Source organism: Pipistrellus hanaki, assembly GCF_964339955.1.
Source record: "Pipistrellus hanaki genome assembly, chromosome: 1".
NCBI lineage: Eukaryota > Metazoa > Chordata > Mammalia > Chiroptera > Vespertilionidae > Pipistrellus > Pipistrellus hanaki.
In genome coordinates, this window is record NC_140503.1 from 128,997,677 (window position 1) to 129,062,833 (window position 65,157).

At 43.5% G+C, this 65,157-nt stretch overlaps 1 protein-coding gene across 3 annotated transcripts; it reads right to left on the bottom strand.

Moving 5' to 3' along the window:
- Window positions 1-22,231: 22,231 nt before the first annotated feature.
- On the bottom strand, window positions 22,232-60,726 carry ASB13 (ankyrin repeat and SOCS box containing 13). Of its 3 annotated transcripts, none has more exons than XR_014793620.1 (7): window positions 60,339-60,716; window positions 41,693-41,880; window positions 40,348-40,498; window positions 36,665-36,799; window positions 26,113-26,304; window positions 23,599-24,095; window positions 22,232-23,546 (listed from the first exon to the last, which is right to left on the bottom strand). XR_014793620.1 is itself a non-coding variant. In XM_084868971.1 (6 exons), exons 1-6 carry the CDS (start codon window positions 60,379-60,381, stop codon window positions 23,968-23,970), a joined length of 837 nt encoding a protein of 278 aa, XP_084725097.1. In that variant the 5' UTR covers window positions 60,382-60,726; the 3' UTR covers window positions 22,232-23,967. The 3 variants fall into 3 exon arrangements, 1 of the variants encoding a protein (XP_084725097.1); XR_014793621.1 differs by having other exon boundaries at window positions 22,232-23,537; window positions 23,590-24,095; XM_084868971.1 differs by having other exon boundaries at window positions 22,232-24,095; window positions 60,339-60,726.
- Between the last annotated feature and the right edge of the window lie 4,431 nt (window positions 60,727-65,157).

Sequence of the window (65,157 nt, forward strand, 5' to 3'; positions counted from 1 at the left end):
GGAGATGGGAGATATTCGATAAACAAGGTTCCACTGTATTTCAGTCAGTGCTCCAGGGGCGTGCTGCTGCCAGCCCCTGGGCCAGGTGCTGGAGAAACTAGATGTCTGAATACAAGAGAATTTGCAGCATCTTGAAGGCACTTTCAAAAGAAAAAAAAAAAAAAAGCAACCAGTAACGTGACTCATTGCAGTGGGACCTGGGCAAAGCCATCTGAGAGCTGTTGTGGTATTTGTGCCCTGGGCTTGGTTCTCCTACCTTTTCTGCACCCCTCTCCCCCCCCTCCCCCCCCCCCCCCGAACTCAGCAGGTCCTTCAGGCCTCAGCAGCAAGGTGGCGGGTTCTAGTTTTCAGGTGCAGATCACCTGGAGTCTGCATCCAGCCATCCACCTTCCTCTAACAGAGCCCAGCCACCCCTTTTTCTTCCAGTGTCTGGGAGGGAGGGAGAAAGGGAGAGAGGAAAAGGCCATGGTCATCTGGGTCCCAGGGACACTCCCAACAGGTTGGTGGCCCATAGAAAGGCCTCTTTCTTACAGACAAGTGAAAACCAGAGAGGGAAGGTGACTTGCCTGTAGCCACCCAGCCAAGACAATGGCAAAGCAAAAACAGCAAACCAGCTCTTCTGGCCCATAACAGTATGGGCCCTGCTGTATTTCCTGCCGAATTAAAACTTTAGAGCAGAAGTGGCCTGATAGATCTTTATAGTGTTTCAGATAAGGAGCACAAGACCCTGGGAGTTCCTTCCCAGAGCCATAGCTCAGTGGTGACACACGAGGTGGCAGCCCAGCCCCACCTCCCAGATCAATGTTTTCCTGGAACTGCATTGCTTTCAGTGTCTTGGAAATGATGAGGGTTACTGAGGGTGGCAGGGAGAGGAGGGCCTTCTAGACAAACACCCTGTTCTGGCCCAGGCCTCAGACATCAGGGCAAACGCCAGCCACAATGCACACAGAGATCCCTGAGGACAGAACCAGGCCTGGGGCTCAGGGCAGCAGGCCAGCACGTTAGTGCCGCCATGTGGCCAAATGCTGAAACACAGGCTGAGGACCCAGGCTGCAGGGGTGACTTCCCCTGAGCTTGGCCCCAGCAGAACTCATGTTGTGAAATTTTTATCTGGACTCGTTGTTAAGTTTTTCCTACACAAAGCCAAGAACCTACCTTTCACCCAGGGGTCACTGGCTGGTGAATCTGAGGAAGCCTGTGCGTATGGAGACTCAGGCCATAAATGTGTGCCTACCACTGGCTGACCATTATTTTGGGGTGAACCCTCGGCTCATTCATGAAAGCTGAGTGACATTAAAAAGCCACCTCAAGAATCTCCCTTGGTTCTGTCTTCAGCAGGTACAGAAACCCAGAAAGTCACTTCTCCCAGGGCAGCTTTTAAAGCCCTCATCCCAGCACTGAATTCCCCACTACCACCCCACAGACTCACTTATCTCCAGGGAGACAGGCCAGGAAGCCAGGACAAACGAAAGAGGGAAACAGCAGTTCACAGCCCTTTAGAAAGTCTAGTTATACAGCAATTTACAATCATCTAGCAAATCTACATGCCAAGCAGTTTGCAACCATCTAGTAAATACTATGTTTCCTAAATCAAGGACACTTAAGAATAAATGGTTTGCACTTTTTCTCCCCAACCAGAGGATATGTAGCTTACATTACCTTAAGCTAAGCAGAAACTGGTGGCAGAAATCCAATTAGTGCCATTTGCTAACCACACCCAAGGACAGATAAAGAAAATAAATCTAATTTTGATACATCAGCATAAAGCTGATGAATATTCTATTAATCCTCCCCTAAATGCCCAGCCTGTAAAACCCCTCAAAAATGAAGATCCCAGCATGTGCTCTCCCTCCCAGAGAATGCCTAGACCTTCCATCCACTTCTTTTCCCGCCAGCATGCATCTCTTAAACTCTAAGGGACCCAGGAGACTTGCAACCAGGGCAGCAATGGGCAGTGGCAGTTCATCCCAACCAAACCCCCCCCAAGGCCCCCTTTTCACTGACTTCTAATGAGCCAAAGCAGTTCAGCCCAGACTCATTTACCAAGAACCTTCTCGTTTCACTGTTCCCAGCTTTAATAAACGTCCTCTAAAATCTATCTGGACTCATGTTGTGAAATTCTTCCTGCACAAAGTCAAGAACTCACACACTACCGGCCGGCGCTAGGGAGGCCCGCTCAGGGCCAGGTCCTCTTTCCCATAGACAGGCAGACGAGGTGCCGTGCCTCAGGCCCATGATGCTTTTACGGACCCATGAAAATGTTTTAACTTTAAATTATTTTAAAATGAAATATAATAAGCCCTGGCCAGTGTGGCTCTATTGGTTGGAGCATCACTTCACACACCAAAAGGTACTGGTTTGGATTCCTGATCAGGGCACATAACTAGGTTGATCTCCAGTCAGGGTGGGTATGGGAGGCAACCTATCGATGTTTCTCTCTCACATTGATGTTCCTTTCCCTTCCTCTCTCTAAAATCAATTAAAACAAAACAAAAATAATAAAATATAATAATAATGAATCCAGCCTGCATTAGGTTCATCTTGTACCAACACAGTTATAAAATATAACTTTAAATTTTTCTAACTGAAGGAAAAGACCACCAAAGCAAAAGTGTTTAGTGCCCACAATAGTTAGAATGTGGGCCCAAAGGCCCCGTGCCCCCAGAAAGCCCTTATTAAAGTACAGCTATTTTTCCAGAGCTAAGGAGCATGATCAGGCACTTGTTCACCAGTTCTCTGATGCAGGGCAGATAACCGCACAACCAGGGAGGTGAAGTCATGTGGAAAAGAGTGGTGTTTGGCTTTGAGAGGAGAAAATTCAGAGGGCTGGGCAGACAGACTGTGGGACCACACACACATTGAAGCATCAAGAAGAAACTAGAAGGCAGCTACATGTCCCCTTCTCACACCACCTCTTCCTTAGAATGTAATCTTGGGTAAATGGTTAGACGTCTCAAGATTTTCTCATCAGAGATACTGGGAAGATAGAGATACTTCCCTGACACAGCTACTGTGACACACAGCAGATGCTCAAGAAATAGAAGCCTAATAATAATAATAATGTTCCACTCTGAATGCTTATGCCCCCAAGGTTCCTATGCTGAATCCCTAACCCCCAATGTGATGGTTTTAGAGGTGGGGGCTTTGGAAGATAACTAATATTAAATGAGGCCCTCAGGGTGGACACCATGACTGGATTAGTGCCTTCAGAAGAGGAAGAGAGGCCAGAGCTCACTCTTGTCACCAGGCGAGGACTCACTGGAAAGGTGGCCATCTTCAAGTCAGGAAGAGGGTCCTCATCGAAACCAAATCAGCCAACACCTCAATCTGAGACTTCCAAGTTGGATGTCAGAGAGAGCCACCTAAAATACATAAAAACCAGGGATTCAAACCACCCTTTAGGGCCACTCCTAAATCAGGAGGAAAGGCTCAAAGTGTATATGGTGGTTGGAGCAACAGCCCTCCTAGATTCTAATGCTAACTTAGGACATCTTCTCATCCTGTCCTTGTCACCACAGAACAAAACAACAACAAAAAAAAAAAAAAAAAAAAAAAAAAAAAAAACACTCATTCTCGGAAAGGGTAATGGGAAGGAGAACAGAGGGAGACTATTATTACACTTTAAGTCCCAGGAGGACATGGGTCTCTGTGGATCTGTGAGTTTAGTAACTTTCTATAGCACAGGGCCATCTCGACCATGGCCCCTTCCCTTTCCAACTCTCCTCTCTGTCATTGTTTGTCTTCAATCGTCCATGTTTGGTTTGTTGTTTTTTTGGGGTTTTTTTTGTTGTTGTTTTAATGTGTTTTATTGATTTTTTATCGAGAGGGATAGAGAATCAGAAACATCGATCAGCTGCCTCTTGCACACCCCCTACTGGGGATGTGCCCACAACCAAGGTACATGCCCTTGACTGGAATTGAACCTGGGACCTTTCAGTCCGCAGGTTGACGCTCTATCCACTGAGCCAAACCGGTTTTGGCCATCCATGTTTTTTTGATGCATTGCTATGCATGCCTGTTGCAGACTGTATTGTCTCTCTCCCCCCCCCCCCCCCCCGACACCATATTCACACGTTGAAGCCCCAACCTCCCATGTGACTGTATTTGGAGATACAGCCTGTTGGGAGGTGATGATGAAAGGTGAATGAGGACCAGGAGAGTGTCTGCAGGGTTTCAACTCTACTTTGAAAAGACAGAAAGCAGAGCAAAACCTGGGGCTCAGGAACTCCTGCATTTTCATAAATACTTTTTGGGTGAAGGAGCATTTAAGTGATGGTCAAGAGATGTCATAAAATCTGCTTCCCCAGATGCTGAACAAGCAAGGACATAGTTCTTTGTCTCCATCACACACCATCAGCCAGGCCCGGAGGCACAGCAGCCTTCCTTCTCTGCTCTCCAGCTGCTAACAATCATCGCGGTGCCGGCACTACACAGCATCCTCTGTCTCCTGCCTCTTTCCTTTGTTCCCCACCTAGAAATTGATGTAGCATGAAAGGAGTTACTGAGTTTTTTTGTGTGTGTCTTTTTTTTTAATGATCGGAAAAGTTGAGTAGTCTTTTTGCAGAGTTAGACCATGAAGGTTGTATTCTCTAAGTATTTCATAACGGAAAGAAGTTTGAGGTAACCAGAAACAAGTAAAATGAGCTGCCTTTATGGACTGATTAGTTGGAGATTTTAAATGTTTTAATTTTAAAAAGTATTTTTTATTGATTTCAGAGAGAAAGGGAGAGGGAGATGGAAACATTAATGGTGAAAATCATTTATCAGCTGCCTCCTGCACACCCCACACTGGGGATCGAGCCTGTAACCCGGGCATGTGCCCTGGCTGGGAATCAAACTGTGATCTCCTGGTTCATAGGTCAAGGCTCAAACAATGAGTCGAACCGGCTGGACTGGAGACTTAAAAAAAAAAAAAAAGCAGTGGTGGTAGGAGTTACTACGTGCTACTTATTATGTATCCTTCCTTTCTTCCTTAATAAGAAAAAACATGTTATTTGGGATGGCAATGTGCCCAAACTAAAAGAAAAAGGACTGTATGTTCCAGTCTTCTTTGCATACATGGGAGGCCAGTGAGGAAAAAACAGAATCTATTAGGAGGGATCTCCAGAAAATAAGGAGTATTCTGCTGACAGACACCCCTGTGTCCCTGCTCTTTTTCTTTTCTTCCTGCCTGGGTCACAGACATGACAACTGCAGCTATAACAGCTATATTAGAATCATGAGGGGAAAACAAGAAAATTGTAAAAACTTTGACCCCAGCATACTTGAGCTTCTATGCCAGGAGTTGGCAAACTATGGCCTGGGCATCAAATCTGGCCCACTATCTATTTTTGTAAATAAAGTTTTATTGGAACACAGCTATGCTCATTCATTGTCTGTGGCCGATTTTACCCTGAAATGACAGAGTAGAGTAGTTGTGTAAGAAACCATATGTCCAAAAAAAAAAGAAAATATTTATTATCTGGCCTTTTAAAGAAAAATTTGTCAATCTCTGTTCTAAACCACAGGTAGTAATTGCCCATCCCCAGAATTATTACGTAAAAATGAGCAATCTTATGTGTAAGACATGAAGCCAGATTTTTTCTGATTAATATAATAAAACTTACACTTCCGGCACTTGGAGTTACACAATTATGGGAGCAGGCCCTGAACCAATATTACTGACATCCTTATAAGAAGAGGAAGAGACACCAGAGAGGCACTCACAGTGGGAAGACCATATGAGGACGCAGGGAGAAGGTGCCAACTGCAAGCCAAGGAGAGAGGCCTCGGAGGAACCGCCCCCGATGACACCTTGATCTCAGACTTCCAGCCTCCAGAACTGTGAGTAAACAAATGCCCCTTATATAAGCCACACAATCTACGGTATCTTGTTATGGCAGCCTGAGCCAACTCAGACAGCATATAAATACACCACAAGGTGCTTTGGGGTAAGTGTCCCAGGGAGGTAAACATAACACAGCAAGCAGCTTAGCTCCCAGGCCTGGAGGACAGGACATTCATAGGGTGAGCCATAGCTAGCACGTTCCCTAAGTTTAGACTGGCCCATCCCATCCCGGACTTTCCTTGATTGATGTTCCACTTGAAAAGCTGGCACAGACTTGAGAGATGCGTGCATTCACTTGCTCTAATCTCTTCTCTCTGGTCTAAATCAAACAGCCCTCTTCTGTTGTGTGGGAGAAGAACACAGTGATGAGGCACAGTTTAGGGCTTTCTTTGTTCATTTATCCTGCTGTGCCTGAACTGTTCCAGGTGAAGTGTGTTGGACTTTCAGTGTCTGTCTTCCTTTAATGCTTGATTTCCTGAGATTATGTTATTTTGGAAAATAGCGTTTCTCAGCCTGAACTCAGATGGGACTGTTTCTGCTGTCTTGTCTCCTTTCTCCTTGTGCTGGCAAGTGGCCATGTCAGAGAAGTGTCTGCTCGGCCTGGTGGCGTGGTCCTCTCACACAACCGGTGTCCTGCGGGGCTGGGACTCGGTGTTAGGTTAGGAAAATGGCACCTGTGTTTTAGCCCAAATGGAAGACAACAGCAACAACGCAAAGTCTGGCTCCAAGAACACAGACACTTCTTGGCCCTTGTGGTGAAAAAGATCCTCATTCTCCCTTTTGTGTGCCATATGTACCAAGTACCAAGGAGTCTGGTCCAGACCTTAGATAGGATGGATCTTCTTAGGCCAGCATAGTGGGTTTTAGAGGGAGGTTGCACTTGCACACTTTGATACACATGTTGTTCTGCCTGACACGGGGACTGTGGCAGACTCAGACTAGCTGATACCCATATTCTTGTTTTTATTTCCCTACCACGCAGATACATGATACTCTCAGCATCCTTCCTTCTAGGTAGATCCTGTCCTCCCCAGTAGGCTATAAGTGGCAGCGATGTGTGGCACCTCCAGGCTGAGGCAGGCGAGAGGGGTATCACCTCCACATAGTTTCCTCCCCTGTCTGTGGACCAGAAGATTCAGAGGAGAATTCCAAGGTCCCAGATGGTGGTGAACACTGGATCCCTGATGGCAGCAAAGAGCAGAACATCCTCCTCCCCATCAACTCATGTTCCCTGTACCATGAAGGAAAAATAAACTCCTATGAAAGCCCCTAGGATTTGGGGCTGTTTGTTACTGCAGCTGGCCTCTCCTGACTAAAACAGAGATTTAAGAATGGAGCATTGGACAGGGTCCAATCTGAACTCTTAATCTTTTAGGGAAGAGAATCTCATTCCTTCCACTCTGAGCAACCCTAATCACAAGGGGACAGCACTGGCTCCAGGGTTTTTACAGGAAAAGGTGAAAAAACTGGGCGGAGCTGGATAGGTTCCCATCTTGGGATTGCTATGGGTGTTCTGCTTGTGGTATTACTCAAGACCAAGTAATCCACATATAATCCACAAGCACCCCAGGCACACTATTGTGCTTTTCTTGTCAGGAGCTTAAGATCAGTCAGACCTCTGTGCATAGCATGGGTTTCCCGTAAAGATGGTGGCCACTCTCACTAATTGTCTTGGGAGGACATCCCTGTTCTAGATGGAAGAGGACTTGGAAAGTGAGCCTTTGATGGGAACAGAGGAACAGTTCCTCTTCCCTCTTTAGTTGGGGCTCTGTCCAGGTGAAAGGCTGAGAGATAGAGATCTGAGGAGAGTGAGAGGGTGAAGGGTGGGGCAGGGGGTTCCACCACCCAGAGGCAACCTGGGAGTGAGACAGGCAGGCTTCTGCTTTTCCATTATCACCAAACTTGCAATAGGTTCTCCTTGACATTTCAGTCTGGTCTCTCCTGGGCTGGGAAGTGTTAAGGGGAGAGGACTGTCATATCCTTGGGAGCAAAGAAGGCTGAGGAGCAGGATCTCTACCTCCAAGTCCAGAAAGAGAGTGGCCTGGAGGTCAGTGGCGGTCCCCAGGATTTGAAGAGAAAATTCTGATTCTCTCCCCAGGTATAGACTGCCTAGAGGAAACTCCAGGTACTGAAGAGAGGCTGCTGGGAGCCCCAAGTTCACTCTCTACCCTCAAAATAACTTTCACATATACCGTGTTTCCCCAAAAATAAGACATCCTCTGAAAATAAGACCTAGAGCAACTTTGGGAGAAAAAATTAATATAAGACACTGTCTTATTTTTGGGAAAACAGGGTAGAATCAGCAGGGAATGAAGAACTTAGAGCTCCCCAGTCAGGGGACAGCATGTGTTTGCAGAGATGGAAGTGGCCCAGGGTCCTAGGCTGAGTGAGGACTGGTCAAACAGCTCTATCTCTTTACTTCCCTTATTTTGTGTGTGTGTGTGTGTGTGTGTGTGTGTGTGTGTGTGTGTGTGTGTGTTTTCTTTTCTTTTTCTTTTTTTGTCATCACCATTTTCCCAGAAACTCAGACTTGAATCTGTGAGGCCAACAACACCACCTAGACATAATCCACATAGTCACTGACTCCAGTCAATTTTATTTCTGAGTTGGCAGACACAATCTTCTTCACTTTTCTGCCTCTCTGCAATCTCTTCTCCTCTCCTCACAACTCCTCAAAGAACTTCTAACAACCCTCATGCCTCCAGTCTCCAAAACACACATGTTTCTACACCTCTCCTTCCCTGAGTAAAATCCTCAGACATCCCCTCTGGCTCCAGGTCCGAAATCCCCTGCCACCTTCTGCCAGCACTGAGGGCCCGCCCTCCTTGCCACCATATTTACTGTGCCACAGTAGGTGGTCTTTTCTTTTCTTCCCTGGCACTCCCTTTGTGGGGGCCACTATGGACCCCCAACATCCATTTTACCCCAATAATTAGTCTAAGCAAATCTCAGTAATTCCTTGGTCCCAGAATGGACATTAATACAAATCTGCTCAATGTCTGCTGAGTAGTGGATGGGGGAGCTGTAAAAAGATGAGGAACGTGCCCTGTCCAGGTGGCTCAGTTGGATGCTGTGTCATCCCATACACCAAAAGGTTGTGAGTTAGGTTCCTAGTCAAGGCACATATCTGGATTGCTAGTTTGATCTCCAGTCTGGACTCATATGGGAGGCTACTGATTGATACTTCTTTCTCACAACAGTGTTTGTCTCACTCTCACCCTCCCTTTCTCCCTTCATATCCCCTCCCTCCTCCTTCCTTCTCTAAAAAATCAATAAAAACATATCCTCAAGTGAGGATTTAAAAATATAAGGAATGTGCGCTGGAAAGATTTAGGGAGTTTTCCCACCCTGCAAGGACCACAGATAAGAGATGATCTCAAATCTCTCTCTGCACATTGTCCATCATGGTGTGAAGCTGGCATCACTGCAGAGCTTTCTACTCCCTGGGGCACAGTCAACCTGGGACACAAAGCAGAGCTGAGGAAAAGGCCATGTGCTTGACGACATCCTGGAGCTATTGACTCAGGCCATCCTGGAGCCTGCCCCACAGCTGACCCTGTTCTGCCAGAGAATACATTCCTCTTTTAATCTGGGGGTTTCTTTACAGTCCAACACACCCTAAGCATTCCTATTCCCCACCTTTGTCTGCCTGCCCTATTCCCTGTGCTTGTAAAGCCCACTTCCTTCTCTCTCCCCTACTCCCCTATTTAAATCTTATTCAGTTTTTAAAGTACAACTCAATATTCTCTCCTCCATGAAGCATCATCCAATACTTATACTTTTTTTAAAAATCTAAAGCACATTTATCCTCTTGTCAGACATGCACTCTATTTTGACTTTTATTGAGATTGGTGTTGATACTGTTTACACATCTCTTAGTCCCCCTAGATGCACAGGTCCTAGAGGGGCGCTTTCCATCCCCCTTTCCAGTACCCAGTTCAGGACCATGTATTGGGAATTCAACAATATTTATTAATGCATAGAAAGGTAAATGATAGGAAAAATAGATCATACATACATGCATACATACATACATACAAACACAGACAATATTAGCAGTTATTATCTCTGGCCTTGTAAGGGATGCTATTGAAGCCATGTAAGAAAAAACAGTTCTGTCTGCACTGGGCAGAGGTGTGTCCCTCCTCTGGCTGTGCCTTCCTGAGCACCATCAGAAACAATGCCTTCCTCGGTTGCCAGGGCCAGCCTGGCAGGTTGAACCGGGCTGAGGTAGGGAGGTGGGAATTGAGAAAAGAAAGAGAGACAGAGAGCGGGGTAGGGAGGACTACAAGTCATCGAGGAACTGTAGCAAGTTTATTCACTGCGCAATGCTTTTTATATACAAGGAACTAATTAGGAGGTCTGTCAAGAGGAGTGTATTTCTTGTTCCTCTTAATCTCTAAAGGAGAGATAGAGCAGAAGGACAAATTCTTAGTACAATAAATCTTCAGTAGGTAAATACAGACTTCCTGGCAAGACATAAAATGTTGCTCTCCTACTACATAAATTACTTCCATTCTACTGATAATGGCTATCCAAACAAGTCAGAAAAAACTGTTTGGGTAGGGGGCCAGCCCTCCTAGCCCCCTCAGATGCAAGGACCTTGTCAGCTTACATCCTGTCACCAACACTCGGTGTCTACCTGGGAACATACTACAAGCTCAGGTAAGCACTCTGATTTCCTAAGGGAACCAAATGTCACAGTTTAGGCAAAAGATCCTCCTGAAGAAATGGGGTTCAAGCAAGGCCTCATTCTGGCAAGTTCCCAAAAGGGAGAGCCGCTGACCCAATCCTGCCATGAATTTGGATGTAGTCACTTCCCAAGTTACATTTTCACTCTACCGCTCAGTGTTCCAGTGCAGAAAGATGGTGGCAACTGCTCTCCTTCGCCTCATGAAGCTGCTCAGAGGCCAAACTTGACAAAGGGCCTTAATACGCTTGGAAATACAGTTGACCCTCTCTATCTGCCAATTCAACCAACCTTGTTTCAACAAATATTTTGGGGAAAAAGCTATGTTGTTGTTGACATGTACTATGTAGTTAGGCCTGTAATGACTGTGTTTATAGTGAATGTGTACAGACTTCTTCTCTTGTCACTATTCACTAAACAATACTGTATAACAACTATTTACATAGCATTTACATTGTTTTAGATATTACAAATAATGTAGAGATGATTTAAAGCATACAGAGAGCCCTGGCTGGGTATTTCAGTTGGTTAGAGTGTTGTCCCCATATGCCAAGGTTGTGGGTTCAATCGCCAGTCAGGGCACATACAAGAATCAACTAATGAATCCTAATATATAAAAACCTAGGGTCTGTAACAACCAACTGAAGGCTCTACAAACACCAGAAATCAGTCCTGCGGTCAGTGCTGAGTTGCCTTCATGACCCAGCACTGACTGCTGCCTATGTGGGCATGGTGACCCAGCACTGACTGCCAAGGGGACTGTGGATCAGGCCTGGAGAGAGGCCCGAAGAGAGAGGCAGGGCCTGATCTGCAGTCTCCATGGCAGCTGTTGATCAGCTGTTGCCCCTCTTTCTCTCCAGACTTCACCAGTAGTCATGCCTCTGTTTCTCTCCAGGCCTCCACAGGGGCTGCTGATCAGCCTTGTCTCTCTGATCAGGCTGGAGATAGGCCAGAAACACCGACTGGCATAGAAACCGACCAATCAGAACCCAATCTAAATGAACTGTGAGGAGCCAATGGCTGCCTAGGAGGTGGAGCTTTTGACGCTGACTGGCATTGAAACTGACCAATCAGAACCAAATTGACCTGCAAGGGAAGGCAGTTAGAGAGGAGCACAGGCTAGCAGGGGAGGGCAGTTAGGGGTGATCATGCAGGCAAAGGCTATTAGGGGCAATCAGGCCAGCAGGGGAGAGCAGTTGGAGGTGAGGTCAGGCCAGCAGGGGAGGGCAGTTGGCAGCAATCAGGCTGACAGGGGAGGGCAGATGGGTGCAAGATCAGGCCAGCAGGATCAGGCCTAAACCAGCAATCATACATCCCCCAAGGGGTCCCCAATTGAAGAGGGTGCAGGCCAGGCTTAGGGAACCCCCTCTCCATGCACAAACTTTGTGCACTGAGCCACTAGTGCATAAATAAGTGGAACAACAAATCAATCTCTCTCTCTCTCTCTCTCTCTCACACACACACACACACACACACACACACTTCCTCTCTCTCTAAAATCAATTTGAAAAATAAAAAGAGTACTGGCTGGTGTGACTAAGTTGTTGAGCATTATCTCATGCACCAAAAGGTCACTGGATTGATTCCCACCCAGTCAGAGCACATGTTGTGGGCTTAATTCTCAGTAGGGGGCCTGCAGGAGGCAGGATCTATGTTTGGTGCTAGGAATGTTTCTCTCTCTCTCTCTCTCTCTCTCTCTCAAATCAATAATAAAGACATATTTTAAAATAATAATATAAAATAATAAAGTATATGGAAGGTTGTGTGTAGGTTATATGCAAATACTTCTACATCATTTTACCAAAAGAATTTGAGCCCTAGCCAATTTGGCTCAGTGGATAGAGCGTTGGCCTATGGACTGAAGGGCCCCAGGTTTGATTCCGGTCAAGGTGCTCATGCAGGAGGCAACCAATCAATGTCTTTCTCTCATATCAATATTGCTCTCTGTCTTTCCCTCTCTCTTCTACTCTCTCTAAATATCAATGGAAAAATATCCTTGAGTGAGGATAAAAAAATAAAATAAAATAAAAAAAAAAACAGTATTTGAGCATCTTCAGAGTTTGGTATCTGCAGAGGACTTGAACCCAATCTCCTGAGGATACCAAGGGATTACTATATAAAAACCACAAAAAAAAAACAAAAACCAAAAAACCTATTAATGGTGGTGTGTCTGTATTTACTCGTAAAATAGATATTTTTGTGACATCTTTGAATCTCTTCCATCCATCAGTCATTTCCTTCAGTGATCGGGTTTCCTATGGGAAACAATAAATCACACCTGGTCTGAGGTAATCAACAGTCTGTCTGAACAAAGTACATACAATTATGGTGCTCAGTTTCTGAGGATCAAAAGCTTGGCAGCAGCTGAGATTCTAAGCAAATAGTGGCAGAGAGAAAGGCACAATTGTATTCAAGATCAGCAAAGCACTTTTCCAGCCCTAGAAGCTCCTGAAAAGCTCAGGGCAGGGTCCACAATGGGAAACGGCCTCCTAACCAACCCTCAGGTATCCTGCCCTGAACTATTACTCCAGATAGTAACTAAGCTATGCTAGACCAAATTTCCAACATCTATTTAATCCCTGAATCATTTCCTTCTCATCAAACTTTTTCTTAATAATTTGAGAAATTTATTTTCCACCCTCATTCATTTGATCTCTCGCTCTCTTTCCCATTCTTGGCCCCAAACTGGCCTTTCTGGTGACGTACAGTCGCCTTGGAAGCACACCCGTGCCCAGGAGAAGGAATCACCTCTATTACTTTGAAGTCACATTAGAGAAGCAATCCATGTTACAAACTTCTAAAACCCTTTCAATACCGAGGAGGAGGCTCTGTGAGAAGTGTGATGGTTAATTTTGTGTCAACTTGATTGGGCCAAGGGATGCCCTGATAGCCGGTAAGACATTATCATGGGGGTGTCTGTGAGGGTGATTTTACAAGAGATTAGATTTGAATTGGTAAACCCAGTAAAGTAGAACACCCTCTCCAATGTAAGTGGGCCTCATTCAATCAGTTGAGGGCCTGGATAGAACAAGGTTTCTACCTGCCTCTCCAACCTCCTCCTGCTTTTTCTCAAATTCAACATAAATAATAAGACTGGTGAAAGTGGACATCAATGTCTTGTTTATGTTCTTAAGGGAAATGGTTTTAGTTTTTGCCCATTGAGTATGATGTTGGCTATAGATATGGCAATATGGCCTTTATTATGTTGAGGTATAATTCCTCTTATTCCCACTTTGCTGAGAATACAGGTGGATTTTGTCAAACCTATTGCTTCTATTGAAATGATCATATGATTTCTGTCTTTCAATTTATGTGATGTATCACATTTATTGATTTGCAAATATTGTACCAGCCTTGCATTCCTGGAATAAATCTCAGTTGGTGTATGTTCAGACTTGCTAATATTTTGTTGAAGATTTTAGCATCTATGTTTATCATGGACATTGGCCTGTAATTCTCTTTCTTTGTAGTGTCTTTATCTGGTTTTGGAATTACAATAGTGCTTAGATTTTTTTTCAGTAGTTTTGGGAGTATAGGTGTTAGTTCTTCTTTGAATGTTTAGTAAAATTCCCCTATGAAGCCATCTGGACCAGGGCTTTTGTTTGCTGGGAGTTTTATTTATTACTGCTTCAATTTCATCAGTTTCTATTGGCCTATTCAGTTTTTCTGATTCAGTTTGGAATATTGTATTTTTCTGAATTTATCCATTTCATCCACATTGTCCAGTTTGTTGGCATATAGTTGTTCATAGTATTTTCTTGCAATCCTTTGTATTTCTGAGGTGTCAGTTGTTACTTTGCCTCTTTCATTTCTAATTTCATTTATTTGGGTCTTCTCTCTTTGTATCTTGATGAGTCTGGCTAAAGGTTCATCAATCTTTTTATCTTTTCCAAGAATCAGCTCTTGGTTTCATTGATCTTCTGTATGTTTTTTTAATCTCTATGTCATTTATTGCCACTCTGATATTTACTAGTATTATTTCTTTTCTTCTACTTACTCTGGGCTTTTCTGTTCTCTTTTTAACCCTTTAAGTTGTAGCATTACAAAGTTTATTTTAAAAATTGTCTTGTTTGTTGAGGTAAGTCTGTAGTGTTATGAACTTCTCTCTTAGGACTGCTTTTGCTGTGTCCCAGAGATTTTGGGTTGTTGTGTGTTCATTTTCATTTTTTTCTAGGAAGCTTTTTATTTTTCCTTGATCCCATTAGTAACTCATTCATTGTTTAATAACATGCCACTTAGCCTCCATGTGTCTGAATGTTTCTGAGTATTTTTATTGTAGTTGACTTCTAATTTCATGCCACTGTGATCTCAGAAGATGTTTGATATAATTTTAAGCCTCTTGAATTTATAGGGACTTGTTTTGTGTCCTAACGTGTGATCTATCTTTGAGAATAACCCATCTGCACTTGAGAGGAATGTATATTCTGCAGCTTTGGGATAAAATGTTCTATAAATGTTAATTAAATTCATCTGATCTAGTGTGCCATTTAGAGTCACTGTTTTCTTGTTGATTTTTTTGTCTGGAAGGCCTATCCAGTAAAGTCAGTAGTGTGTTAAAGTCCCCTACTATGACTGTATTGCTGCTTATCTCTCCCTTAATGTCTTCCAAAAGTATTTTTTTATATTTAGGTTCTCCTATATTATGTGCATATATGTTTAACAGGGTTTTATCCTCTTGTTGGATCTATCCCTAGTGACCTTTGTTGTCTCTTGTTATGGCCTTCATCTTGAATCTATTTTATCAGATATGAATATTGCTATCCCAGCTTTTTTGTTGTTGTTGTTTCTATTTGCTTGATAATTGCTGGTGAGGATGTGGAGAAAAGGGAATCCTGGTAACTGCTGGTGAAATTGCAGACTTGTGCAGCCACTATGAAAAATAGTATGGAGTTTCCTCAAAAAATTAAATATGGAACTGCTATTTGACCCAGTGGTCCCACTTCTAGGAATATATTCTAAGAAACCAGACACACCAATCAGAAAGAATATATGTACCTTGAAGTTCATAGCAGCACAATTTATAATAGCTAAGATCTGAAAACAGCCAAATTGTCCCTCAGTAGATGAGTTAAACAGTTATGGTACATTTATATCATGGAATACTATGCAGCTGTAAAATAGAAGGGTCTCTTACTATTTGAGACAACATGGAGGGACTTAGAGAGTATTATGCTAAGCAAAATAAGCCAGTCAGAGAAATACAAGTATCATATGATCTCAGTCATATGTGGAATCTAATAAACAAAATAGATCCAGAGACATAGAAGCATGGAACAGACTGATGAATCCCAGAGGGGTGGTGGGGATGGGTGGGAGAAATTAACCAAAGAACTTATATGCATATGCATAACCCATGGACACAGATAATAGTTTGGTGAAGGCCTGAGGGTGGGAGGAATGGGGCTGCTGGAAGGGGTCAGTTGGGGAGAAAAGAGTATCTATAATACTTTCAACAATAAAGATAATATTTTAAAAAACATAAGTCAAAAGCCAATATTTGAAATAGTATTTTTCATTGTATAGTCTCAAGTAGATTTGGTCATGTTCCTTCACCAACCAGCCTCTGGGCTCCCTGTACTTCTCTATGGGAAGTAGCTGATCACTCCTGAGTGGTCTTCCTGAAACCCTGAGCAGAGCTCTCATGTGCCAATATGCAGTTAGCTGACTGCCTTCTCCAGGTTTTATTCCTCTATGACTTGGGCAGACCCTCACAAAATACTCTAGGCATCACAGGCAATCAATCAAAGGTTTCTGCAATGCAAAGCAATATATTGTTGTACACTAGCAAAGGAACTTGAAATATTTGCTTCCATGAAGAAGTGTGTTTAAATAAGAAACAAAGGCCCTGCCTTGGGTCACAGTCTCCTTGTAATTAGAAGTGTCATTCTGCTTCATCAAGTTTTGGCAATCGTGCTACCCTGTTTTAGGACCTCTAGGTCAGATGACCTAGGGAGGCCTCATAGCATTTCAGGTGCAGCTACCTAGGCCTAGGAGTTGCAGATGTGGGGATCTGGGTTGAAGTCATCCATCCTTTCAGGTAATATTGCTCTGATCAGCGTTATATCCTTCCAAAACTCCACCCTACATCAGCCTGTTCTAAGTGGAAATTTCCCATCCCTGCAGAGCTTTGGCTGTCATTCCTCTGATGACGCCACAGAAGGCAGTCTGTAGACTTGGTAAGCCTCACAACATGTCCCAATACCCAACCCCTATTTGCTCACCAGCCCTCTCTCTTCCATTCCCTTCCTCAGTGCCTCCTTCCTACATCCTCTCCCTTTGATACCCTCCTTATCTCATTTCCAGTTGACTATTACATGAAACTAAATCATATTTTTGCTATATTTCTTGAATAAAATTTTATGCTCTTTACTTTTTTATAGGAAGCAAGGGACCTCTCTGATTCTCCAAAAGAAAAAAACTAACACTTAATCCTTCGAAGGTGGCTTATGATAGACTTTTTTTCCCCATGGCTCATTTCATTTCAATTGTGTAAAATCACCGATACAGGTTCCACAAGGTGTAGATTCCCACAGGCTGTAGGTAAAATCCCCATGCTCCTTGTTATGGCCCATCTGGCCCTTTCTAAAATTCTCCTCCTGGTCTTTGGAAACCATGAGGATAAGAAGGAGTTACAGTAAACTCTTTACACATGTAAAATGGACTTCTATGTCATTCTCTTATTTCTGTGCTTTAAAGAAAAGGGAGGAAACAAAAGAAAAGTTGCATCAATGAGTCTTTTGTATCTTCACACTCACTCTGAGAAAGTGTCATCAATAACCCAGGTCCTTATGTTAACAGTGAACTGGCATCACATTGTTAGACCTCAGACCTTGAGTTCTGGCTAAGAAAGTATTTAGAGGCAAGACTCAGATATAAGTGAAAATTTATTTATAAAGCCACAGCAGTAGAAGAAATGAACTGTAGAACAGAGGCAGCAAGGCTGCATGGACTCAAAGTTACAGTGGTGAAAGAAGGGCTTATGAGAAAGAAAGGCAAAGAAAATGCACCTGGGGGAAAGGAGAGGGGAAAGAATGTGGGCATGCTCAAGAGAGAGAGCACACTCTGGGTCCTTGTCTTTAGGGGTTTTACCTGTTTTCCAAAGGCAGGGATTTTAGGGGAGGTGTCAGGGGAGAGTCTCAATAGAATATTCATCAGCTTTTCAGGTGTGTCTCCTCAGGATCGTGGTCTCCACTAATTGGTCAGCATCAGGGCAAGTGGTAATTAGTCATTGCAGCTGGTCCTAATGTCAGCCATGATGTTGCCCTGCCTGGCCTTGCTGCTTTTTCTGGGCCTGGAGCTGAGACACAACTGAGGTTTCGATATTATCTCTAGTCTAGCCAAAACTCTGTCTTTGTGGTCAATAGACCTGAAGCTTTCTTCTTAAGATTATTTCATTGGGGCCAGAACCTCATTGTCCTGAGGGCATAAGGCTTCAGGGAGTGACCATGCAAGGGCTTGTATGGGAGTCATATGAGGCTATTCTCTGGCCCCCTTGCTACTCCTCTAAGAAGTCTACCACATGACTAGCAATCTACCAACGGAGAAAAGGTCAGGGGTGGGTCCAAACCACAGGACCAGTGATATGCTAGGAGAGGAAAGGTCACCCTGGTGAAAGGCCCACCTTTCAATACTCACCTTCCCAATGTTGCCCATAGGTAGGCATCCAGGGTGCCTGGTCTATTGTTTCTACTCTGCTCATGTCTATAACTGCCTACTATTTCACTTACAAAGCTTTGTAAACTACACAGCACTGTCAATTTAAAAATACAGGGTGGCTTTTTATGCAATTGAATTTATTATCCCAAGATTTGAGATAGTCAAGGTCATCTCTCTGTTCTTCTCTCCCAAAAGCAGAGTTAGCTCTTCCTTCCTGTTTGTTGCTACATTTCTAGATACAGCACTTATTCCTGCATCTGCTTCCTGAGAAACAATAAGGTCTTTCAGTGCCAAAATTTGTGTTTATGTTGGGGGTTTTTTTTGTTTGTTTCATTTTGATCTTTTTTTTATCCTTAGTGCCCAGCAGAGTACCTAAAATAGAATTACTGCTTAAAAATGAACAAGAAAGAAAAGATAGATGGATGTATAGATGGGTGGGTAGATGGATGGATGAATGGATCAATAAGTCGATGGATGGAGAGAGGGTCCCAAGGAATGAGTGGATGTTCTTACTTCTTGTCTCATGTAAACTTCTGTCTCTAACAGCAGAATGAGCCTCAGGATTCAAATTAACACCAAGAAGTAATGGGAGTTTTCTTGTTGGTCACAGAAAACAGAGAGCTAAACTAATTCTACATTCTGGCTCAGAGTTCAGTTGCAAATTCTCTTTCAGCTCTGAAGTCTGTGGTTGATAAGAACTGCACACCTGGAGACCAGCTGCTGGAAAGTATACTTTTATATAAATATGTGTGTGTGTTTGTGTGTGTGTGAGTGTGTGTGTGTTTGTGTGTGTGTGTGTGTGTGTGTGTGTGTGTAAGAGAGAGCAAGCTGTCATGAATCTTTATTGTTTTAAGACATTTGGCTTTTAGGAGGTACCTATTTAGATTGGGCCAACTTAAGACATATTTTCATTCAAATTGCAAAAGATCACAAGACTTTCATGACAACATAACTGGGGCCCAGCTGTCAATGCCATGTGGTACCAATACTAAGAAAAGAGAAAGAAAGCAAAGAAAGACTCCAGGGTCTGGAAGTACTTTCCAGACCATTATAAGGAGAACAGTAACGTGGGAAGACCCTCCCAACCTGCTGTACCCTCGAGATCCCATCCCAACATATGTCTGTAAGACAGCACAGCTTTCCATCACATGAATGAGCTGATGGGCTTTGTGTTTAGAGCCAGTTTGGGGGTCATTTTTGTAAACAAAGAAACTCAACTGCTCAGAAGTAAGGAGTGCTGCCCCCTGGAAAGAAAGCATGTGCAGTAGTTCTAACAAAGCAAGGGAGGACATGCAAAGCATTCTTTCTGTCCCAAACAACTTCAACGTTTTGTGCACTCATCTGGCAGTATGTATGGGCTATGATATGTGGCATTTCTGTGAAAGTGTCAGCGAGGGAAAGGGCAGGGGAGGACATAGAGTGCCCTCCCCTGCCCTTTCCCTCGCTGACACTCCATGTCCTCCCCTGGGGACCCGAGGGGACTTAGGGATGACAGGAGAGAAGGCGCTGCTGGGTGATCCACTTCCTCCCTACTCCTCCCTCACCCCACCTGCAGAGGGCAGGCAGCGCCCAGAACAGGCTGCATCTGCCTACTGTGAATGGTTCCTCAGTTTACGGAACTGGTTTCCATCTCTCCAAGGCAAGCATGTCAAACTCCTGGCCCATGGGCCGCATGTGGCCCACAACTAATATTTTTGCGGCCCAGCCAATCTAATGGTATGTAAGAAATGTTTTAATAAAATTTTTGTAATGTAAATTTTACAATATTTTGTTATACATGATTATTAATAACAAACTACAGTGTTCCCTAATGACTGATTACTATAATTATGTTACATTCATTTCCCTTACACACCTTATGTGCAGGCACACCTTTTTCTCCACTAATACCAGCAGCGAATATTTTAGCAGCCAATAGCCATGTCATTAGTCTTGGACTGACTTGTTTGGTGTGCGCTACAGGAAATATTTTGCTTTCGGAGAACAAGAAAAATAGGTTTATTTGAGCTACGCTTATTAATTTGTGTAGTTATTCAGTGTCTGGTAAGTTAATGTTCAAGAAAAAATATTAATTTTTATTAAAATGTTCTATTTTATGTTAATGATTACTCATTTATTTCAGCCCTTTGTATTCAGCATGTCTCTGTCAAAATAAACCTATGTTTCTATGAAAATTGAAGCTTTTGGGGGTTTTTTTGCGGCCCACATAAACTTAAACCTTGTTTATTTGGCTGTGTTAGCCTTTGAGTTTGACATGCTTGCTCCAAGAGATAGGATTTGGCCCAAAGCCACATTTAGAAGGTTCACAACAGCTAGGGAGTCAGTCATGCCAAGCAGAACAGACTAGCCAGAGAGAGGGGAAAGAGACTGAACCTGACATTTATGAAATTTCTCTGAGATGCAAGCAGGCCCTGTGTGCCACAGAGAACATTTAAGGCTTCTAACGTCTAGCATATCTAAGAAGGTAGATACAACCTGTTTCCTCGTTTTAAAAATGAGGTTGGTAAAAAAAAAATTAAAATAAAAAAATAATAAATCAGCACCTATTGTGGAATACAAAACCTTTAACCCAAAATATGACTTTGTAGCCAATAGAAAGCTGAAAGGTATCCTTAAGCAGAATCCAATTTACAACAGTCACACAGGTAACTTTCTCTCTTCTTAAAGACATTTCTGCCCTTTACCCCTCCTCTGTACATTAAAATGTTGTAAAAAGAATACCAAAACAGGAGTGTAGGCTGCACCCATGGCTTACTGCTGGCAGGAAGGGAAGGATCCAGTCATTTTTGTGACCAAAGAAGATCATGAAACTCCAAGCAATGCAGAGCTGGTGGCTGACAATCCCAATGATCCATAGGAGGAGCACGGGTTGATCCTGCCAAATGGAGACATTAACTGGTACTGCCCGTGCCTTGGTGGAATGCCTAGCGGCCTCTGTGGGGAACAGTTCAAGTCAGCCTGTTCCTGCTTCCACTATAGCACAGAGGATCTCAAAGGGTCGGTGACCGCTTGCCTGCCTGCCTGATTGCCCCTAACTGCTTCTGCCTGCCAGCCTAATCACCCCCTGACCACTCCCCTGCCAGCCTGATCGACACCTAACTGCTCCCCTGCCGGGCTGATAGCCCCTAACTGCCCTTCCCTACAGGCCTGGTTCCCCCCAACTTCCCTCCCCTGCAGGCCATTTTGTGGCAGCCAACTTTGACCACATGGGGGCAGCCATCTTGTGTGTTGGAGTGACAGTCAATTTGCATATTTCCTCTTTATTATATAGGATTATAGAGGATATATTATAGATCCTTATATATTTTGGTTATCAATCATTTATCTCTGCTGCAAATGTCTTCTTGAAATCTGCACATTGAGTTTTAAAATGTAAACTGAGAGGTCTTTTAAATATACTCTTCCTAAAGTAGGTGGCACTATCCCAAAGTCAGAAGGGAGTTGGTTATACACTTAGAAGATCTCTAAACCCCAACAAGACTATAGTCCAGTCATAGCCATCTAACTTTTACATTTGGGAAGTACTTTATACTTTTCAGAGCATCTTTTAATCACCTAGTTTCAGCCTCAAAAAAACCATGAGGCTGGCAGGACCCTGTTTCTCATCTGTAAGATTTAATAGTTGATCATCAACGTCCTTTTAATGATCAAAGTCTGAACTTCTATCCCTCTTCTGCAGCTGGGTGGTCCAAGTGCAGTGGAGTGGCAAAACTCGTCCAGAGTCACACCTCTACTGAAGGTACAGGCAGGTTATTTGTCCATTACAGCTCAGTAAAGTTGGGGCTGAGGGGTGGGGTACAGACCAGGAGGAGGCCTAAAATCTTAGTCAGCTGATCCCTTGGGCAGTATTCCTCCACATGATGGTGGCACTGAGATCAGCCGTAGGAGACAAAGAGAGAGACAGGAAGATGGGAATCAGACAGGCACAGACCTAGTATATATAACTTGATCTTCCAAAGTATGGGGAACATGACAGCGGCCCCTCTGGATGCACACAGGATGAAGCTCATCCAGTGTTTCTGCTCCCAACAAGAAAAAAGCATATGAACACAATGATGGACTATTCAACACCTTTATTGAGCAGTGAGTGTGGGGCTGCAATTCTGTGCTCTGTGCACCTGCTTATGGAAATGTTACCAGCTCATTGCTAGAGGCAGGTTTCTGTTACAAAGATGAAAGGGCAGAACCCAATGTTTTTCTCCCCATGGTTCTTAGTACAGACAGAGACACTGCTTTACCCAGAACTTGTTTTTAAGACTGTAACCAAATCAGAGTGGCTCTTACTCTCAGCATAGAATGATGTAACCATGGCTGGAACAGTGAGATGGAAAATAACTGTACAACAAGCGTGAAACTTTCCATCAGATCTGGGGCCCCACCCAGGTAACCCTGTGCAGATGCTTCTGGTTGTGTAGCACACTTGGCATTACTTGGATGACAGTTTAGGCTCACCCTATTCTGCACTCTGGGAGAATGTGGCAACGTCCGCATTTCTGGGGTGTTCACAAGAGGTACCTTCTCTGTTTCCCCAGAAACCAAATATACCTGAACTAATTATGCAAAATCCCCTAGTTTCACTCCCTGGTTTTCTGTTTGTTTTTATTACGATACAGAAACGTATGCAGACAACTGCAGTCTGAATATTCTTACTAGATCACCATATGACTTACAACGTGGAACTACTTGTTTCTATTGCTATAGGAACAGATTGCAAAACTCTTTTCCTCCCAGTTTATGATAATGAGTCTGATTCCTATCCAGGTCAAAGCACCAAGACAATGCCTTAAGCATATTAGATGTTCCACAGATACCTACAGAATGCACAAATCGATGGTTGACAATATCCACTGGGTGCTGGCAATCTCTTCTACCAAGCTCAGACATTCTTGGAGTTAATTGGAGTTAACAAAATTTAGGGAAGAATTCATGTGGCAACCATAAAATGATGAAAAATAATCTCCAAAGCATTTCCTAACAATCTTTCACATTGGAAATGACTGCTCATGTGTGCTAACACTCCTTCACATTACCTATGTACATCCTATATATCTTCTGAGAGTTTATTTATCCCTCACATAAACGTTTTCAATTGAGACCTAAAACTGAAGAAAAACTCCCTGTGAAACACTGTGCTGGTTGTGGGGAACAAAGACCCTGAGCTTCCCCCTAAAACCCGTACAAAGTCCCTGAGTAATGGGCACACCTGGGTGGAGGTGGGCCTTGGAAAGTGCCCTCCCTTGGCTCCAGAAAAAAAAAGCATCCAAGTGGCAGGATGTCACTAATGCATCCATCCCAGGCCACGTGGTCAGGACCTCACCTCCCACAGGCCCACTGCCTGTGGCTCAGGCTGCTGTCCTTTTGAACCTCCCAGGGCTGCATAGTGCTGAATGAATTAGATGGCACCGCACCCCTGGGCCTCCCAGACATGTGGAAATCAGCAGCAGTTCCCTGGGCCCCAGCCCTACTTGGCCTTGCCCTGTGCTTCCAGAACATTCTTTCTTGAGAGTCCTTCTGGGGAAGGTCAGTGAAAAGAGGACAGCTGGACCCGGAGTTAGAGCAAAGTCCCAGAGCCAGCACAGGGCCACAACCCCAGCAGAAGCTGAGGCAGGGCCTTCCCAATGCCTTGGAAATATTCTCCAGGAGTCCACGGAGAGATGAAACAGAGCAGTCAATGGGGACTCAGGGAACGTTGTTCTATCTATAGCAACTGAGGGTTTCAGACAAACAACACTGGGCTGGGCAAGGCCAGCAGCCAGGGTGCCACCAGCCTGCTCCTGCCTCCAGTGCCTGCAGCTCAGTTGTAGGAAAGGTAATCAATGAGCCGGGAAGGGATGTTCAGCTTGGCGATTTTCTCCAGCCCTCGGACCCCGGTGGCCTTCCTCAAGCTCACCCTGCAGAGCTGTGACAGGGTTAGTGGTGTCTCTGGAAAAAGGGAACATGAAGTACATGAGGTTAGCTTAACATAGTTGAACATAGATTAACACCCTTCAACCTAAAAAATATCAAGAACTGGCCTAGCCAGTGTGACTCAGTGGTTGAAAGTCGATCCATGAGCCAGGTCACGGTTCAATTCCTGGTCAGGTTACATGCACGGTTTGTGGGCTCCAACCCCAGAAGAAGGTGTGCAGGAGGCCGATCAATGATTCTCTCTCATCATTGATGCTTCAATTTTTCTCTCCCTCTTCCTTCCTCTCTGAAATCAATAAAAATATATATATATATTTTTTTAAATATATTTTATTGATTTTGTACAGAGAGGAAGGGAGAGAGATAGAGAGTTAGAAACATCGATGAGAGAGAGTCATCGACCAGCTGCCTCTTGCACACCCCCGACTGGGGATATGCCCGCAACCAAGGCACATGCCCTTGACCGGAATCGAACCCGGGACCCTTCAGTCCCCAAGCCGACGCTCTATCCATTGAGCCAAACCGGTCCCGGCAATAAAAATATATTTTTTAAAAATATCAAGAACTGGTCCTAGCCAGCTTGGCTCAGTGGGTAGAACATTAGCCTATGGACTGAAGGGTCCCAGGTTCGATTCTGCCCAAGGGTACATGCCTGGGTTGCAGGCTTGGTCCTCAGTAGGGGGCATGCAGGAGGCAGCCAGTCAATGATCCTCTCTCATTATTAATGTTTCTGTCTCTTTCTCTTTCTCCCTTCCTCTCTGAAATCAAGAATATAATAATAATAATAATAATAATAATAATAATAATAATATATTATATTATATTATATTATATTATATTATATTATATTATATTATATTATATTATATTATATTATATTACTGGAAACACCTCCCTTCCCTAAAAATAGGACATGCCTTACAAGCCTTCTCTTGAAAGCTACCAGGAAGGACAGCCAGGGCCAAGGACAACAAGAGCAGGAAATGAAATTTCAGTGATGTCCAAAGAGATTTCATTTTGTGTGGGGGGGGAGGATTGGGAGGAGGAGAATTGAGGGGGGGTAGGTTTTTGCTTTGTGTACGTGTGTGTGTGTGTGTGTGTGTGTGTGTGTGTGTGTGTGACTTTTGCCCCATAATGTTATAACCCTAGCACATGGGTTTGTCAGCAATGCACCAGTCTACAGCTAGCAGGCTTGTTTGTCAAACTTCCAAATAAATGAGGGACAGGGAGAAGGTTAGTCCAGGCTGCCTGCTCCTGCAGCTCCAGGCCACTGAGGGCTGTGTGGATAAGCAGGTCTCAGGAGAACTGATGCACATCCCATCTCCAACAGAGTACACAATGCACATCCTAGTGCAGAGGATCAAGACCTCAGGACTACAGACAAGCCTGTAGCTGGGGCTCAGAATGCGAGCAAGCTAGGGCCAACGATGGAAGATACCTGCAGGTCCCTGCCTTAAGGACCTGCCTTTTAGAATGATCTGTGTTTGACAAAAATATAAATTAACCAAAGAGAAATTTCATAAATTTCTCAACTTATAAAAAATTTTTGAAATACACCAATCTTCGAAAGGAAAGATAAGAAGAATTACTGGTGAAGTTCATTTTTCTGTGTTACTTTGTCCCCCAAATTATTTGTAAAGGAAACATTATCTCCCAGGAAATGGTTAACTGTCAGACATGGATGGAGTGTGCCTCTAAGTTCATAAAGGGTTTGAGGTGGGAAGGGCTGGCAAAAATTTGAATAAATATTTTTTTTCAACTGATAGGTGTTTGAAGCCTCTTGTGACTCTAAGTCTATGTAAACTCATTTAAAAATTTGTTTACAAAGAAGACATCTTGTCCTTAGCTAGATCGTTTGTACTCTGTTTCCTGAACAGTGAGGGTTGGATCTTTATTCTCAGCCTCATATGGACTTAGTCTGAGATTATTTATTTACTCATAAATGACCTAATATATTGTCAGAGCAGAGCTTCATGCACAAGTGTCTCATGTGCCATTCTACAATGCAAAGAACAAGGAGAGCCTGGCTCACTTTCGTAGTGCTCAAAGCACTTGGCAGGGGCACTGCTACTCCACGTGTAGTCCGAGGGCTTCTTTCCCCGGTTGTCTCGTGCATAGATGTTGCCTCCAAACTCAATCAGCATCTCAATGAGGTCCACATTCTTCACTTTGGCCGCATGATGAAGGGCTGTCTCATGAAGCTTTGCTGCATTCACATTGGCCCCTGCAGGTAAAACAGAAACAAATATGACCAAGGAGAGAACTTGGAGCCAAGATAAACATCAGCCTTGACTTTTTCATCCAGCACAATCTACAGAAACAATCCTCATTGAGGAAACAAAATCAAGACAGACTCTGCTGCAACCTTTGCAAAATCTTTTTCAAATATCCAAAAGCAGTGATTACTTTTTTTTCTTTTGATATAAAAAGCTAAAGAAAGGTATCCTATATAAGCCTAATATGCTAAGTGTTTGGTCATCTGGTCATCCATTCAACCAGTCAAAGCATAATATGCTTATGATATGCTAAGGCTGCTCAACCTCTCACTATAATGTGCACTGCCCATCAGGGGGCAGACACTCTGACTGGTAGGTTAGCTTGCTGCTGGGGTCTGGCTGATTGGGACTGAGCGAGATGGGCTGGACATGCCCTGGAACCCTCCCACAGTCTCTTCCCGGCTGGCTAACCTCCCACGTCCCTGTCAGCCCTGATCATGCACCAGTAGGGTCCCTCAGCCTGGCCTGCACCCTCTTGCAATCCAGGACCCCTCAGGGGCTGTCAGAGAGCTGGTTTCAACCCAATCCTGCAGGCAAGGTCCAGGGACCCCACTGGTGCACAAATTCATGCACTGGGCCTCTAGTCAATAATAATGTAAAAGAACCAAAATGGAGAAAGAGTAAATAAAAACTTCCCTGTGAGTTATGAGACAATTCTAATGCCCTATGCAGTCTGTCCCCATGGGTCCTGACTGGAAGCTCAGGTTTAGCTACTCAAGCTCTCCTGCCTGTCCATGCACATCCATTCACACACACACACACACACACACACACACACACACACGCACACACACTGCAGACACAGGACAGAGGCTCTAACAATGTGTATTGCATGAATGAATGAATGTTCCTTAAATATAAATATTATTTTACAAAAGGGAAGCTCAAAGGGAAAATAGGTGATGTTCCTCAAACACGCTGGAATTCAAATGAAATCGGGAACAAGACAGGGATGTCTGTTTTCACCACTTTTATTCAACATAGTACTGGAAGTCCTAGTCACAGTGATAAGACAAGAAGAAAAGAAAAAGGCATCCAAATTGGAAAGGAAGAAGAAAATTGTTATTATTTGCAGATGACATGATATTGTATATAAATAACCCTAAAGGTTTTACACAAAAAAAAAAAAACCTACTGAACAGTAAAGTAGTAGGATACAAAATAAATATCCAAAAATGAGTTGAGTTGTATTTTTATAGACCAAAAATGAACTATCAGAAAGAAAAACTAAAAAAAAAAAAAAAAAAAAAAAAAAATCTTATAATTGCTTCAAAAAGAATAAAATACCTAGGAATAAATTTAACCAAGGATATAAAAGACCTGTGCTTGGAAAATTATAAGACACTGAAGAAAGGAATGAAAGAAGATACAAATAAATGGAAGCATATACAGTGTTAATAGATAGTAAGAATTAGCATTATTAAATTGTCCATACTTCCCGAAGCAATCCTCAGATTTAATGTAATTCCCATCAAGATATCAATGGAGCCGAGACCGGTTTGGCTCAGTGGATAGAGCGTCGGCCTGCAGACTGAAAGATCTCGGGTTCGATTCTGGTCAAGGGCATGTACCTTGGTTGCGGGCACATCCCCAGTAGGGGGTGTTTGTTCAAGAGGCAGCTGGTCGATGTTTCTCTCTCATCAACGTTTCTAACTCTCTGTCCCTCTCAATTCCTCTCTGTGTAAAATCAATAAAATATATATATATATATATTTTTTAAAAGATATCAATGGAGTATTTCACAGAACCAGAAAAACTATTTCAAAAATTTGTATGGACCTACCAAAGACCCCAAATAGGAACAGTGATCTTAAGAAAGAAAAACAAAGTCAAAGGAATCACACTACCTAATATTAAACTACACTACATGGCCATAGTAGTCAAAACAGCATGTTAGTGGTATAAAAATAGACATATAGGTCAATGGAACAGAATAGAGAGCCCAGAAATAAACCCAAGGCTTTATGGTCAATTAATATTTGACAGAGGAGGCAAGAACATACAATGGGGTAAAGGTAGTCTATTCAATGGTTTTGGGAAAATTGGACAGAAACTTGCAAAAAGGTGAAACTAGATTACCTTCTTATGCTATTCCCACAAATAAATTCAAAATGGATTAAAAATTTAAATGTTATACTCAAAACTATAAAAATCTTGGAAGAAAGCATAGGCAGTAAAATCTCAGACATTTCTTGTAGCAATATATTTTTATATATATCTTCAGGCAAGGGAAACAAAAGAAAAAAATAAATAAAAAAGACTACATCAAACTAAAAATTTTTTGCACAGCAAAAAAAGCCATCAACAAAATGAAAAGACAACCCACTGAATGGGAGAACATATTCATTAATGAGATATCTTATAAGGGGTTAATATCCAAATTTTATAAAGAACTTGTACAACTCAACACCAAAAAAAAACAATCAATCAAATTAAAATATGGGCAGAGGACCTAAACAGACACTTCTCCAAAGAGGACATACAGATGTCCAATAGACATATGAATAGATGCTCAATGTCACTAATCATCAGAGAAATGAAAATTAAAACCACAATGAGATATATCATCTCACACCTGTCAGAATGGCTATCATCAATAAGTCAACAAAGAACAGATGTTGGTGAGGATGTGGAGAAAAGGAACTCTTGTGCACTGTTGGTGGGAATGCAGATTGGTGCAGCCACTGTGAGAAGCAGTATGGAGTTATCTCAAAAAAATTAAAAATGGAACTGCCCAGCGATTCCACTTCTGGGGATATATCTGAAGAAACTCAAAACACTAATTCAAAAGTCTATATGTACCCCTATGTTCATTGCAGTGTTATCTACAATAACTAAAATCTGGAAACAGCCCAAGTGCCTATCAATAGATGAGAGGATAAAAAGTTGTGGTACATTTTCACAATGGAATACTACTCAACCATAAAAAAGAAAGAAATATTGGAGGTTATTATCTAAGTGAAATAAACCAGTCATAAAAAGACAAATACCATATGATCTTATTTATATGTAGAATCTAATTAACTAAGTAAACTGAAAAACTAAATAAAAAGAGACATGGATACTTGGAACAGACTGACAGCTGTCAGAGAGGAAGGGGAAGGGCATGACTGGTGAAAGCAGGTCGCCATCCCAAGGTACAAAACAGGATCTCTTTAAAATGTGCTTTGGCAACATTTGATTGGATATAAAGAAAGGACTGTGACTAAGAGGGAAGCTGGCATACTCTGCAGCAGCTGGAAACAGCAGATCAGAGGTACGCAGGGCAATATGGGTGGGTCTTGAAAACATGCCTGAATAAAACAAAAACAAAAAAACAGGAAATATAACACAATAGCATTTACGTCTATTAAAAATACATGCTTCACTCAATTGTGTGTATCTCACAAAACATATATAGATAAAATTTTTTTAAAAAAAAAAAACATATAGATAGAATACATTAGAATGGTAGGATGGGAGACCAGAGGAAATAAGCAAGGGAGAAGCATGGGAGGAGGGGTCTGAGGAAGGGAAGAGTGGCTTTGTGGGGACTAATGACCATCATGAACTGAGGGCAGAGAGAGAGAGGAAAACAGCTAATGCCAACTTCATGCTTCAGAGAAATGGATCAAAGTCTGCTCATTATCAAAATTCTGATTGCAAAGCAAAATGGTATTGCAGTGGGCTGAGTAAAACCTTAGCCAGAAAAGACAAGGGGCTGTCACCAGCTTAGCACACCGAGAACCTGACACAGTTTCTGGGCAGAGCAGGCACACATGGCTCAGTGCTATGCTGGCTGAAACATTACCTGAGAAACATGTGACAAGTCCTGTGCTGGGAAGGTACAAGCAAACTCTGCTCAATTAGCTCCTCTCAGTACCTCCAGCAGAGTTAAATATTTACTGCCAGCTGTCAGATTAAAAATTACCCACAGTAATAACTGGACTTTTCCCTTCCCCAGCCCTCCTCCTCTGCAAAAATCATCTGCAGCTCATCAACAAGGCTTCACTGCCCACAAATGATCAACAGCCTCCTATACACCCCTGAGGCACACATGGCCCCTCACAGCTCAGCTCCTCAAGCTGGGCCAGACCCTTTCTGACAGCCAGTGCAAAAATGCCCAAATGTTTATTTTTCTAGAGGGATGATCAGAAAATAATTTTATTTTCCAAGGGGTCTGTGATCAGCCTCCCACAAAGAATCACTACCTTGAAAAGAATCCATATGGTGTTCCCTTCTCTCTACTTTATTGTATGTGTGAGATTTCCCATCTATATTTATATGCTAAGTGTCCCTCCAACTGTCCGACCAGACGCTATGATGTGCACTGATTACCAGGAGGCAGACGCTAGACGCAGGAGCTGCCATGAAATGCACTGGCCATTTACAAAGAAATGGTATTGCAGGCTGGGCACCAACAAAGCAACACTCAGCTTCCCCCAAGTGGGACACAGGCCCTGCCACCACCCCAGAGCGACAGCCCACCAAATCATAGCAAACACTTCCAAGACCTCATGGCACAAAATGTAGTCCACAGCCCAGCCCAGCCCAGAAATGGTGGCTGTGGGCACCAGGTAATGATATCATGTACCCTGTTTCCCTGAAAATAAGACAGTATATTAATTTTTGCTCCCAAAGATGCGCTAGATCTTATTTTCAGGGGATGTCTTATTTTTCCATATGCTAGGTCTTATTTTCGGAGGATGTCTTATTTTCGGGGAAACACGGGTAGCAACGCCCAGCTTCCTCTCCCTAGTGACTAGCCTCCTTGGAGTTTCTTCAGCCCAGAAACACAATTTGCTTTATAGCCAGGTGCAAACATTTTACACCTTAAGCAAATGTCTGTGAAGCATTTTCACGGTCCTCATCTCATTTGATCCTCATAGAAGTCCTAGAGTAGGTAGATGCTGGAAACCAAGATCAACAATAATTAATGTAAATGTGAAGAGTCAACCAGAAGGCTGGATTTGGACTCCCCTTTGAAATTCACATGGTGAATTTTCATTTTATGACCTGCTGCTGACTCAATGGCCTAAAGCAAACACCCCCACAACCTGATAATTTTACTGTTTACTATAAACATTACCATTGATATGTCTGTTTGCATTCCTAAAAGCAATTGTGTATTCTAGTAAATAAAAGCAGCTGGGTAAAGGAGACTCAGTGGAACTTGACTGCCCTAGTCAAGTTTGCCCTGGCTTCCCCCCATATTAGTCAAAATTAATCTTGTCTTGTGTGTATCATTTATATGTCTTTCTCTAAGCCTTTGAACCGAAAGCCTTGCTGGCGGTGGCCTTTCACAGGTAGGTAGGAGACTTTGTAGAATCCTATTTTCTTTTCATTAGCCAGAAAATGGAGGTGTAGAAGGTTTAGAAACCTGACCCAACTGAAAAGAAGAAATGGTGTACCACGAAAATTACTTCAGGTTTTCTCATTGTGCAGAATACAGTCAAACACTGCTACAGTTAAATATTTCACCCTTTGTTCTCCCTGCATGATCTACAATAATCTGCTTCGTGTTGATATTTACTGCTGTGTTGCTGAAAATTACCTGAAAAAGAAGTTGGGGTGCTTCAATGGGCTGGAAAAAGTTTAGCTAAATCAGAAAGCAGGTCTCATTAAGCAAGTTTACCTATATACTAGAGGCCCAGCACATGAAATCGGCATGAGACCCAGAGTCACGCCGCTGCTGCGGGACCCAGAGTCCCTCCCACCACAGCTGTGGGACCCAGTGTCCCTCCCACCACAGCTGTGGGACCCAGAGTCCCTCCCACCACAGCTGTGGGACCCAGAGTCCCTGCACTGCCACTGGACCCATCAATGCATCTCCTGGTGACCGGCTGTTTGGTCATTCGGCATTATGGCGTTACAGCCACTGGCTTTTTATAATATAGATATCAAGCTCTTGCTGCGCCAATCACACACATGTGTTTTGATCTGTCATTGTTGATCGTAAATTTGCTTGACAATTCTACTATAGAGAAAGACAAATAGCGGTATTAAACTATTTTTTCTAATTACATTCCTCTCAATGTGCACCAGGCCTCTAGAAGTTAAATAATAGTTTTGTTAAATAAGTAAAAGACTGCATGTGGTCTAGAAGGATGTACAGGAAAGCATCTGAGATGAGAATAGCAAGGACTGAGTCTAGAGCGTACAGCACAGTGGTAGTCAACAACTGCAAGCCATCCCAGGAAAATTCTGTTCATCCCTTACTCAAGTTCTCAGATGTATGGAAACTCCCTTTAAAAGTTATCAAGTCCCCTGCTTCAGGCCATTATGGCCCCCTTTCCACTCCTTTCCAACCCACCTCACTGAACTGACACCCTGCAGTGAGAGGGCAGTCTGAGGTGGGAGTGAACAGGATGACCTAACCTCCAGCTCCCTGTGGACCCTGATTGGGTTCATCCCTGTCCCCACCTAGACCCAGTCAATTGGAATTTGCAGAGTCAAGCCAGGGGGACTGGAAAAGGTTTGGACACTGGACTCAACTCAGGTTGATGGAACATAAGGGAGAGTTTTCACTCCTCTGACAAACTATCAGAAGCCTCATGAAGTGAAGCATTCAGATTTCAGCCCAAATGTGCTGTTTCCATCCTATCCCACTGGGGACACCAAAAGTATGGTCAATTGAACACTGAGGAAAGCAGAATTATAAAATTCAAAGAAAATTGATGGCATGCTTGAGCCCCTAGGTCAAACTGACCCCAAAACTGACTCTAGTTCTGATTCTTTCAGTTACCCGAACCAAGTAATAAAGCCCCTCATCCAGATGGAATTGGTCTCCTATTAGTTATGAAGGAGAAATAACTTTATTCTAAAGTCCTAACTATTGCAGAGAGGATGTTGGATTAGAATTACTAATATGATCTTTTCTCCTATAGCCACTACTTCAAATAGGTTTTAAATCCCTTGCTCTCTTTCTTCTCTTTCTGGTACAAAAGGAACTAAAAACATGAATGAAGGTGTCCTGAGCACATATATACCAGGCACTCTGTTCATTATCAAAATCCTGATTGCAAAGCAAAATGGAATTGCAGAGGGTTGGTGAACCATCAAACCTTTATTTTAAAAGCTGAGGATGGTTGCACTGTAAAATTTTTATTTTAAAATCTCAACAGTAATGATAGATAGATACCCTAGACCCATGGTCGGCAAACTGTGGCTCGCAAGCCACATGCAGCTCTGGCCCCTTGAATGTGGCTCTTCCACAAAATATCACAGCCTGTGCGAGTCTATTTTGAAGAAGTGGCATTAGAAGAAGTTTAAGTTTTAAAAAATTGGCTCTCAAAAGAAATTTCAATCGTTGTGCTGTTGATATTTGACTCTGTTGACTAATGGGTTTGCCAACCACTGCCCTAGACTGAGAGAAGTGGGATCCAACCATCTATCTGATAAGTAAATTGGCTGAAAGACTTATGACTGTTTCTAATCTAAATATTTTATCATTGTCAATGATAAAATCGGGTCGGCAACTAAGTAATTGCGGGTTTCACACACATGGCTTCAGTTGAATTTTTAGGTTTGCAGACGTAGTACAAATGTAAAACACATTTTGTGATTTGATAGTTGGCTATTCAGCTGTTAATCAGTAAAAAAAGTTTTTTGATCTGTTTTGTAGTTTTCGTTTGGCATTCGTTGAAAAATGGAAAATCAAAAGGAACATTTTCGTCATATTTTGCTTTTTTATTTCCGCAAAGGGAAAAACGCATCGCAAGCTCATAAAAAGTTATGTGCTGTTTATGGTGACGAAGCCTTAAAAGAACAGCAGTGTCAAAATTGGTTTGCCAAATTTCGTTCTGGTGATTTTTCACTCAAAGATGAAAAATGCTCTGGTCGTCCAGTTGAAGTTGATGACGCCCTAATCAAAGCAATAATCAATTCGGACTGTCACAGTACAACACGTGAGATTGCAGAGAAGCTTCATGTATCACATACATGCATTGAAAATCACTTAAAACAACTTGGCTATGTTCAAAAACTCGATACATGGGTTCCTCACGAACTGAAAGAATCACAGTTAACGCAACGCATTAGCAGCTGCGATTTGCTAAAGAAACGTAATGAAAATGATCCATTTTTAAAACGACTGGTAACTGGCGATGAAAAATGGGTTGTTTACAACAATATCAAGCGGAAAAGATCGTGGAGCAGGCCAGGTGAACCAACTCAAACAACATCAAAAGCTGATATTCATCAAAAGAAGGTTTTGTTATCAGTTTGGTGGGATTACAAAGGAATTGTCTACTTTGAACTCTTACCACCCAACCAAACGATCAATTCTGATGTCTACATTGAACAACTAACGAAATTAAACAATGCAGTTGAAGAAAAGCGGCCCGAATTGACAAATCGAAAAGGTGTTGTATTCCATCATGACAATGCAAGGCCACACACATCTTTGGTCACTCGGCAAAAATTAATGGAGCTTGGTTGGGATGTTTTGCCACATCCACCATATAGTCCTGACCTTGCACCATCTGATTACTTTTTGTTTCGATCTTTACAAAACTCCTTGAATGGTAAAAATTTCAATAATGATGATGATGTCAAATCGTACCTGATTCAGTTTTTTGCTAATAAAAACCAGAAGTTTTTTGAACGTGGGATTATGATGCTGCCTGAAAGATGGCAAAAGGTCATTGATCAAAATGGGCAATACATTACAGAATAAAGTTATTTAGTTCCATGAAAAAATTGTCTTTGATTTTCTTTTTAAAATCCGCAATTACTTAGTTGCCGACCCAATATAAACAGTAAAAACTGCCACCATGACCAGCCTTAAACAAAATGAATCTTTTTCACTGAAAAGACTTAAAAGTGGCACGTTAAAGTTAATAAGACTCACTGGTTATCCGGTTTGGACCCTCTGATCTTTCCTTCCTAGAGATAGCATCTATGCCTCAGTTGTATTTTAGCTCCAGGCCCAGAAGCAGCAAAACCAGATAAGTGACCCCACAGCTGATCTCAGGATCAGCTGCATTGGATAATGATTCCCTGCCTTGGCACCAATCGATCAATCAGTGGAGACCCTGAAACGACATACCTGGAAAGCTGCTGAATATTTTATTCAGATCTTCCCCTGGGACCTTGCCTAAAATCTCCACCTTTAAAACCCTTAGGACAGAGGACCCAACATACCCTCCCTTTTGGGAGCATGCCTGTGCCTTCCCCTTACCTTCTCTCTCCCTTTCCCCCCAAGCACATTACCATTGCCTTCCTCACTCCCAAGCTCCTAGGACCATTCCTTTGCTTCTATAACTTCTTTCCTCAGTCCATTTCTTCTACAGACTACTTCTTCTACCTCTGTGATTTTATAAATAAACTAGAGGCCCGGTGCACAAAATTCACGCATGGGTAGGGTCCCTAGGCCTGGCTGATGATCACAGCCTTCTGGTTGCTGACCAGGGCCTCCCTTCCCCAGGTGCTGGCTCTAAGTCAGAGCCTTCCTTCATTCCATGCTTCCCTTTGGTGGTCAGTGAATGTCATAGCAAGAAATAGAACTCCTGGTCTCCCAGTCAAACTCCCAAAGGGAAAATTTGCATATTAGGCTTTTATATATATAGATGTTCTCTTATAGTTTGAGTCTTGGCTCTGAATTCTTTCCTGGTCACACCTCAGGCACTACTGAGGTTGCTGAACCCAGGTCTGGTCTGACCCCACTGGTCTAACACCAGGTACCCTTTCTGCCACCTACAACACTATCAGTTTTGATGTAGCTTCTTCTGTACATCCTTAATTACAGGACTTCTGTTCATCTAGTCTACAGGGAGTTCTCAATGATGATGGGTTCCATAATTTGGTTGTGATTTTGAGGTGGTCATTGGAGGAGGTGAGTACAGTGTTTACCTATTGTACCATGTTTACCAGAGTATCCTGAGTATTTTTAGAATGCCTGACAATAACCTGGATTCCAAAAGCTGCAAACCCCATTTTCCATTGGATCCCTTTCTCTTTTTGGTTTAGACAGCAACCTTATTAGACAGGTCTTGTGGGTGGTTCCTTGTAGCCACTAAAAAGAATTATTAGCATTTGTTGAGCACTACAATGCACCAGGTATTGTGGAAACAAATCATCCCAAGAAGCCCGCAAAGTAGGTTTTATAAATCTAGAACTGAGGCCAAAGTTCTCAGCTGGCCAATGAGAGAGCTAGTTTCAAACCTTAGCTGACTCCACCATTCAGCTCTCAGCTGGCACACTGTGCACATAAACACACAAACCTGCATGGAGCAGCTTAGGTAAACACCAACGCACCGGCTTCGAGCAGTGCAGATATAAGCAGTGATGCACCTGCACTGAGCAGAGCAGGTAGAAACACCAACGCACCTGCATTGAGCAGCACTTTGACACAGTCCAGATGCTCCCGGGCACAAGCAACGTGCAGAGGCGTCCCAAAATGGCAATCGTGTGCTTCTAAATTGGCCCCAACATCAATGAGAAGCCTCACACATTCGGAACTTCCTTAAGAGAAATAGAAAACAATTAAAACTGTCAATGAATATATACCAGCAATTTTTAGCCATTTTCATCTCATGGCACACATAAACTAATGACGAAAATTCTGGGGCATAACAAAAAATAAATTATATTTTTGCCAATCTGTCAAAAAAAATACAATAGGTATAATTTTTATTGATTTACAAAAATATATAATAGTAATTACCTAGTTTTTGCTCCAAAATGACCTTTTTAAAAAAAAAAATCCTCACCCAAGGATATGTTTTTATTGATTTTTTTTTTTAAGAGAGGAAGGGAGAGACAGACAGACAGAAATATTGATGTGAGAAAGAAATATCAACCAACCACCTCCCATATGTGCTCTGACCAGGGATCAAACCCTCAACCTTTTTTATGTGCGGGACAGAGCTGCAACCAACTGAGCCATTCGGCCAGAGCAAAGTGACTTTTAAAAAAAAGCAGACCTCCGAAACTGATTTGGCTCAATGGATAGAGTGTTGGTCTGTGGAAAGAGGGTCCCAGGTTCGATTCTGGTCAGGAGCATGTATATTGGTTGCGGGCACATCCCTAGTGGGGGGTGTGCAGGAAGCAGCTGGTCAATGTACCTCTCTCATCAATGTTTCTAGCTCTATATTCCTCTCCCTTCCTCTCTGTGAAAAATAAATAAAAATATTAAAAAAAAAAAAAAAAAAAAAGCAGACACCTGCATGTGTATAAGGATTTCTGGTATCAAGAATTAACCGATCAGACACAACCTTATTATGTGATGTGACCAATAAAACACAAGTCTATCCTATGACCTATATATTTCCATGACAGGGCATTCACTCCAGATGACTATTGTTGTGCTGGCTATTGTCATTTTTTTATTTGACAATCTAAGGGAAAAGAGGTCAGTACCCTTGACTAATAGTCAGGTATTGCATGTTTTAAAAATTCTTGGAGCACACTTGTTGAATATCACTGATATATACATTAGAAATAATAAACATGACAGAACTGATGGCTAGAACAGGTAGGTCCCATGCTTGCAGGGGCAGAGAGGAGAATCAGGTTTACATCACAAGCTAAGGGCAGTTCATGACCCATGTGGCCATAGAGCAAGTGGATAGTTGTCCTTTCTCCTGAGGGCACAACAGTTCCCCAAACCTCCCTGGCAGTCGCAGAAATAGAGTGCACAGCTGGCCCTGTTGCTGGGAAAAAAGGAAGTTGGGAAATACCACTTCGGAACAGACAGAGAAGACTCTCTTCCCTGCTCCCCAGTTCCTCAGTGGGAGAGAAGGTGCTCCCCTTCGGGGCTGCCTCTCAAGCTGTTGACATAAAGTTGCTGGCATCCACAATCCAAGCCTTCTCGGTGAACTACCTAAACTTTCTTACCAGGGGTTCCCAGCTCACAGACACCTTTCCTGCCTCTTTCCTTGGCTCCTCTCCAGGTGCCTTTAACATGGGTTAGGATCAAGGTTCATCACATACAAGATTTCATCTTCTCACAACTCTTGATCACATCTCCTATTAGTAGCTACCAAGTTTCCACTTCTAGTCCTAAAACCTAGCCCCTCCTCTACAGCTGTCTGCTGGCCATTTTTGTTTGGATGTCTTATCACTACCAGGCCTTCTCTCACCCCTCCCTAAGGGCACATCCTCCTGGACATTCTGTCACAGACATTGACCTCACTCCCTACTCAACCTTGAGTAGGTATGACTGCATGCTTTCCTCTCCCTTATATCAAGCCCATTAATTTTTCTATGTTTTCTAAATGAATTCATCCACTTGGACTCTAAGAGTTTTGCATTTGGATCACTGTAATGGCTCCCAACTCATCTCTTCACTTCCAGGATATCCCTTACCACCACCACCATTTCAGTCTATTGGAAGGCACCCCAAAATATGCCTTTGACATAAGGTTTATTTTGAGCTTATGACAATCGAGAAGAATCAAATAGAAGAAAAGCTCTGTGCCCTCCCCCAAATTGCCTAAAAGAAGGATATATATTTGTCCCCCTCCCCTCTCTACCAGGAAGGATAGAGACAACGCTAGTTGGAGTTGCTAAAACTAGCCCCATCTACCATTGGTTCTCCACTAATTTGCCTCCCCACAACTTGCCATCCTAGAAGCTCAAAGTCCTTTTCTTCTGTCTTGTCATTTTCCTAAAAATTTATCCTATATAATAAAAACCTAATCTACAAAACGACAGAACGGTGGAACAACCAGTCGCTATGATGTGCACTGACTAACAGGAGGCAGATGTTCAACATAGGAGCTGTCCCCAGGGGGCCAGTGTGCTCCCATAGAGGGAGCATTGCTCAGCCAGAAGCCAGGCTCACAGCTGTCAAGCGCAGCGGTGGTGGAGGGAGCCTCTCCCGCCTCTGCAGTAGCACTAAGGACCCCTAAGGGGTGTCGAGGAGGGGGCCTAAGCTGGCAGGCAGAAATCCCCCATGGAGTCCTGGACTGTGAGAGGGTGCAGGCCAGGCTGAGGGACAAACCCCCCACCCAATGCACAAATGTCGTGCACAGGGCCTCTTGTTGTTCTATATGAGCCCAAGCTCTAACCATCCCTTTGCCTGACACCTTGCCGAGTTCTCCCATGCCTATCCACGATGCAATACACAAATTAGCAAACTTCTGTTTTCTCTTGTTAATCAGTTCTCTGTCACCAGTCAGTGAATCTAAGATAGGTAAAGGAAAAGTTTTTCCTCCCCTACACTGTATATGGATGTAAACTAACCTTTCAAAAATGCTGTTTTGCAGTCATTCAACATCTGCTCAGAAACCTTCAAGTGCTGCCTATAGCAATCCCCAGTGCCTGAGAATGATAAAAGGGGACCTAGCTATGGGTTGTGAGGCAGCAGAGAACAGTGTCCCTGCATGAAGACACAGAGGAGGGCACACTGCACACCCCAATGAAGTACAACAAAGGCAAACACTGTACTGGTCAATCAAAATATACTAGTAGGCTACAAGTTTGCAACCTTTGCTCGAGAGTGGAATCCAAAATCCTTAGTCCGTCGTTTAAAAATTTTCCACTAGCTGGTCTTGCCCTAAATTTCCAATCTTATCTGTTGTTGCTTGTCTATTGGGAGTTTCTAATAGGACTTGATGTCATTTTTCCTGTGCACAACCTTCCTCTTATCCTCCCACCATCTGAAGTCCATCCATTCTTGGAGGGCAGTCGAATTCCCACCTGTTCCCTGAGCCTGCAGGACCAGCTTCCACTCCTCTAAGAGTACCTGTCCTCAGAGACGTCGTCTGGGTCTCATCTCCTAACTAGATCAGGTGCTTACAAGGCAAAATGACCGCTGAGACTGAGAGAAAGACTGCAGAGTAGACCCATCTCCAGTGTTAGGGTCTGAGAGGCACTGAGCATCTGCTAAGAAATAGAATCCTGTCATGAAAACAACAGCCCCTCGGTCCTGGGTGAGGCCTATATCTCCAGGAGAAAAGATGAGCATTTCTTTGGTGGAACAACCAATAGCCTGATACCAGCAGCTCTCCTGGGCCAGCCAGTGGCTCCCACTTCCTATCCATGTAGCTCCCCTCCACCTGACTTACCGCTCATGCAGGCTTCGTGCAGCGGGGAGGCTGTGTACAGGGGCGGGTTGACCTTGGCCCCATAGGAGAGCAATAGCTTCACGCACTCGATGCTGCCAGAGGCACAAGCATCGCAGAGGGGGGTACTACCATCGATGTTCCGAGCATCCACCTTGTGGGGAGGGAGAAATAAGTGTTACAGGACCAAGGAGGAAATGCGCTTTCTCATCTTGATGCACATTCATCTGGGCAAAGACACTTCTTAGTTTTTCTAAGAAGTTCTTGGGTTTTCTAGTATGTGCTAAGGCCCCATGCCGGGCATGGGAGCTGGTTATGGATTAAAAGAACTAGGGCTGGGACTGCCTACTAACCTCCTAAGCCTCGGGCTCTTTTCTTTCTTGGGCAGAATCAACTCAGACTCCCTCTTGCCACCACCCCAGCACCTAATAGCACAGAACCGGCAAGGAGAGCTCCAGGTTCCAGCTGAAGCAGGCAGGGCATAAAAAGGGGATTTAATTCCAGCCTCAGCTAGGAGTGCCTGAAACTGCTTAGCATGCCTCTTCTAGTTGGAAAATCATAGGGCAGGAAAAAGGCAGCTCCCAACAGGCAGATTCTGCTTATTCATTTCAGCTGCCCTTTGGATGCATGCTGAAGCTTATTCCACTTCCTCTTGATCTGCTTTCAATGCCAAGCTTTGAAAAGAGTAAGCAGTGCATGATCTTCACTTCAGCCTCACTCTGAACCCCAACACCAACCCGGCCAATGGTGTCTGGCCCAGCTCACCCAGCCACTATGAAACATCCAGAAAGCACTGAAATCAGTATGGCATGAGTACTTATACCAGGGATCACAGCAAATCAGATCAGAATCTTGGGTGTGTTTTTTTTTTCTTTTTCCTTTTTACCAGGGAACAGTGTGCCAGCATCCCACTTAGTCATCCTGCTCTTGAGCCAAGGCCCAGACAGCTCTCCAGAGAGCCTGTGTCTGTGACCTGCATGGCCTGCCAGGTCCCCTTGCTAGTGCACAGCAGGGCACTCCCCCCACCATTTTGCTAAAACTTCCTTCTCTTCAGCCACCAGTGACCCCCTAACAGCCAACCCCATGACCATACTAACTGGTCCTAGTGTGCAGTTGACACAGAAACCTCCTTTCCGCTCCGTGGGCTACCACCACACCCCATGCTGGTTTCCTCCTTCCTTTCCTGCTCAGTCTTCTGCAGTGGTTTCTTTACTTCCAGTGCATTTGCAAATCACAGAATGCAAATCCCAAATCCTATATTTTCCTCCTTCTATGCATCCCTTGAACTGGTCCCATCTATGCCCACAGCCACAGCCACGCTCCACGGATGTCCTGAAGGGCCACTCACCTGGGCCCCGGCAGCCAGCAGCAGCTGCACACACTGTGCCTGGCCCTGAAGACTGGCTGTGTGCAGGGGTGTGATGGAGTCCACTGTGACCTGGTTGACACAGGCGCCATTCTCGATCAGCTGTTGCAGTTCCAAGGCCTCACCACGATGGGCAGCCTCATGCACAGGGGTGCGCTCTACCCAGAAACCTGGAAAGAAGACAGGCCTAGTGCTGAGATCACACCACTTCTAGCCAGGTGAGATGAACACAAGTACAAGTCCAGGGACCTTTGACGAAACCCAGACAGACACTGCACACGATCATGTAATTGACTTTTGGTGGCATACAAGGGCCTTGTTCACCTCCTTGACTTATCTCCCACATTACCTCACAAATCCCACTCCCCAGCCACACTCACAGCTCTTATTGACCCTGCTTCATCACACTGAGTCTCTTTGCATATATTCTTCTATGCTTGAAATGCCCACCTTTGACCCCCATCCCAATCATCCATCCTGCAATCTCCCATTTAGATACCTACGTACTTTACATGAACTCAGTTGAAGAATGTCCATCTCTGGGAAACATTTCTCCCACAATACCCACACACGTATACACTCATTTACACTGTCCCCCTTCTTGCTTGGAAGTGCCTTGAAAGTAGGGATCAGGTTTTAGTGGCTCAATTTTAATGGATTCCTCAGGATTTTCCACACACAAAACCATGTCATCTGCAAATAGAAATAGCTTTGCTTCTTTCTTTCTAATCTGAATACTTTTATTTCTTTTTCTTGCTTAGTTGACCTGGCTTGAAAGAGCACAATATTTCAATTGCACAATATTGAACAGAAGCGATGAGAGAAAACATCCAAGCTTTGTTCCTGATCTTTGAGTGAAAGCTTTGTCTTGCTCAATTAAAGGTGATGTTAGTGTGGATTTGTGTTGAGGTCCTTTATCAGGTCAAGGACATTACCTTCTATTTTTAGTGAAAGGGTGTTGGATTTTATCAAATACTTTTTCTGCATCTATTGCAATAATTATGCGGGCTTTTTTTCTTAATTCCATTAAAATGGGGAAGTATGTTGATTTTCAAGTGTTATACAAACCATGCATTCCTGGGATAAATCCCACTTGCTCATGGTGTATAATCTTTTTTTATATGATGCTAGATTTGGTTTTCTAGTATTTTGTTGAGGATTTTTGTGTCTGTTCATAAGCGTCCTTTTTCTTGTGATCAATGTAAAGGCACTACTAGAATGAGTTGAGAAATATTCTCTCCTTTTCTACTTTTTGGAAGAATTTATGAAGAATCTGTCAATGTTGAGTCAGATTCACCTATGAAGACATCTGGGCCTGGGCTTTCCTATGTTAAGTTTTTTAATTATTACTTCAATATCTTCATTTATTAGAGATCTATTCAGATTTTCTGTTTTTAAGTCAGTTTTGGTAGTTTGTAGGTTGTGCCTTTTTAAGAATCTCTCCTCAACATCCATGTTATCTAACTTGTTGGCATACAATTTGTTATGGACTGAATTGTGTCCCCTCCCCACCACATCCCCAAATTCAAATGTTGAAGCCCTAACCCCTAATACCTCAGCATATGACTATATTGGAGATAGAGCCTTTATAGAAGTGAGACCATTGGGATGGGTCCTAATCAACCTGACTGGAGTCTTTATTATAAAAAGACTAGTGGCCTGGTGCATGAAGTTTGTGCACAGGTGGGGGGGGGGGGTCCCTCAGCCTGGCCTGCACCCTTTCCAATCTGGAACCCCTTGGGGGATGTCTGACTGCCGGTTTAGGTGGGATTGGAATACTATGAACAGGGTGGATTAAGGTGACAAGATGTCCCACTTTTGGCAGGACAGTCCTGATTTTAACAATTTGTCCCACGTCCCACAGCGTTTTAAAAAAAAAGTCCAAAAGATTTAAAAGAATCTTTCCAAAAATCGGGACTTTTTTTAAATGCCACTGGACATGGGACAAATTGTTAAAAATCAGGACTGTCCCACCAAAACCAGGACGTCTGGTCACCTTAGCCTAAACCAGCAGTTAGACATTCCTCTCGCAATCCAGGACCACTGGCTCCTAACTACTCACCTGCCTGCCTGCCTGATCGCCCCTAACCACTTTGCATGCTGGCCTGCTCACCCCCAATTGTTCCCCCATGCTCCCCACTGGCCTTCTCATCCCCAACTGCCCCCTTGCTGGCCTGATCCATCCCCAAGTTCCCCCCACCAGCCTGATCACCCCCAATTGTCGCCCTGCCAGCCTGTTTGTCCCCAACTGCCCCCCACTACTGGCCTGCTTGCCCCAACTTTCCCCTCTACTGGCCTGTTTGCCCCCAACTGCCCTCCCCTCATGGGCTGATCGCCCATAACTGCCTCTGCCTTGGCCCTGCCACCATGGCTTTGTCCAGAAGGACATCCAGAAGATCTCTCGGTCTAATTAGCATATTATTCTTTTATTAGTATAGATGAGATTAAGACACATAGAGAGTCACTAAGAAAGCCCATGAACAGAGGAAAACCATGTAGGGACATAGAAGATGACTATCTGCAAGCCAAAAAGAGAGGCCTCAAGAGAAACCAAACCTGCTAGCACCTTGATTTGGACTGCCAGCCTCCAGAGTGTGAGAAATAAGTATCTGTTGTTTAAGTCACCCAATCTGTGGTGTTTTGCTATGGCAGCCTGAGCTGACTAATCCACCCTGTTCATAGTATTCCATTATAATCCTTTTATTTCTGTAAGGTCCACAGTACTGTCCCCTTTTTCATTTCTAATTTTGGTAATTCGAGTCTTTTCTCTTCCCCACCCCCGCCCCTTGGTCAGTTTAGTTAGGTTTGTCAATTTTGTTGATCTTTTTATAGAACTAATTTGGGGTTTTGTAGATTTTCTATACTGTTTTCTGGTCTCTATTTCATTAATTTCCTCTCTAATCTTTATTTCTTTCCTTGTGTTTGCTTTAAGTTTAGTTTTCTCTTCTTCCAATGTCTTAAGATAGAAAGTTAGGTCGTTGATTTGAGATCTTTCTTTTTTAATACAGGTGTTTACTGCTATAAATTCCCTCTAACTTAGGGGTGTCGAACTCAATCAGAGAAGGGGCCAAAATCTAAAATCCAGCCTAAATCGCGGGCAGAATGGTTTACTGAACAGTCATAAACTGACAATGTCATAAACTGACAGCGGAGTGCAGTGATGACAGTGCGGTGCGGGCCACATTGCAAGGCCTGGCGGGCTGGATTTGGCCCGCGGGCCTTGTGTTTGACACATGTGCTCTAACTACTACTTGAGCTGCATCTGATTAGTTTTGATGTGTTGTGTTTTCATTTTCAATCATCTCAAACTATAATTATTTATTTTTGCATTCTAATCTCATAAAATACATGCTCAACTAGCATGTTAATAAATTAACAAAGGCACTACTCCTATCCCTCTTTTTTATGCAATAGCTTGCCTCTTCTCATCACTCCCTACCCAACACCTGCCTTCAGCTCTAGAGAATGAAGTACACAGAATACAGCACTCTGACCTCCCCATACCTTTAACCAGTAGTGCTCACACTTAAGCACTAGCATCACCTAGAAGACTAAGCCCCCCCCCCCCCCCAGAGTTTTTGAGTTGGTAGGTCTCAGGTGGGGCCTGAAAACCTAAATTTCTGACAAGCTCCCAAATGGTGCCAATGCAGCTAGTCTCGGGACTACACTTTGAGAACCACTGCTTTAGACAATACTTTTCCCTCTGAATAGAACCCCTCTGCTCCCCAGCTCTGCCTCTTTAATTCATTTCTCCCCAACCCCTACCTCTCCCCACTCATTCTAGATAACGCATTTGCACCTTTCTTGACTGAAATCCATTGCTCTTTTTTTCCCCAGGAGGCCTTGCCCACCCTGCAGCTTCTGTCCACTCTGGGTTGGTTAGCAACCCCTCATTTGAGCCCCCTCAATAAATACTGTTGTTCTGTAGTATTTTGCCTGCCTTAATTATACCTATTTTTCCCTTTTGCCAGAGAGCCTATGTAACCTCATGAAATGAGGACTTAATAATAGGGGATGGGAGAAACCAAGGAAGAGCTGAAATATGAAGGAATATTTAATTCCCACAAAAAATACATAAGCCAAACTCATGGGACTTTCTACTTACCATCTTAAGAAAGAGCCCCAGCATATTTCCCAATAGTAATTAACAGTCACCTTCAAGCCTGTCTTGGGAGGTAACGAAAAGTGGCTATGGATCACTTTAAAGATAATCTAAGGGGAGCAATGTTCCAATGGCAGAATAAGCAATTACGACCCTAAAAAGAGGATAGCAGGGCGAGACCCTGGGTCTTACAGCAGAAAAGGAGGTGCCACTTGGGAAGGCTGGGTGCTGGGGAGGCCCGTGGCTAAGCAGTGGGCAGCCTGGCATGGCTCACACTTGCACCCATCCAGCAGCTACCCAGAGAGATGTGGCAACTTCCACTGTAGGGTACAAAGATGAATAAGATACGATAAAAAGCAGTTTACGGTCATGGGCAAGGGAGATGTACAAATAATTCACAGCATGATGACTGCAACATTTCAAGTTATAGGAAGTTAGAAGCAACACCGCCTAAGCATCCAGGGCCGGTCAGAAAAGCAGGGAGAATGGCTGCAGTGAGTCTGTTACAAGCATCACTTGTTGGCTTTGCATTCACAGCATCTGGCACAGAATAGAGCTCAACAAAGATGCTTATATCCCCCCGCCTGTTGAATGAATGGATGAATGAATGAATGGATGGATGGATGGATGGAATTGCTAAAAGAAACGATAAAGTCTGGACATAAATTTTTTTTAAAAATCAAATTTTCTTTCTTTATGATCAGTCTATAGAGGAAATGCAACTTACTGGTAACCAGCAGCAGTGATGGAGGGCAGAGATCAGAAGCAGGAGGTGTGATAACAAAGCAGAGAAAAGAAACTTGTGCACATCAAAGGGCACGATCAACAGATTGAAAGGCAACCTACAGAATGGAAGAAAATATTTTCAAATCATATATCTGAATGGGTTAATATCCAGAATATATAAAGAATGCCTGTAACTCAACAACACAAACAATCTAATTTAAAAATTGGCAAAAAAATATATAGATATTTTTCCAAAGAAGATATACGATGACAAGCAAGTATATGAAAAGAGGTTCAACATCACTAATCATCAGAGAAATGTAAATCAAAACCACAATGAGATATCACCTCACATCCATTAAGATGTTCACTATTTAAAAAAACAAAAACAAAAAACAGAAAATAAATGTTGGTGAGGAAATAGAGAAATTGGAAACCTTGTGCATTGTTGGTGGGAATATAAGATGGAACAGCCACTATGGAAAAAAGCATTCTGGTTCCTCAAAAAAGTAAAGATTTTTACCATATGACCCAGGAATCCCACATATATATCTAAATGAACCAAAAGCAGGATTATTGAAGAGATATCTGCACCCTCATGTTCACTGCAGAATTATTCACAATAGCTAAGAAGTGGAAGCAACCCCAGTGTACATGGATAGACGAATGGATAAAGAAATGTGGTTTATTCATACAATGGAATACTACTCAGCCTTAAAAAGGAGGAAAATTCTGACACATGCTACATGAATGAAACTTGAAGACATTATGCTAAGTGAAATTTAAAAAATCACAAAAAGCCTGGCCTGTCTGGCTTGGTGGTTGAGCATTGACCCATGAACCAGGAAGTCATGGGTTCAATTCCTGGTCAAGGCATATGCCCAGGATGTGGATTTGATTCCCAGTGCGGGTTGTACAGAAGACGGCTGATTAATGATGTTTCTTTCTCACCAATGTTTCTATCCCTCTCCCTTCTTCAATAAAAACATATTTTTTTAAAAAATAAAAAAATTTTAAAGTCACAAAAAGCCTGGTTGGAATGGTTCAGTGGTTGAGCGTCGGCCTATGAATCAGAAGATCAGGGTTCATATGCCCGGGTTGTAGGCTTTATCCTCAGTTGGGGGAAGCGGGTGCAGGAGGCAGCCAATCAATGGTTCTCTCTCATCATTGATGTTTCTATCTCTCTCTCCATCTTCTTTCCTCTCTGAAATAAATATTATAAAATTAAATTAAATGTATAAAGCCATAAAAAGGCAACTACTTATATGATTCCCCTTATAAGAGTCGTTGAATTCATACAGACAGAAGTAGAATGGTGGTTGCCGGGGGGAGGTGGGTATGGCAGTTTCACAGGTGCAGAGTTTCACTGTTGCAAGAAGAAAAAGTTCTGGATATCGGTTGCTCAATGATGTGCACATAGTTAACACTACTAAACTGTGCACTTAAAATATAGCATCTTAACAATTTCTGTGTGGTTTTTTTAAACCACAATTAAAACTTTAAATTTTCTATTGTTAAAAAATATAACAAAAAGATTGTGGAGTCCCTGAGCATGGGGAGTTCATCACCTGCAGCTGGTACCAACCACAGGCTGTCATCAACAGGGGACAGTTATGGGGGGGAGGGGCTAAGGGGGAGAATGTGACTTCAACAGCCTCTAGGAAGGGCTGAGAAGCAAGGGGAGGGGAGAACCACCTGCACACAAAGAAAGTGGGGCTGCACTGTGCCCCACGGAGCAGTGTGACTGAGCGCTGGCCCTCCCTCCATAGAAAGCTCAGATTTCCCCCATGAAAAGGTGGGGGCTTATTATCCATAAGGAAAAAATATGCTTCTGCTTGCCTTCAGTGGGGAGAGCACAGGAAAACACTACATATTAGTCAGCCCACTGCCAGGCCTGACCTCAGGCTTTGTTTCCAGCCCTGTGCCTGAACCCCAATTGTGACATGATGCCCCATTCCCCTGGGACAGGGGCCACCTAGAAACCTGAGAACTCCTGTTCTGGCAGTTCCCTCAGGATGAGCATTCCCCTGAATCCCAGCCCTGCCACGTAATTGGCTTTCTAGCTTCCCTCTTCCCATCACCACCCCTCAGTCCCATCACACCTCCCTCCAGTCTTTCTATACCTCCCCTGGGCCCCCTCCCCTCACCCCCTCTCTAATGCAGCTAAATCATAAGTGGATCATATAGTACCTGCTCAGAACCCTTCAATTGCCCCTTCTTTCAGGATAAAACCCACTCTCCTTTACAAGCCAGGCACACAGGTCCTCCAGGATGGAGTCCTGGCCTCTTTTCCTCATCTTTCTCCCCGCTCCTCACCATCACCTTTGTCCCTCCCATCGCCTGCCCCCTCCCCGCCCCCTCCACACACACACAATTGTCTCTAATTATAATGAACTTCGCATAGCTCTCAGAGGGTCAGGCCCTGTGCCTTTGTGTTTGCTGTCCCTGCCTGAAATGCACTCCCTAGCTTCCCGTACCACAGCCTCTGCCTGAGTGAGCAAAGTCCTCCTCACCCAGTAAGACCCCGTGGAAGGTCTGTTCCCTCAGAAGCCTTTCAGTGTGCAGCCTGCCCACCCACCCCCTTCTTTATTCCATCTCTGTATCATTAGCTGTGCACACCCTCACACCTGCTCCTCATTTGCACTCCTCTCCCATCCCTCCTCAAGCATCTCTAGGATAGGACAAGCCCACCCTCTGGTTCCAGCAGGGCACCTGACACACAGGTACGGGATGAGTAAATACTCTCCAGAGCAGGTTTGACTTGCCAGACAATGCCTTCCCCCAGCAGTTGTGTCTGCCCTCCCCCCACCTCCCACCTGCCAAAGTGTAACCACCTTCCCTACCCTTCATGGGCCTGCCCAGCTCCTGACACTGAGCCAGGTGCCAGAGCATCAATTACATAGGAGTCTGCTGTAACAAGAGCCATGGCCACAGTCCTGGAAGAGCATCTGGGCACTTGTGCTCCAGACTGGTAGCTGCATCCAGCTTGTTCCTGCCTCTTGTCTGGGCTTTGGCTGGAGGTCATAGTGACACCTGTCATTCCTCATGTCCACCAGCTGCTGGCAAGCCCAAGCTCATGAAGGGCTAAATGAAGACCTTCCTCTTGAAAACTAGAGAGTTTCACCAATGTCATTTACAAATCTACTGCCAGACAATAGTCAGGATTACCCAAGGAGGAATGGCAAATTCTTGGAAACACTTTTGCCACCTCTCTGTCCCCCAGTATGACCTAATTAATTCAGCCTGTGTACCAGATGTTCACCTTTCTGGCTTCCAGCTTAAACACCCTCTTTGCCTTAGCTGGGCCCCTGACACCTCACATCTGAACCCCCAGCTGAGTACTTCAAGTGGTTCCGCATCAGCTGCCCTGAGGGGAATGTACGTAGTGATGGAGGAGCCTCAGGAATCACCCAACACCTGTCTCTGTCACTTACAATAATCTCTGAGACCTTGCACAAAGTACTTACCTTCTCAGAGTCTGTTTTCTCCCTTATAAAATGTACATATTTTTTACTAGCCCACAGGGTGGCTGTGCAAACTGAAGGGATGCTATTTTAACAGTTCCCAGCCAATTATTAACACTCAGTAAATGACAGACTCTATGACTATGATGGGATCATCATCATCATTATGACTACTTCTGCTAGTCCTATTGGGTCTTGGGTTCCAGCTCTTCCACCTGTCCTTGTTCCATAATGAGCCTTGTGCCATAATGAGTTTACCTGCACAGTTCCTGGGCCCTCTGACACTGCAGCCTGCATTCCTACCAGCTCCTACCAGCTCACACAGCCAACTGTTGAATATCCAGGAATTCCGCCAGCCAGAAACAGTTAGGGGCTCAAAGTCAGCCATGGTGTGAGTATTTACACCAGGAAAAGCAGCAAATCAGAATCTGGTTTCTACTCCTTTTTTCTGCCCCCCTCCCTTTTTTTTTTTTTTTTCTTTTTTTTTTTTTCCAGAGAGACATTTTACCAACATACCACGTAGTCAGCCAGAGACCAGAATCCTGCTTCTTGAGCCCAAATACCAGCTCTTCAGCCAAGGGCTCACCTGCCCTCCCGTAAGCATGTGTCTCTAATTATAATGAACTTCAGTTGGAACCCTGTGCATTGTTGGTGGGGATATTAGATTGTACAGCCGCTATGGAAAAGAGTAACTGGTTCCTCAGAATGGCCTAGAGGACCCCCTGCCCAGGTAGATCAGAGCACTTACCTGCTCCACTAAATTCTCCAGAGACCAGAACCCAAGCCACACTATCTGTTCTAGTCCTTCTGTGACTCTGGCCCTGCTCCAGGCCTTTCCTCCCCCAGCTGGGCTGGCCTCTCCATGGACAGCAGCCCTGCTCTAACAGACTGTTTTCCAAATGCCTCAGAGAACACCTTCACTACAAAACTGATCTAACACACTGGGTTTAGTTGGGGTCAACATCCACCATGCACCGTGCTTGGGCCAGGAATTTTGTTCCAAGTACACCATTAGGGCAGCCTGAGGTCCTTGCTGCAGACAGCTCCTTCTCTGCCACAGTTACAGATGGAAAATAATCTGCCAGCTCTGGCATACGCCCTTCTCCCAAATACCCAATAAATATTCTTGAAGTGTACAGACAACCCTCAGTGCACTGAGAGAGGCAGGTCCCTGCCCAAACTCCCTGAATGAAATCAAATCAGAAAGCCTACCTCCTAACATTCTCTGTGGTGCCACTTGCAAATGCATAGCCAAGCTTTATATGAAAAGAAAAAAAGAGACCACCATGAACAAAAAATAAATAATTCATAAGGAACCAATTCAATGTAAGTAAAAACATCTAAAAAAAACTATTTTGAAACCTCAGAAGACAGGAGAGAAAATACTGAAACAACAGCAGGAAGCTTTTAAAGGAAAATTCAAGGAATAAGAGCTTTTGACAATAAAAAATATAGTGAAAATTCAAAACAAACCTACTAATAATTGGAAAATGAAGTTCAGAAAATCTAGATAGTAGAACAAAATGACGAGGAGGAGATAGAAAATAGTAAGAAAAAAATAGTAAGAAAAAACACACAGATCCGTTCAGGAAGTCTAAAAGCCCAATTAACAAGGGTGCCAAAAAGAGAAAAGAGAGCCTTCCTCAATACACCAAAAAGCCCTTGAATTGAAATGAAAGGGTTGATTTCTGGATGCTTCCAGTGAGTAGCCAGAGTGATGTACTAGTATATAGTAAAGAGGTTCCACACCAAGCCACACTGCCATATAATTTCAGTACCGCAAGGATAAGGAAAAACCGTAAGCATTTCTAGAGAGGGAAAAATCCCATTAAAAGAATGAGGTTGCGGGGCGGGGGGTGGTGGGGGGGGTGGGGGTGGAAGGAGATAGAAGACAGTGTAGGGATAAATGGTGATGAAAGGAGATCTGACTCTGGGTGGTGAACCTACATTGCAGTGTACAGATGATGTGTTGTAGAAATGTACACCTGAAACCTGTATAATTTTGTTGACCAGTCTCGCCCCAATAAATTCAATAAAAAGGGAATAAGTAAAATAAAATAAAGAACTGGGAGCCAGAATGGCATCTGATCTCTTAAAGCAGTTCTAGAAACTCAATGACAGGAGCAGTGCCTTTGAAATTCTGAGAAAAGGATTTCCAGCCCAGAATTCCAAAGCGAGCCAGGCTGCCAATGAAGTGCGGACATAGAATCAAGACATTTGGGAACAACAAGCAAGATCTCAAGTAAGTTGCCTCCGAGTCCCGCTTTCTGGAGACATTCCTTGGAGATGTGTTCCATCGAAATGAGGGAGTTATATCAAAAAAGAGGGAGATGTGGAATCTAGTATTCCATGTGGAAGAGAGATGATGTAAATCCCCAGGGGCTGGTCAAGGCAGGCTCCGGGATGACATGTAGGCAGCCGCCTCAAGAGCAACCTGCAAGGATGGAACACAAAGTGGCAAGCTGTAGACGCAGGGGTCCTCAAACTTTTTAAAGTGGGGGCCAGATCACGGTCCCTCAGAGAGCTGGAGGGCCGGACTATATGAACTACTAATTCCTACTGTAACACCTTGGCTGCGCTCACTGCCCAAAAAACCTGGCGGGCAGGATCAGACTCCCCTGGGGGCTGCATGTGGCCCGCGGGCCATAGTTTGAAGACCCCTGCTAGAGGGTATAGCCCCGGTCATCCGAGAGACAAGAAAGACAGCAGACCGAGGTTACCTGAGGTGCCTGAGCAAACCGAGAGACAGTCTGATAGTAATTGTGTATAAAGAAAACTAAACAAACAAACAGAACAGTCATTACCTCTAAGAAAAGCCAAAAGTTATACAAAGAAAGAAATGTGATCCCAGTATAGCAACGAGTGCTGCTATGGGCAATATTCACAGTCATAAAGTGAACTCCAGATAATGAGTTTTTTAAAAAGTAATTATATTAGAGGATCCTGGAGGGAACTACGTGGAAGTGGAGGAGCACCAAGTGAGTGAGGGCTTCATCTCCCCCAAGAGGATGTCTCCCGGGAGAGTCAAGTTTGAAAGTTGGGAAATCGAATTTTCAGCACATTAGTTAGACAAATGGAGGTAAACCAGATAAATGGCTGAAAGAGTTGAAGTAGTTGCTCCTAGGTAGTAGGAATTAAGGAGGAGTTGGAAAAAGACAGACATGTTTTATGGTAAATCTTGTGGTTCCATTTAATTTTTTAAAACCATGTACAGTATTAATATTATATCTATAAAATATTATATTTTAAATACTACTAAGAAATTATTTGTAATTTCTCATTTAACCCATTTTAGAAACTAACAGAGAAAAAAGCTTAAGATCATGCAGCATAGGAATCCCTGCTCCTCAAACCACATCGAGCTGGTGGGTGTGTGTTTGTGGGTGTGTCCCATACATAGGAACTGGTCCATCTGGACATGGCATTTATTTCCTGTCCCAATGCAAAATCAAAAACCACTTAGGGCCATTCAGCAGCTCTGGGATTCTTGACTCTGGCCCCTAATAAACATGTTAAATAGCCTCTAACCCAAACAGGACGTAATGATTTCCAGCTATCCTTTTTCAATCCATCAAAGTCAGATTCTCAAAGCTTGGTAACTCACAAATATCTAATGGATTTCTCTGAGGTTTTTCGTTTGTTTTTTGTTTGTTTGTTTGTTTGTTTTTACATACATACAAAAAGCACAGGTAACATCAGGTTTGTGTCCTTGAACAATTTCTTCCTATTCTCTTTTCCAGTGGGTCCTGAGTGATCCTTCATATCACTTCATCTGTGATATTCAATGATCCCCTTACATCCTTTTTACCCTTAGCAGGCCACCACTTCTGGCACTGTAGGGGCTTCTATACATGGAATGAAGCAATAAAATTCACCTCACATAGCAGAAAACTCCTAATAAAAGGGTCCTTTTGGTATTTGACTTGCTGTAAATACCTTTGAATGAGATCCCAAACTACCCAACCCACACAGAATTCCATGTTATTTTATAGCAGGATGCATTTGTCTGTGTGTGTGTTAAAAATATACTTCTTCAGCCAGGCTGGTGTGGCTCAGTGGTTGTGATCAACCTATGAACCTGGAGGTCATGGTTCAATTTCTAGTCAGGGCACTTGCTCAGGTTGCAGATTCAATCTCTGGTGGGGGGCATTTAGGAGGCAGTCAATAAATGATTCTCTCTTATCATTGATATTTCTCTCCCTTCTTCTCTGAAATATCCTATATAATAAAAGGGTAATAAGCAAATTGGCCAAATGGTGGAACCACCGGTTGCTATGATGCACACTGACCACCAGAGGGCAGATGCTCGATGCAGGAGCTGCCCCCTCATTATCAGTGTGCTCCCATAGGGGGAGCGCTGCTCAGCTAGAAACCGGGCTCACAGCTGGTGAGTGCAGCAGCATTGTGGGGAGCCTCTCCCACCTCTGCAGCAGTGCTAAAGATGTCTAAGTACGAGAGGGTGCAGGCCGGGCTGAGGGACACCCCCTCCCTGAGTGCACGAATTTTGTGCACTGAGCCTCTAATATATTTTACCTAATAATAAACAAACATGTAAATTGACTGTGACTCCGCTACACCCACAGCCCATCAGAGTGAGTATGCAAATTAACCCAACAAAGATGGTGGGTTAATTTGCATATGCAGGCACAGAGTGGCTGGGAGGGGTGGGATGCCTGCTTTGAAGGGGAGGGGGAGCAGCAGAGGAAGCTACAGGAGCGGTGCTCCAGACAGAAGTGAGGACTTGCTGGCTCCCAGGCGGACTGGAAGTGGGGATGTGCTGGCTCCTGGGGGGCAGGGGGGAGAAAGGAGTCGGAAAGGGGAACTTGCAGGCTCCTGAGCAACTGGGAATGAAGCCAGGGGAAAGAAGGCCTATTCTTGCACAAATATCACGCAACGGGTCGCTAGTGTGTGTGTGTGTGTTTGTGTGTGTGTGTGTGTATGCCACTTTGATAGCAATCATGTTGAAACAGATGCACTCACTCTAATTTACTTTATAAACATCCATTAGCCTCAGCGGGTAGAAGAGGCCATTTTAAATGGTAGGTATACTAAAATGCTAGGGAACAGGCAGATCTTAGAGCATGAACTTAGAAGTGTTTTCTCAGCTTTTGCCTTCTAGTGGACTAATCTCCATTCATACTTACATTGGCCATGAAGGGCAATTCAGAGAATTCAAATTCTCGTTTCTATAAATTCTGCTCCTTAAAAGACTGCTAGTTTTTTGTGCATCTCCAAGAACTTACTTTTCAACCTTTGCTTCAGTACACTGTTTCAGTCTGCAATTGGTGCTGTTTAAATCTTTAGGAAGGTAAAAACAGGAAAAGAAAAACATTTTCCTCCTCCCTTTTTTCTATCTGATTCTATCAGATTACACTGATTAAATTTTTGGTTTACATAGTGCTTATCTTTGTTTCTACTTCACCCCAATACAAGTTGAAAAATAAAACTTTAAAATGAAAATATGTAAAACGCTTTCCAAAGGTGAGTCCCAGGAAGGCAGCCGAGCTGGACACAGCATAGGCCCACCAGCAGCCTGAGGAACAAAGCGATCCAAAAAGCGAGGAGAAGGAGAAGGCCATGGAATTTCTCAGCCAGAATCTCACAAGACAACTTCACTAGCTTCCCAAGAGTTGTGAATTTACTGAAGATACAAATCATTATAAAGAAGAAAATTTATTCTAATCCTGCATGTTAACTTACATAGACACTCCCCTTTTTTATTCCAAAATTCATTACTTTGCACTTTTATGCCGCAAATCTATTATAAAAATTAGTACAGATGGGGCAACCCGAGAGTCCGCTTCTAGAACTTGGAAGAAGATTGCCCTCTTCATGAGTAAGGAAAACAGAAATGAAGCCATTTGGTCCTAACTGGTTTGACTCAGTTGATAAAGTATTGGCCCAGGACTAAAGGGTCCTGGATTCTATTTTAGTCAAAGATACATACCTCAGTCAGGCAGGCACATTTGGGAGGCAACCAATCCATGTGTCTCTCTCACATCAATGTTTCTCTCTATGTCTGTCTCTCCCCCTTCCTTCCACTCTCTCTCTAAAAGTCAATGGAAAAATATCCTCGAATGAAGATTAACAAAAACAAGAAGAAAGAGGAAGAAGAGGAAGAGGAGGAAGAGGAGGAGGAGGAGGAGACCAAAGAGGAGGAGGAAGAGAAGGAGGAGAAGGATGAGGAGGAAGAAATGAAGCCATGTGCCGAAACAGCACACCCCAAGAAATGGGCTGAAAACAGCCCCCAGCTAAAAAGATTTGGGGTGAAAACCCAAGAAGGGGACTGTGTATCTCCTAGGAACAGCAATGTAACTTTTCCACAGCAAGCTTCAGAGCGACAAACTAGGTGATAAACTCATCTTCCTGCTTGGCACACAGGGTCTCCATCAGAGATGACTATAATTAATGAAGAAGCTTAAATCTCTTGCCATATTGTGACATTCAGCCCAATTTCATTTTACTTATTCAATTCTGTACTGAAATTTTACCTCTTTTTGTGCTGATGTTCTTGGGTTTGCTTCATAAGATTCATTTAGTTCTCCTCCCTGCTTTCACGGAACTGTTTTCAGATTTGCTCAAGTTTTTCAGATTGCAATAGGCCAAAAGTTCCTCTATTTCAGTGGTTCTCAACCTTGGTTGCATTTTAGAATCACCTGATGCTCTTTTAATACATGGTAGCCAGGCTGTACCCCAGAACAAGTAGATCAGAATCTATGGGATGGGACACAGGCATCAGCATTTTTTTTTTTTTTTTTGAGAGAGAGAGAGAGATTTTTAAAAAATATATTTTATTGATTTTTTACAGAGAAGAAGGAGAGGGATAGAGAATTAGAAACATTGATGAGAGAGAAACATAGATCAGCTGCCTCCTGCACATCCCTTACTAGAGATGTGCCTGCAACCAATGAACATGCCCTTGACAGGAATTGAACCTGGGACCCTTGAGTCTGCAGGCTGATGCTCTATCCACTGAGCCAAACTGGTCAGAGCGAGGCAACAGCGTTTTTTAAAGATCCTCAGGCCATTCCAATGTACATCCAAGTCTGCGAATCACTGTTCAGTTATTTCTTCCACTGTGTCCTGGAACCAGCTTCCCAGAGCAGCTAGTTATCCTTTCTCCTTTCCTCCTGAAGGACCTTTGTGGTCTAGCCCAACACACTGCTGTCATCTACTGTTCCTTAATCTCCAGCTAAAGTAGCTCCCAACCCCTCTCCATTCTCCAAGGCAGTGAAATTATACCAAAAAGTTAAAACTCATTTGTACTGCTATAGATGGCAGCCACTGCCGACCACAGTGACTGCCTCAGAATCCTAACTGGTGTTTAAATGATCCTAGATGGATTTCCCTCCGAAGTTCGTGTAAGCAGTATAACACAACTACAGGTTTCTCCACTAAGGGACATTTCTAGAGAATTCTAGAATGCAGCCATCTCTAAGCCAGAAACAGAAACACAATTTGAGAAGACAGCCAAAGTTGACTTCTTAGCCAGGGCACTGATTATCTAGGTCTCTCAAGGTGTTTTCAATACAATAGTATTTTTTAAAAATCATATTCTGCAGATACAACAGAAGGATGAACTTGTATATAGGTTCCCAGGCACTGAGATGCTTCTGACTGTGGATCCCTGAGGCAAATACATTTCTCACAGAAGGAAAGACAATATGGAGATGACCAGTAGGTAGTAAAGCACTCCCAGGTCTCCCGAGAAACCCACAGCAGACATATTTGTCCATTCAATCACAAAACCAGGCCCTACAAGTCCATTAGAAATGGTCCTATTTGATGGGAACTGTGTGAACCTTTTAATGTAATATAAGCAACAACAACAACAAACACTAAAAACCCCACCTGGGTTTAAACCTCAGCTTTGCTTCTTTCCAGCTGCGTGAACTCAGTTTTGCCTTAAATTATCAACAATGATGACTGTCTAGCAGCTCTCCAGGGCTTGTGGCTAGTGCCTGGCATCTAACCTAGAAGCTCAATGGCTCTTGTTGCAGTGGAGGAGCTGCCTCTCCCTTTTCTCTCTCCATCTCACCTTCTGAGCACTGTGCACAGCAATGAATTGTGGTCAGAGTTCTTGGCTAAGGATAACTGAGGAACTCAGCAGCTCACCTTGCTTAGAACCCAGATACCCTAAGGCTCCCTTTCATCTTCTGCCAGCCTTTTACTTTCAAGTCAGACGTTCTTGAGGACAAATGCTAAGTACAGGAATCACTTTTTCAACTTTGCAAATAGACACTTATCTTGGGTCAAAAGCACTGTATTACATTTGCCAAGTTATAAACACCAGATTCATCTTAGGATGTGATTTGTCCTAAATTCTTTGTACTTATTGACAAAGCCATATTGTAAGACTCTACAATCTTTACCTCTGTGAGGAGCTATTTTAAAAACTGGAGAACTGCTTGGTCAGTGTGGCTCAGTGGGCTGGGCATTGTCCCATGTACTAAAAGTTGCTGGTTCACATGCCTGGGTTTCAGGCTAGATCCCTAGTATGTGTGTGTGGTGGGAGGTGAGGGGGGAGCTTGCAGGAGGTAGCCGATGGATGTTTAGTTCTCTCATGTTCATGTTTTTTCTCTCCCTCTCCCTTACTAGCTCTCTAAAAATCAATTTTAAAATAAAAGATAAAAAAACACCTGGACAACTTACATGCTTTGGTTAGAGTACACCACACACATACAGAATTTGAGATCATAATATTAAAATGACCCTATGATGGGCCTATACTTTTGCTGGGATAGCAGTGTTGTTTTGGATTGAATTCAGTCAGTTTATACATTAATGTTGAAAATAGAAATATCAGCAGGACAGATCTTGGAGAAATATAGTAAAACAATAAAAAAAAAAATCTATGAACTCCAGAAGCTGTGTATCCATTAGTTTAGAATGTGCTTTTCTTTTAAAGACACATTCCTTAAGTTCTGCCCCAAAACAAAACACAACAAACATGCTCAGAAGTTATGCTGTGCTACTAAATGCTCATGAATAAAAATAGTAAAAAAAATTAATCAGTTTCAGTGATTAGCTGTTCATTGCTTATTTAACTGATCCAATCACATTGGCAGGTTCAAAGTCTTGTGTCTGTCTGGGGCGGAATGCCAAGTAAAAACAGATGCTTAGTAAATGCTTTTGATCGTGTTGAAGGTGGCTCTGTTGCAAAATCAATTGAAATATATTTGCCTTGCTATGACGGCAATTCCTCTTAAGCTAAATTGACCTTCAAGACTTCTCACTTTCACTCCCACTGCTGTTTTTACCAGTGTAGAAATACTTCAGATTTTGTTTTCTTCACAGACTTTCACTGTTCATTTTATTTGCCATAGTCTCCGCCCCTCCCCCAGAAGTTATTTTATTTCTATTTCCTTTACTTTAAGCCAGTCATGAAATGTCACAGTGATTCTGGGATGGAGGCACAAAGAAGGCGAAGTTAAGAATCCTAGGGCCGGCCCACATGGCCCCAGAAGGTGCAGGAGGGCAGGCCTCACTGGGGAAGCTGGAGGAGCACCCACGGCCATAGTCTTACTTCAGAGGCAGTAAAGTTTGCTCCGGGAAAGAATGTCCCTTTGCCCTCAAATCCATTTCATTCTTGGGTAGCCCAAATGGTAAAGAAGAATCAGTGAAGAACCGAGATTTCATTTTTGTGACAACGTCTCAAGGTCACATCCTCCTTCTGGAGCTGATTCCTTCTGTCACCCCAGGGTGTGTGTGTGGGGCGGGGAGGTTGGGGGGGGGGGGTTGTTAGAGGGGGGGATGCTAAGGACACCGTGCACACTGCCTTCTCTGGGGCTCCTGGAAGATGTTCCAGCTCCCTCCCACCTGGGCTGCCCTAACCATGGTCCGTCATGGCCATTTCCTAGTGTCTCCTCTGACTGGGCACCGAAGACCCACCCACCCCTACCCCCACCCCACCCCACCCCACCCCGCCCCGCTGGGTCTCTTCCTCAGGGCTGCCAGAGCTCTAGCGGTGAGTCTGCAGTTCGGAAGTCCCACTGTTGTTGCGTCAAGGTGATGACCAGCCCTGGGACGCGCTGGGGGGCGGGGTAGGAAGCGGTGGGGCACAGAAACGACGTATGAAAGACGGGGATCCCCGGACCCCGCTCCTTTAAGGAAATGACCCTCCAAGCAGGGCCCATCCAAGGCCCCAGAACACACACATTCAGAGGACACATCATCCATCCCAAAGCCAGTGTCATCAGATGCACCTCTACAGTCCCCGAGAGCCGACAGCCGGCTCTGGCGGTCCTCGATCTTTTGCCAACCCCCCAGCTCCGAACCCCCAGCTCCGGGGAACCCGAGCCCCGCGCCCGCAGCACCCGCGGCGCCCCGCACGCACCCACGTCGCCCAGGAAGCAGCCGTCTGCCGTCCGGGACTCCATGCCGCCGGCTGTCACGCAGCCCCAGCTCCGTATCCGGTGACTCTGCGCTGGGACAAGGGCCTCCCGCGGAGACGGCCGCGAGCGCCGGGAGTTGTAGTTCCCGGTCCGGCAGGCGCGCCTCGGCGTGGTCAGCGCCACGGCGTGGTCACCTGCGTCCAGCTGCCGCCGCGCTCAGCTGCGCAGACAGCTGCCCGTGTGCAAAGCATCTGTCCCAGACCAAGACGTGTCCAGCTGCTAAAACTCACTACCAAGCTTTGCATTGCAGAGCTCCAGAGCTCCTCCACGCTTTAAAGATGAACTTCCTGCTGCAGCTGACATACTCCGTGTTTCTCTCTTTTTTGAAAGGAAGTCATAAATTCCAAATCATTCACATTCGTTAAAAAATAAAAACAAACAAACAAACAAAAAGCCTTTTCAAGTTCTACTCTTGACAGAAACGAATGACCTGTTTCCAAATGACTCTCAGTTGACAACTGAGTAAGGGAGCTTTTTCTTTAACCCGCCCTGACCTACCCTGAGCCTAAATGTAGAAGTTAGTTTGGGCAAGAAAATAAAAATATCAGGAATTGCCCGTTCTGGAAACACATACGGACAAGCCGGGAGCAGAAAATTTGGTGGGTCACCCAGGCAGAGGCTTCCCAAGGGCTTGAATGTCCAGTCCAGTCAATAGGCACGGTATTGAGCAGGGTTGGAGCCCTTTAGAATTCAAAGCTTCTTGGAATTGAGAACTCCAGGCCTCGGGATAATCTTTCAAGTGTATTAGCAATGTGTGTTTGCACCCTTTTTTCATTTGTCGACCAAAATGAGCCTCTTGAATTTTCTTTGCAAGTTTATTTACTAAGTGTAGTACATTTAGTAATTAATACATTTGTCATGGGATGTTGTTTTCCCCATGAATATGCCATGTGCTTGTATGTTTGTATCTTCTTCAATATTTCTTCCGTGTATCAAAGTATCTAGATATGAGTATAAATCATATGTTCATATTTTTATATGTATACTAGATGCCCGATGCACAAAATTTGTGCAAGAATAGGCCTTCCGCCGGGACTGGTTTGGCTCAGTGGATAGAGCGTCGGCCTGTGGACCGAAAGGTCCCGGGTTCTATTCCGGTCAAGGGCATGTACCTTGGTTGCAGGCACATCCCCAGTGGAGGCTGTGCAAGAGGCAGCTGGTCGATATTTCTCTCTCATCGACATTTCTAACTCTCTGTCCCTCTCAATTTCTCTCTGTGTAAAATCAATAAAATATATTTAAAAAAAAAAAAATAGGCCTTCCTTACCCCTGGCTGCTGGCACCCAGGACTAGGGCTTCCCTCGCAGCCCTGGCTTCGTCCGAAGGTCATCCGAAGGATGTCCACTCTAATTAGCATATTATGCTTTTATTATTATAAATACCATATATATTTATCTGCAATACAATATAAATATAAATTTATATTTATATATTTAAGTCTATATATATATGCATGCAAATATTTGCTAAAGTATTAAAAAGAAAATATTCCTTATTAGCTTATTATGTTGTAATTTTTCTTGATTCTGTTACTTGATTTCAACAGTTAATTGCAGAAAACCTTTTTTAAGCTTTTATGTCAGAGGTGGTGAACATCCAGCCTTTGGGCCGTATAAGGCCCTTGAAATCATTTGGTCTGATCCTACCAAAGCATTAGGAGTGAGTTAATTAAATGTTTGACCAACCCAGGTGGTGTGGTTCAGTGGTTGTATGTAGACCTATGAACCAGGAAGTCAGGATTTGATTCCAGGTCAGGGCACATGCCCAGGTTGTGGGCTTTCTGGGAGCTAAATCCCCAGAGTGGGGCATGGAGGAGGCAGCAAATCAGTGATTCTCTCTCATTGTTAATGTTTCTATGTCTCCCTTCCTCTCTGAAGTCAATAAAGATATATATTTTTTAATGTTGGACGAAATACAGCAGGCTAATCTTTAAGTTGATAATTTTGGATAGCCCAAGAATGATGTTATAAATATCCAAATGGCCCTTGGCAAAAAAAAGTTTCCCCACCCCTGTTTTCTGTATTCAGAAATATATTGTGAAAGTATTTCCTCTTTCTTCTATATTCAGAATGTATTTTTCCCACCCAGAGTAATAATATGTATATTACTCTGTTTTGTTGTTATTAAGAATTTTATTCATTTGGAATTTGTTGCAATATATAGGATCCAAGTTAATTTTTTTCTAAACTGAAACAGAATGGTTCCTAAAATAGTCATTAAATAGTAGTTTATTTGTCTATTTTTGTGTTAATATCCTTTTATTGTCTATTAGGTTCAACTATCTTATTTTTCTTTTTTAATTTATATATAATTGGCATGTAATATATTAGTTTCAGGTATACAACATAATAATTCAATATTTGTACATATAATAAAATGTTTGCCACTGTTAGTCTAGTTAACACTCATCACCCACAATTACAATTTTTTCTTATGATGTGAACTTTTAAGATCTATTTTCTTTGCAACTTTCAAATATAAAAACAATATTATTACTTACCATGTGATACATTACATCCCCATGATTTATTTTATAACTGAATTAGAGGCCTGGTGCATTAAAATTCATGTATGGGGGGGGGGGGGCAGTCCCCTCAGTCCAGTCTGCACCCTTTCCAATCTGGAAATCCTCAAATGATGTCCAACTGCCCTTGGGCCTAAATGGGAAGTCAGACATCCCTCTCACAATCCAGGACTGCTGGCTCCCAACTGCTCACGTGCCTGCCTTCCTGATTGCCCCTAACCGCTTCTGCCTGCCAGCCTGATCACCCACTAACCACTCCCCTGCCAGCCTGATTGATACCTAACTGCTCCCCTGCCAGCCCAATTGTCCCTAACTGTCCTTCAGGTCATCCCCAACTTCCCTCCCCTGCTGACTCAGTCAACCCTAACTGCCCTCCCCTGCCAACCTGGTTGCCCCCAACTGTCCTCTCCTGCAGGCCTGGTCCCCCCACAACTCCCCTCCCCTGCCAGCCCTTTCACTCCTAACTTCTCTCCCCTACAGACCTGATAGCCTCCCAACTGCCCTCCTTTGCAGGCCATTTTGTGTTCACATGGGGCAGCCATCTTTGATGACATGGGGTGGCCATCTTGTGTGTTGGAGTGATGGTCAATTTGCATATTACCTCTTTATTATATAGGAAGGTTGTGCCCTTTTGACCATCTTCATCAACTTTGCACCCCTACCCCTACCTCTGCCTGTCACCAACTGGTTCTCCGTATCTATTAAATCATTTTTTTGTTTTGTTTTGTTTTAGATTTCACATATAAGTGAGATCATATGATTTTTTAAAAATATATTTTATTGATTTTTTACAGAGAGGAGAGAGGGATAGAGAGCTAGAAACGTTGATGAGAGAGAAACATCAACCAGCTGCCTCCAACACCCCCTACCGGGGATGTGCCGGAAACCAATGTACATGCCATTGACCGGAATCAAACCTGGGACCTTTCAGTCAGCAGACCGACACTCTACCACTGAGCCAAACCGGTTTCAGTAATATGATATTTTTTATCTTGCTTGTTTCATATACTATAATGCCCTCAAGATCCATTCATGTTGTCACAATGGCAAGATTTTCTTCTTTTTATATCTGAATAATATTCCAGCGAGGTGTATGTTTGCATGTGCATGTGTGTGTCATTTTATTTATCCACTTATCCATCAATGGACACTTAAGTTGCTTTCATGCCTTGACTATTATAAATAAAGCTGCAATGAACTTGGAGGTGCATATATCTTATTAAGTTTAAGTGTTTTCATTTCCTTTAAATAAATACCCAGAAGTGGAATTGCTGGGTTATATGGCAGTTTTATTTTTATTTTTGAGGAACCTTCATACTGTTTTCCATAGTGTCTATACCAATTTATCAATACATTCTTACTAATACTACACCAGGGTTCCCTTTTCTTCAGTGTCATGATTATCATTGCTTTGCAATAAGTATTTTTAAAGTTGATTTAAAGAAACTGCACCATCTTGAATGGGAAAGTGGATGTTATCAGACTCCAGAAAAGCCCGGGGAATATACAACTACACCACCCACCGAACAGCTACAAACCCCAGAACTTCGGTCCCTAAGTAGCACAAGCACACAGATTGAGAGGAGCTCTACACTCCCTTACAGAAAGATCAGATTTCACCTGGGATAAAGTGAGGTTTGTGTTCCCTGCAGGAGAAAGAAATGTGCATACTGCAGGAGCTGGAGGACCGGGAGAAGCCTGCACCTAGAAAAATCCGTGGCTGTTGGGGCTAGCATGATCCATGAATGTAGAAAGGGTCTGCAAAGCTGCTAACAGAAGGGAACTCTAAAAAGCAACCCATTTTGATTTGGGCACAAAAGAACAACCTAAAAATTGTAAAAGTGTGCCGGCTGCACCCTAACTACTTTGGCTCAGTGGATAGAGTGTCGGCCTGTGGACTGAAGGGTCCCAGGTTCGATTCCGGTCAAAGGCATGTTCCTTGGTTGCAGGCACATCCCCAGTATGGGACGTGCAGGAAACAGCTGATAGATGTTTCTTTCTCTGTTATTTCTAACTATATCCCTCTCACTTCCTCTCTGTAAAAAAATTAATAATATATATATATAATTTTTTTTATTTTATTTTCATTTTTTAATTTTTTAATTTATTTTTTTTTAAATTTTTTTTTAAGTGTGCCAGCTGCTTAGACCCAAGGGGAAAAAAGACTGCATAGACCTTCACGCAGCCCCAGAGTTCACACACTTACTCAGGCTCTTTTTTTTTTTTTTTTCTTTCTT

Excerpts from the sequence above, each read along its gene's own strand:
- ASB13 (XM_084868971.1), bottom strand. The coding sequence starts at position 60,381 with ATGGAGTCCCGGACGGCAGACGGCTGCTTCCTGGGCGACGTGG. Across the intron at positions 36,800-40,347 it reads GCACGAAGCCTGCATGAGCG|GAAGTTCCGAATGTGTGAGG; the intron begins GTAAGTCAGGTG and ends ATTTCTCTTAAG. Across the intron at positions 24,096-26,112 it reads GTGCTTTGAGCACTACGAAA|AGACACCACTAACCCTGTCA; the intron begins GTGAGCCAGGCT and ends CCCTTTTTCCAG.